This window comes from Beta vulgaris, chromosome 4 (assembly GCF_026745355.1).
Source record: "Beta vulgaris subsp. vulgaris cultivar EL10 chromosome 4, EL10.2, whole genome shotgun sequence".
Classification (NCBI taxonomy): Eukaryota; Viridiplantae; Streptophyta; class Magnoliopsida; order Caryophyllales; family Amaranthaceae; genus Beta; species Beta vulgaris.
Window position 1 is genome coordinate 255016 of NC_079205.1, and position 70465 is coordinate 325480.

At 34.5% G+C, this 70465-nt stretch overlaps 8 protein-coding genes and 1 pseudogene across 14 annotated transcripts in view; 5 read left to right on the top strand and 4 right to left on the bottom strand.

Annotated features, from left to right (window-relative positions):
• Positions 1-1774: 1774 nt before the first annotated feature.
• On the top strand, positions 1775-8817 carry LOC104892011 (protein DNA-DAMAGE INDUCIBLE 1). Its single transcript, XM_010677818.4, is given in 17 exon segments — positions 1775-2188; positions 2304-2336; positions 2486-2568; positions 2570-2611; positions 3739-3847; positions 4281-4397; positions 4580-4645; positions 5167-5229; positions 5306-5350; positions 5976-6037; positions 6779-6872; positions 7163-7255; positions 7332-7401; positions 7502-7572; positions 7655-7709; positions 8229-8254; positions 8491-8817. Coding segments are annotated over 17 exon segments (1224 nt in total). The 5' UTR covers positions 1775-2122; the 3' UTR covers positions 8620-8817.
• A 619-nt stretch (positions 8818-9436) lies between these two features.
• On the top strand, positions 9437-13479 carry LOC104892010 (L-type lectin-domain containing receptor kinase IX.1-like; annotated as a pseudogene).
• LOC104892009 (BTB/POZ domain-containing protein At1g55760) lies at positions 11905-13905 on the bottom strand. The gene is made up of 4 exons (XM_010677817.4): positions 13304-13905; positions 13043-13188; positions 12838-12956; positions 11905-12686 (listed from the first exon to the last, which is right to left on the bottom strand). The coding sequence occupies exons 1-4, from the start codon at positions 13423-13425 to the stop codon at positions 12084-12086; spliced, it is 990 nt and encodes a 329-aa protein (XP_010676119.2). The 5' UTR covers positions 13426-13905; the 3' UTR covers positions 11905-12083.
• A 4513-nt stretch (positions 13906-18418) lies between these two features.
• On the bottom strand, positions 18419-21373 carry LOC104892008 (hypothetical protein). 2 transcript variants are annotated; one of them, XM_010677816.4, is made up of 5 exons: positions 20882-21371; positions 20213-20334; positions 20026-20117; positions 18930-19016; positions 18419-18847 (listed from the first exon to the last, which is right to left on the bottom strand). In XM_010677816.4, exons 1-5 carry the CDS (start codon positions 21262-21264, stop codon positions 18740-18742), a joined length of 792 nt encoding a protein of 263 aa, XP_010676118.2. In that variant the 5' UTR covers positions 21265-21371; the 3' UTR covers positions 18419-18739. The 2 variants fall into 2 exon arrangements, with proteins under 2 accessions (XP_010676118.2, XP_048498376.1); XM_048642419.2 differs by lacking the exon at positions 20026-20117 and having other exon boundaries at positions 20244-20334; positions 20882-21373.
• A 5261-nt stretch (positions 21374-26634) lies between these two features.
• Positions 26635-34126, top strand: LOC104904489 (subtilisin-like protease SBT5.4; the record flags this gene model as incomplete). Its single annotated transcript, XM_010692750.4, has 7 exons — positions 26635-26753; positions 28096-28693; positions 29230-29324; positions 29627-29881; positions 32173-32287; positions 33023-33218; positions 33332-34126. Coding segments are annotated over 7 exons (1944 nt in total), but the record flags the coding sequence as incomplete, so codon positions are not given.
• A 1166-nt stretch (positions 34127-35292) lies between these two features.
• Positions 35293-36837, bottom strand: LOC104892005 (fructose-bisphosphate aldolase 5, cytosolic). The gene is made up of 3 exons (XM_010677812.4): positions 36677-36837; positions 35882-36564; positions 35293-35785 (listed from the first exon to the last, which is right to left on the bottom strand). The coding sequence occupies exons 1-3, from the start codon at positions 36702-36704 to the stop codon at positions 35423-35425; spliced, it is 1074 nt and encodes a 357-aa protein (XP_010676114.2). The 5' UTR covers positions 36705-36837; the 3' UTR covers positions 35293-35422.
• A 401-nt stretch (positions 36838-37238) lies between these two features.
• Positions 37239-47987, bottom strand: LOC104892003 (uridine kinase-like protein 3). 6 transcript variants are annotated; one of them, XM_019249195.3, is made up of 16 exons: positions 47835-47963; positions 47000-47114; positions 46047-46209; positions 45607-45698; positions 44843-44912; positions 44233-44351; positions 43936-44032; positions 43349-43428; positions 42774-42968; positions 42614-42697; positions 42085-42145; positions 39238-39298; positions 38773-38866; positions 38567-38639; positions 37946-38028; positions 37239-37845 (listed from the first exon to the last, which is right to left on the bottom strand). In XM_019249195.3, exons 3-16 carry the CDS (start codon positions 46198-46200, stop codon positions 37696-37698), a joined length of 1413 nt encoding a protein of 470 aa, XP_019104740.1. In that variant the 5' UTR covers positions 46201-46209; positions 47000-47114; positions 47835-47963; the 3' UTR covers positions 37239-37695. The 6 variants fall into 6 exon arrangements, with proteins under 6 accessions (XP_019104740.1, XP_010676109.1, XP_010676113.1 ...); XM_010677807.4 differs by lacking the exon at positions 47000-47114 and having other exon boundaries at positions 47835-47987; XM_010677811.3 differs by lacking the exons at positions 46047-46209; positions 47000-47114; positions 47835-47963 and adding an exon at positions 45900-46040.
• Positions 47988-59833: 11846 nt separating this feature from the next.
• LOC104892000 (kinesin-like protein KIN-14F) lies at positions 59834-69588 on the top strand. Its single transcript, XM_010677804.4, has 17 exons — positions 59834-60187; positions 62770-62939; positions 63182-63325; positions 64258-64626; positions 64842-64910; positions 65020-65247; positions 65373-65454; positions 65582-65677; positions 65765-65944; positions 66066-66172; positions 66535-66713; positions 66822-66986; positions 67076-67329; positions 67532-67695; positions 67791-67949; positions 68353-68999; positions 69214-69588. Exons 1-17 carry the CDS (start codon positions 60049-60051, stop codon positions 69338-69340), a joined length of 3279 nt encoding a protein of 1092 aa, XP_010676106.2. The 5' UTR covers positions 59834-60048; the 3' UTR covers positions 69341-69588.
• Positions 69589-69763: 175 nt separating this feature from the next.
• The window catches only part of LOC104892001 (hypothetical protein), a 1565-nt gene continuing 863 nt past the window's right edge, over positions 69764-70465 (top strand). Inside the window, exon 1 of the mRNA XM_010677805.4 lies at positions 69764-70465. This exon is cut by the window's right edge and continues 863 nt beyond it. Coding sequence (XP_010676107.1) covers positions 70301-70465 — 165 coding nt within the window. The 5' untranslated portion in view covers positions 69764-70300.

The following is a 70465-nucleotide window of genomic DNA, read 5'->3' on the forward strand; positions in this document are numbered from 1 at the left end:
GCTCAATTGAATGAATAGATCATCTAAGACCCCTCTTTTATGAATGACCTAGTTGGATATAGATATGCAGTAAAATAAAGAATCCGAGTAACATAGATGATAGATCTACACCATTGTAGATTCAGAGTAATATAGATCTGCAGCAATTGGGAAATCTACTTTCAAACAACTCATTTCTATGAATTTCCTGATACCTAGAAATAAAATGAAGTATATTGTCAATAATATCCTTGGGAGTTGGGGTCAATGCTTGTCATGGGAATAGACGGTGTGACATGCTGTGGAAGATTGATCTGACGACATTTGGTGCTGGTAGTTGAGAGGTATTCAAGAAAAAACAGGGCATTTTTTTTTCTTTGCAACAGCTCAATCAGTAAATTAAGATAAAAGATTCTCTAGAACCAACAAACAGTAACAAGCACCAGAGAAAAATAAAGTAATAAATTGTGCTCTACTTCTGGCTATATGCCTTTCAAATGCTGCCTTTGTGCATCAATAGTAGATAACTTTCTCCTCCTTTCGAATGTTTGGCATCTTGTATGTGTACTTATCATTTAAATGGATACTCATCTGAAGTTGCCCTTTGTACTGCTGGTCCTTTTTCTCCTGTTTGTGGATATACACATTGCATGTTAGGGTTGAATCAGAAAAATTTAAATATGAAATCCTGATAATTTGTTGTTTTCTATGTATATGAAGCATGATGTAAATAGGAGAGGCTATTAATAAAGCATAAGAGTATACATGTTCTTGGTTATGTCAAAATACGTGGCAAAACATCAAACATATCCTTTTTCTTTCTATGGAGTATGTATGGACCTCACTCAATTCATGGAGGCGTGAACTCGCAAGCTTGAATTATGCAAAAAGAATTAAAAGAAAGATCCGAACGAATCCGATTATCAATTGTTACTATATTAATTTTTTGATATTAACCCCGTCAAATCATGAAAACATAACTATTGTCCATATAACCACTCGAGCATCACTTGAGGCAAAAGCTTACAATGACTACAGGGTGGATGGGGAGATTAAGAGCATTTTTAATGATAAGCCAATATCAATTTTGCTTTACTTGTCCTCATAAGCTTTTCAAGCTACAAACTTCTTTATTGGTAAGCTAATATATCCTCTTGCTTGGATAAGTCCCATACACAAATCTCTCTTCACAAAAAGATAAACCATATAATAAATAAAAATAAAAATGAGAAGCATGTATGAGTATCACTAGATTCACTCCATCTCATTTGCTTGCAAGCAAAATCTCTCTCTTTCAGCCTAGGCAATAGGCATCATGATTCATGATCTTCTGTAAGATAATTTGGCTCTTGGCAGAGCAAATCTCTTTGTTATAATACAACAACAAAGTTATTGGCCCTGTTGCCTGATATTAGAGTTGCTTAGCTCGCCTTGTAATACTAATATTAAAAACTCAAGCTGAGGTCTTGAACTTTTTCCAACTTAAATCCCCAACTTTAACTAATCTAAAACTCATCTTGAGTTTGGAAATTATATTATAAATTTTTTTTAATCATGTTTTTGTTACATTTTATAATTTTTGCTTATGTATAATTAAAGATACTAAAGTTGTAAAGCTATGTGTGTTTAATACACAAGTAAAAGAAAACGGAAGAAGTATTGAATAAATTTATTTCAATTTCAATTTTATATAATATCCATAATAGATGCTAATCTCTAGAAAAGAAATTTATTATATGCTCCAATAACAAAAGATAAAGAAAAAAACACGAAGTCCAAACTTGAAAAGTACACGAGGCCAATAGGCAATAGGGCGTAGGCTATAGATGTGTATAGTATAGAAGTCAGAGATCGCACTTTGAGGAAAAAGACAAGAAAAAGAGGCCGAAAATACAGTAAAGCCAAAGGTAAACAAAAGCAGAGCTTCAAAGGGGTTGAATTGAGTTGGAAGTTGTAAGGGAGACGAGGTGAAGTTGAGTTGGAAGTTGAGCGTAAGTTGAGTTGGAAAGTAAAAGCTTTGGAGTTTGGCCTTTGCCTATAAAAAAAAACCGAATAACAATACAAATATCACAATCTACATCTTTTTCTATCAGATAGATTAATAATTGTGATTTTGGTGAAATTGATTAAACAGCAAATTAAGATGAAGATTACTGTAATGACCACGGATGAGCAAATCATCACCTTAGATGTCGATCCTGCTGAAGCTGTACTTGACGCTTCCCTTCTCAGAAAACCCTAATTTCAATTCTATTTTTTCTTCTTCTTTAAAAGCTACAGTTTTATTTCTGATTTCTGATGGATAATGATCAAATTTTCTGCAGGTCGAAAATGTCAAGGCTTTGCTTGAAGTGGAGGTTAAGAATCTCCAATCTTTTTTTTATTTTATCTTTTTTTAATTAATGCAATAGCAATAGCAGTAGAAATAACTACAGCTAATTCTGTAATATGGCCTGGATCCGTATGAGTATAATTAGTAACAGTGAGTTTGGATTTGTGGAGGCAGAGTGGGGTGTCGTTGCAGCAGCAACAGTTGTTGTACAATGGCAAGGAGATGAAGAACCATGAGAAGCTCAATGGCCTCGGCGTATGGCGATTTCATGATGGTTTCTAATAATGCTGCTGCCCCTGGGTATTCTTTTCACTTACCTTTATTATTTTTACTTCATAAATGCTACTAGCTTTTTCATGATGTGCCTTTCCAACTTCAGGATTATCATTTAGAAGTATAGTATTAATATGACAAGGGATGATCTTCACTCTCAATTTGAGGTTGAGGTTGGTCATCCTATTCCTGATAGAAAATAAAGGCTCACTTGATGTTGTAACACATTCTCATTGTGCCACAAACTGATATTGATAAACGCTAAACTCTAGCTGCTCGCCTGCTCCTACAGTTGGATTTGCTTCAAATGATTTGTGTTCTTTCTTCCGTTAGAAATTAGTTCGTATGCACCATATCTTTGTCTGCCTCTTTTGGAAAATAGGAAAACGTCTTTGATGGTTATAGTAGTTTATCTCATCTGGCTGGAAGCAAAAAAATGGCTTCCATCTTCCATGATGAGAAGCTCGAAATCTTTAGGATATCTCAGAGACCAACATTCTCCTAGGAGTGGCAGCGAGGAACTCTTCTTAGATTCTCTTCACTCTATAAGTCCCTTTGTGGCACAGGTCTACAAATTTAACTTCTATTCCATCAAACATTTTTATTCTAGTTGCTTTGGAGCCTTCTCGTTTCATGAAAATACCTTGGTTTGGCTGGAGAAAGTTCCACAATCTCTAGTGTAATTCTTGGGGATCAAGAGGCAAGCTCATTAGTCCACTTTAACTCAGTCCTTCTATGCAGAAGCAATGGCTCTCCTCCATGGTATTTGCTTGGCCCTTGACAACCTCCTCCCATAATTATCAATCAAAGGGTTTTGGAGATACTCTGTAAACTAGCTCATAAGTAGGCTTATATTCCTTGAAGCTAACCAAGCAACTGATTGTATTGTCAACTTTGGCCACCTCGATTTGCATCAAAAAAAAAAAAACTTTGGCCACCTTGCTCCCTCACTTTTTTTCTTTTTGATAATTGTAATAATTCTTCTCTTTCTCTTATTGCTGTATCCAGTGGTCTCCAACTAGAGCTTTCTCTTTACTATTATTAAACACAACAATCTGCTTGTATATGTAGTACAATGGTTCATTCATGCTTTTCTTTTATTTGGTAAATTATGCTTCTTCATATTAATTTAATTTATACATTTGGTATTGTAGTTCATCTTCAAATGACCTGGGCCTCAATCCTGATGGGTCTGCTGTGAACCCTGCTGCTTTTCAGCAGCAAATTCGGCGTGATTCTAATATGATGGCTCAGCTGTTTCAGGTATTTTTGTGTGCATATCATGTCTTTGATTAAATAGAATTTGCTATATGATGAGTGAATAAAAGATTACAAGCTTTTGATTGGAATTGTCATTTTGTTGAATTGAAAATTTCATTTTCTTGTTCGATACTTTGTCTTTCTACATATGACTAAGGCTGGTTTGTTGGGTTATGAGGTTTTCACAAAAATAAGTGCTGAACCACTTTGATTCTTCAGTTTGATGCTGCCTATAGGATTGTCTGAAGCTTTAGAAAGGAGTAATTTGTCTCAGCTGTTTGTAGTTTTCTTCTAGATTTTCATAGAAGTACATAGGGAAATGTCCCTTCTTAAATTTCTGTTTATGTTGCTACTAAATGCATAAGTGGATGATTATGAATTATTATAGTGTTGTAGAAGTTTCTCTTGACACATGATGTCTCTATAAACCTTGCAGAGTGATCCCGAGTTTGCACAAGCAATATCTGGGAATGACCTGAACAAGCTACAAGAGATTTTGCGGCAACGCCATCATCAAAGGGCAGAATTGAGGAAGAGGGAAGAGGAGGAACTTGTAAGTAACTCTATTGGGGACATATTTCTTCATTATTTCTTTCTACCAACTTTCGTATCTTCCAATAAGTTGTTTATACTTTTACAATGGCATGAAGTTTAGTATACTAGTATAGTACTTGATATTTTGATAGGCGATGGTTTCTCTACATTGATCAATTGGGCATCTTGTTATTTTGATAGGCATTGCATTATGCAGACCCTTTCGATGTGGATGCACAGAGGAAGATAGAAGCTTCCATTCGCCAGGTAAATTGCTATTGATCTGAGAGCTCTTGAGGGTCGGTTTTCTTTGGAGCAGTAAGATAGCTGCCATTGTGAACCCATATATGTACTACTCCCTCTATGTTCTGGGAAGCAGATAAGATGGGACATGAGTTTTATCATTTTATTGTTAAAGTTGGTCTGATTGAAGATAGTGGATATTTCTATATTATGGGTATATTATGTGGATCTTTGTGTGTGTGTGTGTGTGTGTGTGTGTGTGTGTGCATGTGCGTTTGTGTGTGTGCACGCGCGGTGGGGTTGGTGTGTGTGTGTGTGTATGTATGGCCAGATATGAAAAGTATTGCAATTTACATAGGATGGAGGCAATATGTATTTATGTAGTAACTAGTGACGAGCTTACATTGAATTATCAAAATTACCCTGTTTCCTCTCTTGTTGCGGTTTCACAACTTTTCTAGCTCTAGCTATCCACAATCTGTTTCTGTAAGGGCCTTTATGATTTCTTGTTGTGACTTTCTGCAATCTTGCTGCTTTTCTTGTAGAAAGGAATTGAAGAAAATTGGGCAGCAGCCCTTGAACACAATCCTGAAGCTTTTGCTAGAGTGGTATAGTCTATATCTTTCATTTCTCGAAAGATTCCATCTGGATATTATAGACTACTCATAATATTTGACTTTACAGGTTATGTTGTATGTGGATATGGAAGTGAATGGTGTTCCATTAAAGGTACTTATTACCTAGCTTCTGACTATTAGATACTTCAGTTCTGAGTTCACAGCCTTCTCTCATTAAGTTCATTAGTAATATTTGCTTCTAGGTTTTGATGCTATTCTTATGGAAACAGCTTATATTTAAATATTTTCCTTTCGATGTATTCATTTGCAACTCCCCCTCCCAGAAAAAAATAAATGTAAAAACAGAAATGAAAAATCCCAAAAGTACCAGTTAGATATCAGGTTCTGTTTTATAACTGCCTCCTGTCCAAAAACTTTTGCTATTAACCTATGTCATGATGCATCTTTTATGAAGTCTCATGTTTGTGGTGGCTACTTGACAGATATCTTTGATGAAATATTCTACATATGAGTGGGGTTTACTTTAGGGTGTGCATACTATATACATCAAATATTCTCTATCAACTAAGGTGTTTTTCAAAACATGTGTGATTAAGGTTAAAAATACTTAAAATTGCCATATCAGAATGTAAAAAGATTCATGTCTAGTTTTTTTTTTCCTTCTCCAATATTCTTGTTTTTCTCTTAGATCTCTTATCTCCATGCTCTTTGGCTTTTCTTTTGGTGTGTCAAATATGACTTCAAAATATTCACAAGTTTATATTTGTTCTGTTCAGGCTTTTGTTGATAGTGGAGCTCAGTCAACAATAATATCTAAAAGTTGTGCAGACCGTTGTGGGTATGTTCCTTGTATTAATAGACTAGTTATATTCATGCTGTCATTTGATCGTGCTCTACTGCATGAAATAATTCTGTATATGAACGGATGCCTTTACTCATTAGGTCTATTCATTTTAAACTTGAAAACTCGGCATTTATGGTGGTTAATATTTCTGTGTAATCGGCTTCGGTTTGCAATACTTTTTGTTTTGCTAGATTAATCATCAAGTCTGCATTACATCACGATGAGGGGTTATTACGAGCCTAGCATAGCTCAAACATGGTGTTGCTCTACTTGAGTCGTACACTTGTGCTCAGCTCGATTTTTTTCTTTTGGTATTCAAACTTTAACATGCAACATAGGCTAAACCTCAACTTGAGTTCAGACATTTGTAATCAAGTAAATATCATTTTAATGCTATAACTTTTTCAAAATTAAGTTTTTGCTAATAATTATAAAATCATCATAATAATTGTGCAAATCTTATTACTAATCACACATCCAAATTAAAAAAATGTAGAATGAATATAGTTATTTTGGGCCTCTTCACGAGGCTCTCGAGCTGGGCTTAGTGGTGTTCGTCTTGTAAACTTTTTGAGCCGAGCTCGAGTAGTTTGTGAGCTAGCTGGGCTCATTATCGCTTATGATCATGATCGACATTACTATCATTCCTAGGGGATTGTCATCGAGTCAAATATATCTGCTAAGATTTTAAGGCACTCAAAGACTTATGTTTGTGTACCTTTATCTCAACTTCAGACTGTTAAGGCTGTTGGATGAACGATATAAAGGAATTGCTCATGGAGTTGGTCAGACAGAGATATTGGGTCGGATACATGTGGCTCCCATCAAGGTACTGAAAGAGGATCTGCCCATTTTCTTGTGTATGTGTGTGTGTGAACTATGAACTCCTGATCATACCTCGTGCTTATAAAATGTGTATATGGAGATTTCTCTGTTCAACTTTTATTGAGGTTGAACTCCCCTAAATTTTTGATTCAACATATTTCTAATTTATGTCTGCTTTTAAATATATCACATGAACTGCAGTTACATATGATTTGGCTGTATTTATTCTGATAATTCTGCTGGCTGCTTAATTTGATTTGCTTGTTCACTTTCATTCCCTGTGGTCTTTGGTAGATTGGGAATGTGTTTTACCCTTGTTCCTTTACAGTCCTTGACTCAGACAACATGGAGTTCCTCTTTGGTCTTGACATGCTTCTTAAACATCAGGTAATATGCTTTGGAGTGTTTTTGATGGTTTCTTTAAACTTAATTGGAAAGTACTAAGACCTGGCCATCTTTGCAGTGCATAATTGATTTGAAGGAGAATGTACTGAGAGTTGGTGGAGGAGAGGTTTCTGTGCCCTTTTTGCCTGGTTAGATTTTTTTGTTAATTTTGAATAATAAAGTTTAGTCATCCTCTGTGGTCTCTTTGATCATATTCATTTAAAAAAATAAATCTTGTCTTATTTCCAGAAAAGGACATCCCCTCTCGATTTCTGGATGAAGAGAGGTTTTCCAAACAGGCTTCTGGTTCAGGGGCTCAGGTAACGAAGATCTTTTTGGGTTTCATTTGGCTCAAGTATTTTATTTTTCATAATAGTTTCCTACTAATCTGGAATCCTGCAGGTTTCATCAGGAAGCAAAGGCACTAGGGATGTTCCAACTGGAAGTCAACCTTCCGGTGAGTTATTCTCGTTACCTGTATAAATGTAGCCTATATCTTGAATTAACTGTAAAGTTGGAACTCGGGTGAGCAACCTTATGATAGCAAATACATTTTCCTAGAACTTGAAACGTTTCTGTGGATCTATCGAGGAATGTGTGTATCTCAAGTTGCCTTCAAACTTTGAGCAATTTTTGGGATATATATTATGAACTTCTTAACAAAGAAGTGAGTCAAACAGGACAATCTATCTGTTGAACTTGCGCTATCGTCTATCATTAGTACCACAGAGATGTTATTGTGCACTTTATAGGCTACTTATGTGCACGATTAGCTTTTTCTCTGAGCCAGAGATAATATAGAGCTTAAATATGAATACGTTTGGTAGTGCCTATCTGTTTGAAAATGCCACTGCACCTGTTTTGTATGAAGTGAAGTAAATTTTCGTCACTGATACTCTCTTTCCCTTTTTTTTCCGCTCATTCAGAAATATCTGTTCATGTCTATCAATTGGATCTGATTTAATTTTTTTCACAGGAGGTGCTGGTGGGAATCTTAGTCAGGTATGTGCAATGGAAACTCTCTTGAATTTCATCAATTTTGAATGACATTTAGAGAACTATCTGAGCTGCTACTCATCGTACATTGATCTTTCTGTTATTTTTTTGGCTAATAGGTTAGTATAATAAGTATATGTAGAAAATTGATTGGTAATAGACAGTCAATGACATCTACAGTAAAGATAATCCTCAAATAGACAATTTTTTTTTTAGTTGTTACACGACTTCCTGTGGTGCAGGGCTCCGATTTTGAAGCAAAAGTCGCAAAGCTTGTGGAGCTAGGATTTGAAAGGAATGATGTTATACAAGCTCTCAAGCTCTTCAACGGTAACGAAGAGCAGGCAGCCGGGTTTCTCTTTGGAGGGTGATGAGAGTATTGCTCAAATATTATACAGGATTCCTTTATTACCAAGACACAAAATTATACTTTTGGTACTTTCTGTTGAAACATTTTGGAAAACTATTTATTATAATTTATTAATTATAAACTTGTTTTATATATAAAGTGAGATCAGTCTTGTAATAAAACGAATTGACTTGGCTAGGAGAATGTGGTTTAGTCTGTTTCTGTTGTGTCCACTGGCCAGATTACAAAAGTATCCTTACGATTAGAACGACTCATAAAAAAGGACAATGGTCGTAACGTGTTTAATATTTTCTTCGTTTTGAATTAAGTGAAACATTTCTATCTTTTACTTGAGAAGTGTTTCACTTGTTTCCCAACGGAGGAAGTATATAGCAGTTGCGGAAATGAATTTCAGTGTAATCTTGTTTGATATATTGCAAAAAGTCCTGTGTCAATTTCCTCCACTCTAAAATATGATCGTAGTTTGCAGTTGATCATAGAAAGTTATGGGAGGAGAAGCTCATATCTGAGGGTGAAATCTAAATTTCCTGGACATTACTTTACACAATTTTTTCTCAAAGTCTTTATGAAATATATTCTCATTTCCGTTCTTTCAGCCAATCAAAATGAGATGTAATGATCCATTTTTGTTGTCATTATTTGGTCTTCATCCTTTTAATTTTCATGTGTTCTTTTATTGTGATGTAGCAGCTGCCGATCTCAACAGTTATTTGGTTGAAATTATGAAATTTATTTATGACTTGCATTATACTTTGTAGGAGTACTATCTAGAACTTGAAGACACTCTTTTAAGTTTTGACAGAGTCCATTACCCGTGGTGTATGACCTTTACGGATTATGACCTTGTCATCCGGAAGATGTCAACATGCCGTTTTTTCTTTTTTGAATATATTTATTACCAATAGATTAACCTACTATATGAACAAGCTTGTTAATTGGTTAGTAATCTTTATGGGATAAGCTTTTGAAACTTATAATAATAAGTAGCAACTTCCCAATATTTTGATCATCTTACCTGTTGATTGCAAAATCAGCTATCATTTATTTTACTAGTTTATTGAAGTTTTTACTTGTTGAAAAGCTAGCAAATGCGTGATCCCATAGTTCCCAGTTTGGTCCTGATTTGTGTTTCCTTGCTGCTGTTGTATCTTCCCCTTGCAAATTCACTCAATTTTAGTTTTCCTCGTTTCGGCCCAAACACACCCAACATTAGCTTTCACAATGATTCCTTTGCTTCCAATGAGGTCATACAGCTTACCAGGAACCAACAAGATTCTAGGCTCTCTTATAGTGTTGGCCGAGCATCCTATTCTTGGCCTGTCCGCATTTGGAATAACAGCACGGGAGAGCTCACTGATTTCACCACTCACTTTTCTTTCGTCATCAGGCAACTTGATAACACTACCTTTGGTGATGGACTTGCCTTTTTCCTCGCACCTTTTGACTCTTCAGAATCAGCTCCTAATGCTTCATCTGGGGGCTACCTTGGGTTAGTCACTCCTCATTCTTACAACCTTACTAGTCTAAACCAATTTGTAGCTGTCGAGTTTGACACCTTCCAAAATATATGGGATTCGAGTCCTGATCATGTAGGTATAGATGTCAATTCCATAGTCTCAGTGGCTAACCTTACATGGTCCAGTATCATGAAGAATGGGTCTATAGCAAATGCTTGGGTAACTTGTGATTCTTCTACCAAAAATCTGAATGTCTTTCTAACTTATGATGATGATCCTGTTTATAATGGTAATTCTAGCCTATCTTATATCATTGACCTGAGCACTGTCCTGCCAGAATGGGTCAGAGTTGGATTCTCTGCTTCCACAAGCCTATACGCTGAGATTCATAACATTTATTCTTGGAACTTCAACTCGACCTTGGCAGACACCAATACAACTGAAGTAACAGAATCTGTCAGGAGAAGTAAGAATAGGGCAGGATTGATAGGTGGTATAATAGCCGGGATAGGTGTTTTAGTAGTTGGATTGGTCTTAGTTGGGGTTATGTGGCGGCGGAGATCTATTGAGGAGAAAAATGACATGGGTTTTGGTGTTGATGATGATGACTTTGACAAGGGAACAGGTCCTAGGAGGTTTACATACCGTGAACTCAGTCAAGCAACTAACAACTATTCTGAGGAAAGGAAGCTAGGAGAGGGAGGTTTTTGGAGGTGTTTTTTTAGGTTTACTGGAGGACCCTAGTAGAGAGATCGCGGTCAAGAAGATATCAAAAGGATCAAAACAAGGCAAAAAGGAGTACGTGTCAGAGGTGAATATTATTAGCCGATTGAGGCATAGAAATTTGGTTCAACTTCTTGGCTGGTGCCATGATCAGGGACTTCTGCTTCTTATTTATGAATTCATGCCTAATAGTAGTCTTGACGCCCATCTTTATGGGGGAAAGAAGGTTGCACTTTCATGGACTGTGAGGTTCAATATTGCCCATGGCTTGGCATCTGCTTTGCTGTACCTTCATGAAGAGTGGGAGCAGTGTATAGTACACAGAGATATCAAATCCAGCAATGTCATGCTCGATTCCAATTTCCAAGCTAAGCTCGGGGATTTTGGGCTTGCAAGACTTGTGGACCATGGCATGGGCTCGCAGACAACTGTTTTAGCTGGTACATTAGGCTACCTGGCCCCGGAGTGTGTGATCACAGGAAAGTCATGCAAAGAATCTGATGTTTATAGTTTTGGAGTTGTGGCTCTTGAAATCGTATGTGGAAGAAGGCCGGTTGAGTCAACTGAAGAGCCTAGTAAGGTAAGACTGATAGAATGGGTGTGGGACCTCTATGGTAATGCTCGTCTTCGTGAAGCAATTGATACTAGACTTGAAGAGGAATATGACATGCAGCAAGTCGAATGCTTAATGGTGGTTGGCTTATGGTGTTGTCATCCAGATTACACTCTTCGTCCTTCAATGAGGCAAGTTATAAACGTTCTTAACTCGGAAGCTCCTTTGCCCAGCTTGTCTTTGAAGTTCCCTGTACCCATCTACTTCTCACCACCCCCAATGAATGCTGATATCTTGTCCACGTCGTCCTCTGGTTTTACAGGTTCCACAAATTCTTCATCTCAATCAGTGTATTCTGGTACTGCTCCTCTGTTATCCCAGAAAACCAATGTCTTGTGAACTTCTTTATTTATTACTTTACATTGTTTTAGATTTCCTTGATGTAAAATGTAACATTTCATTACTATTATTTTAAATTATCTATGTACTTGTGTCAACGTACAAAAGGAGCAATGTACCTCGGATCTTTTCTTTCCAAAGCAATATAATCATGTGTTTTCAAGGAACTTGTATAGTATATATGTTTACGTTCATATCAAACACACAGGATTCCATACATAGCTGAGTTTAATTTCAATTGAGCTCAAACATATTATGTACATCAACACATGAACCAATAACTTAATCAGCTGGCCTAGAGTGTATTATACACCATTAGGCTTTAGCAAAGAATTAGAAACCTTTCCATGTAGCAAGAATCTCTTGGAAGATTTCGGCTATCAACTCCCTATCCGCACATTGAAGGAACACATTAAAGTCATCGCGAAGATCAAATATCTTACCGAACTGGACCAAATACCTCATACAGCTGCTCTTAAGCTCAGGCAGCTGGTACAGGGCAGCATTCTGGAGCCTCTCTAGCACATTTTTGGCATCAATATCCTCAAGTAAGCTGACATGGCATGCCTCTTTTAGGTCGGCAATATCATACTTGTCAGCTGCACGAAGGAGGGAGAGGCGGTGGTGCAGGAATTCCTTGTGTCCGATGCAGCCATACAGATAGCTAAGCAAGGCCTGGCATGACTCAACTGTCATATCTGGTATATTTATGATGGAAAGTTCCTTTTCCTGTAGGTTGTGAGAGAACATGCTCCGGAACACCGGTGACCTTGCAGCTAAAACTGCCCTGTGGGCCCCAACACACCCATCAGACGTGTTGATGGTGATGTCTGTGTAGATCCCATCAGTCAGCATCCGTGTCAGGCTGCTGAGAGCCGCGCTGTTAGAGCTCCTGCTGCTTGAACCTTCTGCCCAAATGGAACAAGGCTCCCCACCCTGCAGTTTCATATTTGACCTTAACAACTTTGTAATACTATGTACTCTCTACATAACTACTAACAATAAAGTGTGGTATATTACAAATTTAGATCTGACATGTTTGTGCAACAATAGTAAGTAAGTGATGACTGATGATGCATGAGCTTACTTGTGGAGATGAGGTCTTTAAGTCTAGAAATTCAACATCAATGATGAATTTGCCAGTGAGTGGAACATCAATTGGCCAAACAAAATCGTCACTATTTTTGAGCTGCTGGTCTCTTATTTCTGTAAACAAATTAAAAATGAGTGGTTACAAGAAGCAGGCCAGGAGCTTAGCTTAGCAAAGAGGTTGGATTGGTTAGATCAGATACCAGGGTGGAAGAGGGGGTTGCGGTCGCCGACGGAAGACAAGACCCGGATGACAAACGACGCAATGGGGGGATTATCTCTTGTTAAATTGGATATCTCGGGATACAACTTTAAGATCAACACTCTATTCTTCTCCAAAGCCAAGTGCCTATATATAGGAAATAAGAAATAAGAAATAAGAAATAGTTGTGGATAGGATTATTAGGCATGAAGATAATACAGTAATAGAAATAAAAAAGGTAGTAATTAAGTAGTGAGCACACCAGTTCCATAGGCCAATGTTGAAAGGATCAGAACGACGATAAGTGCAAGAAGAGAGGTTGTCGATGCGCCATTGAGCAAGTCGAGAAGTAGTATGAACTCGATAAGCAGAAGAATCTTTCATCCTCCAATGAAGAATCCCAGCTGAAGAAGAGGCGATGATTCCAGTGATGTCATGGATGCAATCAAATAACCCCTCCACCAACTCTCCTCCTGTCTTTCCCACTTTTACTCCGCCTTCCGCCACTGCTGCTGCCGCGGATGCGGATACTGCTGCTGCTGCTGCTGTTGCTGCTGCTCTTTTTATCTCACCTACCTATATTACTCCATACATACTAATACTAATACTAGATTTTGAAACTAGAATCTTTATTTTTTCCTTGTATAAGTAGTAAACTAATGATTTAAGATTCTATTCTATGAGTAATATATATATATGTTAGTTGTTAGTGATGGCATATTAGATTGATGTTTCGGGCACGCAATCATAGATAATAGATTATTGATACTCTTATATATAATTTAGCTTCACGCCACTCTTCAATCCTCATCAAACCCTTTGCTTGTTGCTTAAAGACAGAATCCACTATCTCACACTCTGTTAAGTCTTTTATTTCTACCTTTCTTGTGACTCGTGAGAAAGAGAAGCAAATAGAAACAAACAAATTTTTACTGTCTCTGTTTTGGTTTTGGACACAGAAGCCCAGCAGGTATGACGTATGAGATAAAATGAGGAAGATCAAGATTAGATTGCTACATTTAATTTTTAATTAGTTAAATATATGATTGGCTCTACTAATTTAAATGCGCATTATTACCAACTCTTAGTACACTTTTTTTGTAGTCGTAAGTCTCAAGTTACGCTTTTAGGAAGGTAAACTACTTTCCTTTGTTGTTTTGGTGCCTTTGAAGCAAAGCATCTTACTTTAGTATTACTTTGTCTCTTTTCTTCCAATTATTTTTGATCCTTTCCATCCCCTATCTATTAAAAAAAAGGCAAAAATTAAATTAAGATATTTATGTCAAATTAGCAGCAAATTAAATTCAAATAAGTGAATTTAAATGGAAAATAAAAAAGCATTAGGCACGTCAGATAGTTAGCATAAAAGTTGTAATAATAATAATTTTAATATTGTAAGAGAATTTGATGTTAATGCCTATGTTATAAATTTGATCTCCAAACACGTGTTTTTATGAAATCGAAATTTTTGAAGGAAAATAAATTGTGGATGGACTATGGAGAAGTATTATCATAGACACTAAGATAAGACTTTTCTTCTCACAAATTTACTTTGAATTCATTACAATTTTCTCCATAAATTATGTTCCAAAGAATAGGCCGTAATAGTAGAAGGCAATATGATTTAAGAAGTGATCAAGATAGTAAACATCACATGAATTGATAGCTGGGTAACAGCCTAACAGGTTGCATCTATATGACTTGTGAAGGAGGGTTTTGCACATATAGCCAACATCTGGAATCATTAATTTATTAAAAACTAAAGTAACTCATCCTTTTTCTTGACAAACCAAATTAGAAAACGACCTATAAACCAACCATATTCTTACACAATCATCAACATATTAAACCATTCATAATAGTGGGTCTTATTAATTTTGAAAATTTGCGTTTTGTATGTTTTTAATAAATGTAGACGTACTGTGGAACATGTAAGCGTGTACATAAAGACATTAAGGCTCCGTTTGGTAGGGCGTAAAACATTTTTCCGGAAAACTGTTTTCCTCTATTTTCAGTTTTACATTGTTTGGTTGGCAAAAGAGTGTAAAACCATTTTCCCTTGGGGTAAAATTACTCTCCCAAGGATGGAAAACCATTTTCCTTTCAAAATGAAGGGAAAACTGTTTTCCTTCTTTCTCTTGTACACTCCTCTCACTACCTCCTTACTTTCCCTTTCATTTTCCTTTCATTTCATCATTTTTTTTACATCGAACCAAACAACGGAAAACTAAATTTGGAATTGTGTTTTCCATTGTAAATTGTTTTCCATGAAAATCATTTTACACTGAAAATATTTTACGCCCTACCAAACGGAGCCTAAGAGCACAATAAGTTTTCTCATTAGGGCTGGCAATTAGGTTGGATTGGTCGATTTTATATTTCAGGTCATTTAACCCTAACCTAAACCTGACCTGATTTTAATTTCAGGTCAAAAATCATAATCCAAACCTGACCTTATCGATTTCAGATTGACCCGAAATCAACCTAAAATGACCTGAAATGAAATTAAACTATACACGCTAAATTATGAAAGTATGGATTAATGTCCTAAAATGAAATTTAGGTGATCCAAGAAATGGGCTTGGCCCAATAAAAAAAAAAACAAAAAATAGGTTGTATAAGTTATGAAAGTCTGGATTAATTTCAAGTTGAACCGACCTGAAAATAATCCGACTTCTAAATCAAGTTATTTGGGTTATTTTCAGGTTCAAAAAGTCAACTCGAACCTAACCCATTATATTTTCAGGTCGGGTTGGGTCGATCCATTTTTTATTTCAAGTCAAAAATCTCAACCTAAACCCGAAATTTTAAGGTCTGTTTTAGGTCGGGTTATCGGGTAGGGTCAACTTTTACCCACCCTAATCTCAGATATACTCACATGCATAATTGAATCAAATTAAATTCTTCCCCTTTAAACATAATCTTCATCTTTGACAGTTATAATATATCAGATGATATCATAAGTGTATGTCTAGCGCCAAAGTTGTCTTCGATTATAGGGTGAGTCAGTGTCTTATTATTGATCACTTGCACATTGTGATTTGTGAGGTTGACAACTATGCACCACGATTAGCCAAATGTAGTATCTTCATTGCAACTATATTGTTTGTTTTGTTCAATTATACACGACTCATACCAGTTAGATTGATGATGATGTATAGTAATGGAAACTAGTAAAAAAAAAAGCACATTTTTGCAAGTTGAGGTTCATTATTCTCAGACACTGAGTACCAAGAAATAAGAATGCCCCATCTGTTGATCACTATGCTTGCGTATTATCACGATGGTGAATTGATTGATTAATAAAGATATGGAATCAGCGAGATTCTTCTTTAATTTCCATCTCCACTACATTTTATTAGTAGTACTGTATCATAAAAGAATCTCCACGAAAACTCTTGATTGGAAGGAAAAGGCTGCGAATGCAAAAGGACAAAAAAGGAATCTTTAAATGCTGAACTATGATCAGCACGTCCTTGTATCTCAATCCTTGAAGCAATCTAAGTTTGCAAGATATAATTATTAATTGTAATAAAGTACTTCTAAAATTCTATATTGATCCACTGTTTAATTGAACTACTACTAGTCTACATGACTAACATGAGTACAGTAGTCAAATATTAGCTGATGCCTGATAGGAGTATTCACTTTTCTTGGATCGAAGATGATCAATATTTGTTAGAGATATATTTTCCGATACTGATTCTATCTCATATCTCTAACAATATTCAATGGACAAACAGAACAACAAGTACTCAATCTAATGCACCAAGTCCCCACACCCCAAGCTCAATCTAACAGAGTTTATTATGAAAAAGTATAAAAAAACAAGAAGGGGAAAACAGGCGCTAATGCCTCCATTCACAAATACGCAACAATTATTATTAATTATCATATTTTTCAAAAAAATTATACATGCTATAGACCCAGAATTAAACAATTAGTTGATCATGGGAATAAATAACTGATTAGTATAAATGAGGTTACTAATAACGATAAATAAGGTTGTATTATTAGACTTTTACATAACTTCATAATATTAAATTAATTATTGTTAGACTTTTACATAACTTTATAATATTAAATTTTACTTATTTTTTTTGTGTGCTTTTTATGAATAATAAATCAAAGAATTACTATTATACTTCCTCCGTTCTTTATCTATTGCAGCAATGACTACTTATGGTAGTTTCATATCTATTGCTACAATGCAATTTTTGTTTAAAAAATAACTTTAGTTGACAATAATACCTTGCTTTACCTTAATAAAACTATCATCAATTCCCCGTTAACTAATTAGTTGACAATATTAGCCTTGCTTTACCTTGCTATTTTTTATTTCCTTAATAATCGTCCCCAACCCGAATGTTGCAATAGATAAAGAACGAATGAAGTATTATAAAAAGCTATATTTCAAATATTAAAATAAATATGATTAAAACCCTAAATAAAAACTTAGCATTTCAGATTTAAAAAAAAACAATAGACTTATATATGCAGCAGTCAAAATTTAATTATTCAATTTGTTATGGGAATTTTTAGTAGTTAATTTGATACTTTTAAAATTTATCAAGAACAAAACTCCGCATGACTTTATTTTTTCTTACATATCGAGAAAAATTTAGAAGATTCTCTGTAATCATAAATAGTGCAAAAATTTCAAATGAGTAAACTAAAAAATTACAGAGGAAAACATAACTTTATAAGAGTATAAGCATCAAGTTCATTATTAATGATTTTAATATGTTGAAAGAACGTCAAATCGTCAATCATCACTTGTCTTTCTAAGAGTGGTATTATGAGGGTTGCATTTTTTTTATAATATTTTTAGTGATATTTATTTTATCTTGACAAAAGTATCTATTTATTTGTTTACGAAAGATTTGCAAATATTACTCACATGCTTTCGTAGTTTTACACTTACATACTTCCTCCGTTTTCTTAGTGACAATATTTTTTTTCATCAACTCCAATGCAAAATTTGGATAGGAGAGAGGTAAAGAGGAAAAAAAAAGAGGACCCTATATGACTGGAGAGAGATAGAGAGAAAGAAAAAGCAAAAGTAAAAAGTATTACAACTAATTAATTATTTTCCTTTTAGGAAAATGTTGCACCTAAAAAAACGAAGAAAATAGTTATATTGTCACTCTGCATGAGAAAAAAATTGGCCCTCGGTAAAAAAAAAAAAAGTTCCAAAATCCACCACTGCGTGTGCTCTCACACAAAAGGTCACTCAATCAGTATATCTGTTCTATATTACTTCATGACAGAAGCTTTCACTCCTTAGTCCTCTCTATGATTTTCTCACTTCTGAAGAAACATTCTTTGAGGTGGTCAATGACCTAATCTGAACTCCAGAAGAGTAAATTCAAGAGTGTGAGTAAATAATACTTCGTATGATTATATGACAAGAAAGTTTGATATATAGGATTAATTAAGGTCCATTGCCACCTACGAATCGAACATAAGAGTTTACATTCACTTCTCCTTTATCCTCAGGAAGAATACAATGAGGGCCGGGGGACACCGGTGGAGAGCCACGTACAAGCGGAAACACATACTACACTTCAAGGTATTGATCATCAGCACAAGGGTGAACACTGGAATTTCTTACCATCACACTTCTTTTTAACAATAGACCAATCACCACAAATATATATACAAACAGGGGAAATTGAAAAAAAACAACAAAATCAGGTCATGCAGAATCTTTTGCGCGTAATAGTTTGGAAAGCTCCTTTACGATGGGCCTCTCCTTTATATCCTGCTTATTCTTGAGGTGCAATTTCTTCGAAGTGTTTTCAGCCTAAAATTGCAAATTCCAAGTTATTTTACCAGCATACCCAAAACTTTACACACATCAAGCAAAGCAAGTAAGTGCACATTACCCAGTCTCTCAGGGGGGTCACGTGCTGCTTGATAGTCTCCAATTTTGGCTGGACTAAGTCCTTTCCCTTTGTCCGAAGATCATCACTCTGCGATATTCAAACTTTACATATAATTTCAAAGAACTCTATCTTAAAGAACCTGGAACAGGTTGCACATTTCAGGCAGAGGAAAAAAAAAGGAAAAGAGGATGTTAAGCTTGCGCCAGCATGTTCAAAGTGGACACTTGGTTAACTGTAATAAATGAATAGTCCCTTCATTTCATATAAAAAGAAAAGAGAAGGGTAGCCATCAATCTAAGGCTTGATGTATATTTTCTGAAAAGAGCCTAGCTCGTAACCCGGTACATGAGGTCATAAAACACTTAAATCATGGCATAGCCCCCCTAAGCTTGTTGTCTCAGATAGTCAGATTACTGTTGGAAGTGTTATCCCTCAGCTTTTAATTTGAAAGATCCATACATCAATTGAACATTTGAACAACAGCAGAATTTATCCTGACCAAGAAGCTGTAAAAAGTGCTCCCCTTCTTGAAGCAAAGGATAAAGAAAACTTTAAGCATATATGGGGATTTAAGCTTCAATTAAACACATTCTTTTCTAGATGTGAATGTAACTAGGGGTTCCCTTCCCTTCTAGTTTATGTTATAACATTATAATTTCGGACTGTATAAGACTATTTAGCCAAACTTGATTTATTTATGCAGCCTTAATTCACCAAAAAAAAAAAAAATACCACTCTTTTGCAAGATAATTGTATCTGTTTAATTTCAAACTAACAGCTTGTAAAATCTCAGGCATAAACAATGAAAGCTATGCAGCTTTCCAGCGACAACAAACCAAAACAGGCATAACCAATGAAAACTATAATAACTCTCAAGCATTTTTTTTAAATTGTTCTGATTGCTGGAGAAGCTTCATAGTGAACCTATTATATATTCTTAGGAAAATCATATTTGCCTAAGGCAAGTTGATGGATGATGAGATTGCACTAGGCACTTCTCATCCTGGTAATGCTAAATTTGACAAGTATCCTTATTAGACTCCAAACTTACAGCTCTCAGACAAAAAATACAGAATGTTCAAATTCATGCACTTACAGTATAAATGTCTAGCTTCGATGCAGCGAATCCAAAAGTGAGTGCAGCACTACCAAAGATGATTGCAGTAGCTATAGCAAAGGCTTTCCCAACTAGAAAAAATAAATGAATCATTCAATTTATAGACAAGTTCATCTTAAGCTGAGAGTAGGGTTAGAAAGCAAGAAGACAAGGCAAGAAAAGATACTATGAGCAAGGCCTTCTGCTGCAGCTCTCACTTTTTCAGGATTGACTTGTGTATGATATTCAAACCGCAAGTCATTGGCCGTTGATGCTGTAACCGAAGATTCTGGTGTCGGCAACTGCCATCTGCATCCACATTCCACAAAGACATTGACATTATCAACTCAACAAACTTCTTGGGTGGTAAGTTTGGTGGCAATGCATTATGCAGGACTATCAAATTAGAGTCCCACAACATACACATCTAAAATAACATAGAAATCCAGTGCTCTTTTTTCTTTTAGGGGACATAGAAATCCAATCCTAGCTCAAGGATCAAATGAATACCTCTTTCTATTTCAGATTCAGTACAAAGCACAACATAAATATCTTTACATTTTCAATTAAAGTTGGTAAATAGCATAAAGTTCCATTAAAACACCCATATAATTATAGTAGTAGTCTAGTACTAGTACATACAGTATTCAACAAGACAAAAAAAAAAAAACTATCTTACAACCAAGTAATACTAGTATGAATAATGAATGTAAATCACTGGACAAAGAATTGTACTTGTACAAAAGTGTTAGAACACTAAAATCCCAAAATGAGATAAACCCAGAATATAAAGCAAAATTCTATTGAAAAGCGAAAATAGAGAAAACATAAATATAGATAGAAGAAGAAAGATGACCTCTTGGGACCAAAGGTGAGTTGAGGGAGAGAGAGATGAGCACGAAGAGGATTCAAAACATCAGAAGAAACAGAGGAAGAAAGAGGGGCATTTGAGGTATTTCGAATAACCCATTTCGCAGAAGTTGAGAGTGATGAGTCAGAAAGTGGGTCCGATCGGAAAATCTTCGGCGGAAGAGAATGTCGGAGAACTTCAGGGAGGATATCAGCAGCTTCAGCTTGGGAGAGAGAATTAGAATTAGAATTAGAATTAGAATTAGAATTAGGGTTTATTTGGGTTTTGGTTTTAGGGGTTTTCTGCACCATACGAGCCACGACATGTTTGGATTCTTCGAAGAAATAGGCTGCCTCCTTCCCCGCCAATCTCCCCGCCAGAAAACTCATTATCTTCCAGAAAATAGGTAGCAAGATAGTTATGATTCCCGTAAAAAAGAACTTAAACCTTTTTTATTCTGGCTTTACCTTAGACCAACACCAAACCACTGGGAAACCTATATGATGACATAATATTTCAGGCATCTCCTTATAGATTTACAACTACTATTTTGTATCGGACGATGTATCGAGTTAGTTTGTTTTAATTATTAAATATGTTAGTATTTATAAATTTCATAATTGATATTAGTAACTTTTTTGTAAGTAGGTATGTTTTGTCGAGTGCGAGATTCGAAAAATAGATGTTATGGTATGATAAGTTGTTCAAAAAAAACTTCTAAGGAATTTTGAATAATAATAATAATAATTTCAATGAAATTTGAGTAAACGAATGTTATTATTAAGAAAAGGATTAAATATCAAAAATCTTGTCTACATGTTTGTATAATTACATATAATTATAAGACACTATTATTTTTTTACTTTAAAACATTAAACAATGATATTGTAATGGATTATTAGTTAAATTCTCACATTTTTTTTCAAAGGTTATGTATATGAATCATAGTAACTACTAGGTAACTATAGAGAATATGAAGCGTTTAAAAATAGGAAAAATTGATTTAAACAGTCCCAACTATGGGCGTCCTGACAAAAACAGTCCCAATTATCGTTTTTTATTGTTCAGTCCCAACTTTAACCCCCCTTTACACTGGTGGTCCAAGTCGACTGATGACTTGCTAAACTGGTAAAAAACCCTATTTTCCTTTTTTCTCTTTTTATTGACCTGTTTCTTCCACCTCTTCCTTCAGTCTTTCTCTCTCCTCCCTCCTTCCTCTACCACCCCTACTCTTCCCTCTCCCTTCCAACCAAATGAAAGCTCTCTCTCACACCCGAAACTCGAACCCGTGAAATTCGAAGCCCGTGCTACCGGCCCGGTTGCTGTTGGTTGCCGGTGATGGGTCGCGCAAACCTTGCTCGCGCGTCTCTCTCTCTCTCTCCTTTATTTAGCCGCTGCTTTGGGGTAGGGGAAAGTCTTTTGGGTGCGGGGGAGGTAGGGGAAGGGGAGTGGTTTCAAAGGCTGGGGGATGTATGGCGGGGGCAGGGGAATGTTTTAGGGTAAGGGATGGGAAAGAGGTGGGGGAAGGGGAAGGTAGTGGAGGGGAAGGATTCCGGAGCAGGGGGATGCATGGCAGGGGGAGGGCTGACTGGGGCAGGGGAAAGGGGAGGGTAGTGGAGGGGAAGGGGAGGGGTTCCGGGGCAGGGGTGGCTGGGGATGCGTGGCTGGAGAGGGGTGGCAGGGGAGGGGTGGCCGGGTGGTTGGTGGTAGAGGAGAGGAGGAGGGTAGTGAAGGAAGGAGGAAGAAAGAAGATTGAAAAACAAATTAAAAATGGCAAATTACCTGCTACAGCAGGTTTTTTACCTGCTGGGACTACTATTGTAAAACACCCTTCAAAGTTGGGACTAAGCAATAAAAACGATAGTTGAGACTTTTTGTCAGGACGTTCATAGTTGGGGCTGATTAAATCAATTTTTCCTTAAAAATATTATATTTTACATTTATAAAGGAAAATTTGGCTAAATATAATACGAACTTTTATTGATTTGTGAGAAATAATATAAGCTGGAATATTTTCTATGAATAATATGAGTTCCACTTTTAGTTGTGAAATACTCCATTCATACCCATTTGTAATCTTTTTGTGACAATATAATGAGGAAGAACAAATAGAAAATGAGGGATTATAATGTAAAGCTTGCCGACGACTATATATATATGTTCCACTTGAATATCTATTTTACTAATATACAAAAAATGTTATTATGCAACAGCTATAGCATGGATTATAAATCTTAATTTATATTTTTGAAATATAAATATTTTTATTTTGATTAATAGAGAGTTAGAGATATTAAGGATCAAAGATGTCTTTGATAAACGACAACATGAGATATGTACATGATTATGGGATAGGTTGAAAATTAAAGTATGACATTTGGCTTTAGTCGTGTTATTGTAAAAAAAAAACAATAGATTTATCAAACTTTTTCAAAAAGAGATCCAAAAAATTAGTTAAAACTATCTTGATAAACTATGACGAATCCACTTGTAAGAAGTAGCACAAATTATTCAGATTTCCTATGGTATTGGTTGCAAATACATGTGAACTTGGAATAAGTTTATTGATCCTATATATGAGGTGAAGTGAGCTAGTATAAATCTTAGTCGAATATCTTATAGATATATTTTTAAAAAAACAAACAGAAACTTCAAACATACAGAAGTTGAGATTATAATGGGGAAATCCATCATTTTAATACACGGTCTTTTATCGATTCTTCTTATATCGTTATTGCAAGCACATGTGGTCGCTGTTCGTAAGGCAAGTCACGCACCCTATTCTTTGTTCGGAATAATCAGAAACTAGATTGGCACGAGGTTGAGGTGGTGGAGTAGTAGTATCACTTCCTATTTTTTATTCTTAATGTTTCGCTAACAAACCTCGTGGGAAGCATTTAAGGAATTCTCCATATTTTCCCACTTAATTGAGTTCTTTTCATCTTACAAAAAAAAACTAGATTAGCCCTACGTGAAAGTATGCATGATTTTATAATGTTAAACTCTAAAGAAAATATTTTTGAAAAATTTGCAACTAAATATAAATACAGCAAAAGTATTACTCTTGACTATGCATACAATACATAGTAAATACTCATGTGAATCATAATTTTATAAAATGTTTATTCTTGACTAATTTATTACTATTATAGTACTATTGAACTACTAGGATATGACGTTCTATATAGCATAGTAATCCAAATAATGTGCATTGAAAAGTATAAAATTTTAAAGTATGTATAAATTTTATACTTCTACATTATGTCTATTAATACATGTTTCTAAATTCTAATTAAACTACCAATATCTAATGGTAAATTTTTAATGTATTTCCAATCTCATTATAGAAAAAAAATGTTATTACATTATTATATTATTTCAATCTCATTTAATTTATATAAGAAAGCTTTAAATTATATGTTTAATATAATCATGCTTTATTTATTATGTATAGAAATTTAACGGTGCATGGAAGAATATTCAATCGCATGATTGGCATCACCTGGTCATATACGTAATACGTTCTTAGAGTAGTTAATTAAGTTGCTAAAATTTAGGGGGTCTTATACTATTTTGATCAATCCGTAAAGGATTGTAAGTTGTGACTAGTTATGTCAAGCCTAATATGGGTTAAGAATTATGGGGAGAATACAATAAAGAAAATATATTTCGAAAACAAGACGTTTTAGGAGGGTTTGTGTACAATAACGTTCGAAAAAGATATCCCAATCAAATCATTCACAAAATATATAATCACAATTAAAGATGTCAATGAGGCGGGTTAATTAATATAGGAGATCCACTTCATAACGCCTCAATCCAGTATATGTCCAACTAAAAAAAGATTTTTAAAAAAGAAGAAAAAACAAGGGATCAAATTATAACTAACTTACGGTATGGAAATTAATTAAACATCCTCACATAAAACACTAAAACTAATTTACACTCTTCTTATGCTTTTACTTCTATGACAAATGATATATGTTTGTTATAAATTTAATATATAGCATTAAGTTGAGTTTTCGGTTGGTAATGGGGCGAGGAAAGTGGGATTGGGTGGTGGGATAGGGATGGATTTAGACTTGTACCTGCCATGGAGAAAATGGGGATAGATTTTAGACCTATCGTACGGATTGGGATGAAATTATTAGGTAGAGATGAGGATGAAATTATCGGGTAGAGATGGGGATGGGAAGGCCAACATCCGCCCTGCCCTATTGACATCTTCCCAAATATTGGGTTTGATGTAGGAAGTGTCCATTTAAAGTTGATCTTTGTGCACAAATAAACCCTCCTAAAACGTCTTGTTTTACCCCCAATGAGCTCTTCTATGCTAGGTGGCGGGATGACGAAGACCTTGGAGGTTGCATACTTGCACCTACAACATCTAACACATAAATATGCATTACAAATTCTAAAAATATAGCTAAAATACTACAGTAATATTTACAAATAAGCTATATGTAAAAAAAAAAAAAAAAAATTAAAGCTAGCAAAATAAGCTAGAAAATGCAAAAATGAAGAGAGAAAAGACTCTAAACAAAGGAAAAGATGAGGTTCAAAGTGATTTAAATATCACTCATTAGGAACAATACTTGCAATTTTTTAAAAAAATTATTGCCCATTCAATTTTTTCCCTCAAGTATTATTTACTATTTTTTCAACCTTTAATATAACATCTCCGGTATTGCAGGCACACAATCTAGCATAGAACAATATTTTATCGATTAAATTTTATTTTCTTTCACATGGAACAACTTATTAGTAAGCAAGAAGAAAATTTTAAGGTTGTGAAATTGATACTTTTATGTGCAAAAAATTAAATTGGCGTCAACGACACATTTGTATTAGTGTGTTTTAATTGTCATGTTCGAATTATATTTCCTATGAAATAATATTTTGTACTCCATCCGTTTGCAAGTAGATGTACGTTACACTTTCTTATTTATAACTTTATTGGCAAATTAATATCATATATATGCTTTTTTCCTACAGCATTATATCGTATATTTAGGATCCTACGATAAGGGACGCAATCTCTTGGATGATCCCGAGGATATAACAAGATCGCACCAAGATATGATATCGATGGTATCAAAAAAGTATGTCTATAGAGATAACATTCAATATACTCATCATTTTTAATTTGGGTATACCCACTTCTGTCTTCTTGGAAGCTTACCAACCTAATTTATGAACAAATACTTAAATAGGAAAGACTATGATCAGCATGATTCTTCAAATAAGTTAATTTACTCTTACACAAAAGTATTTAACGCCTTTGCTGCAACTCTCGATGAGGAGGAGGCTAAGGAGCTTGCAAGTAAGAGATGAATTGCTGAAGTTTTTCTTTACATATATTAATAAGTGATCTTTATTTTTCTAGATCTAAAATTCCATTAATTCTGAATCGTTATTTTTATGGAAGAGCATTCCAATGTTATATCGATATTTGAAAATCGCAATGTGAAACAACATACAACTCGGTCATGGGATTTCTTAGAATCGTATCAACATCAATTTCACCATTCTTGTGAATCCATTTGGAAAAAAGCAAGCTCTGGCGAAGACATCATCATAGCAAACGTTGATACTGGCAAGTTCTTTCTTCATTTGTCGACCTTCATTATATATAATTAGCGCTTGTTAAAAATCTGTTAGCGATTATAATTCATTCCTTGGAACACCAATTATTCCAGTCTACTTATATACTTATATACTTATGTTCACAAATGTTCCAATAGTCCTTAACCATATAAGTTGTGACAGGTGTTTGGCCCGAATCAAAGAGCTTTTCTGATGAAGGCTTTGGTCCCATTCCTAAAAAATTTAAAGGGCGATGCGAAAATGAAAATGATCCAACATTTAAATGCAACAGGTTAGTTAATAACTTAGTACTCTGCCTGTATTTTTTCTATCATGCTCACTCAAAATCATTACATTTAAACATTTGTTAGTCACCATTGCACTGGTCAAAAAATGTATTTGGTGGGTGAATAATGAGCGGGTTCTAAAGATGCATAAAAGAGGGTGACATTTAGGGGATAAAGTGGTGGTGATGCTTATGGTGGCTACTAAAGGTAGGTGGTTGGAGGTTGTCGGTGTCAAGAATATGTATCGTAGGCGCTAACAAATTAAGCAATCAAAGTATAATGTGTGGAGGAATTAAAAAATAAAGTAATAAAGAAAACACGAAGATTTGACGTGGAAACCCTTTAACAGGGAGAAAACCACGCACGAACACTGCGCTCCAAGACTTTGAATATGAGATGATGATACAAGGAGAATTCTTTAATCTCTCTAGATTCTCTAACATCTCTCTAGGTTCTCTAGTCTCTTTAGATTGAAGAATATTTCTCACTCAGCATATAATGAATAAACAGCTCATTCATGTTTATACTAGGGTTAAAACGTAAAACCTAATGCAATAGGAAACCGAATACGAGTAGGAAAACAAGTAAAATCCTGGAACACCACGGCCAGGCCGTGGTCTTCCTCTCAAGCCACGCCCAGCCCGTGGACTTGAGTTGTAGAAAGCACCAAAGAAACTCTAGTCAGTGAACTCCACGGGCAGGGCATGGTGTTCATCCAACACCACGGGAAGGTTGTGGTCTTCTACTATTCATGCTTTGATGCATTGTTGTGCTTCCCAAATGCTCTAACTTAGTCAATGTTGTAGCTCAACACAAAATGCACACACATGGCACAACAATACCTTAGCTTGTTCAACACACTTTAGAGTCGGCTGAGGGGATAGGAAGTTAGAGATGGACTAACTTATGCTGGGAGAAGATAGATTTCATCCTACCATTAATTTTCTAATTCCATCGAATCGTGATCCTTTTAAATTTTACATGTTGAACTAGATTGGTTGTTGTTGTTGTTGTTGTTGTTGTTGTTGTTGTTGTTGTTGTTGTTGTTGCTGTTGTTGTTGTTGTTGTTGTTGTTGTTGTTGTTGTTGTTGTTGTTGTTGTTGTTGTATTATCGTTGCTGTTATTCTTGTTGTTGATATAGTTGTTGTTGTTGTTGTTGTTGTTGTTGTTGTTGATGATGATGATGATGATGATGATGATGATGTTGCTGTTGTTGTTGTTGTTGATGATGATGATGATGATGATGATGTTGCTGTTGTTGTTGGCTTGTTATTGTTGCTGTTATTGTTATTTATTTATTTTATTGTTGTTGTTGTTATGGTGGTTGTTATATATGTGAATTAATAGGAAGCTTATTGGAGCGAGATATTTCTTCAAAGGAATTGCGGAAGTGCTTGCATCAAGTAACACAACCGTTAACATAAAGCCAAGCCCTCGAGACATGATGGGCCATGGGTCCCATACCTTATCAACTGCGGGGGGGAATGTTGTCCCTGTGCTAAGAAATGATGCATATTGTTTTGAAGCATTGGATATAAACAATGTTAGCGTAAAAGGCGGGTCGCCTAGATCACGAGTCGTTTCCTACAAAGCGGTGTGGCCAGAATTGAAAATATCGAAAGCGATTGCATGTTATATGGATTCGTTGGCAGCTATGGAAGCTGCAATAGGTGACGGTGTTGATGTAATTAATTTATCATTAGGAGCGGTGTACACCCTTAACGACCTCAAAGCACCAGGAGATTACTATTTCCAAGATCCTTATTCAATCACTTCCTTCCACGCTATGGTCAACGGCATCGTTATCGTTACTTCTGTTGGAAATGACGGACCAAAGCCACCTGTTGTCGGCAACCCAGCTCCATGGGTGCTCACGGTTGCCGCCGGTACTATTGACAGAGAGTTCACGTGCAATATCATTTTAGGCAATGACCAAAAGATTAAGGTATGTACTAACTCCACAAAGAATTTGTATAATACCCATAATCAAACATGCATGTGACAACTTCTATTCCCTCAAAGTATGAATAAAAATATGGCATAGGTAATCCCTTGAAAGCATTATGATTTGTTAAGGAAACTTTTAAAAGTTGAAGTGTAACACCCAACCCATACCAGTCGAGGGTATCGTAATCAGCGCATCCAATGCCAACAACTGTCCTCAACAACCAACACAAACTCTTTCAATTCGGCGCAATTTTTCGTCACTCATGCGCACCTTGAGTAAGGTCACTCATCCCTGGACTACTCCCGACCAAACACAGTTAACTTTGGAATAACTTATAAGTAAATGAGCCCCCTATAAAAACAATACATCTTGTTGGAATGAACTCCTATAAGCAATCATGAAAGTTTCACATGAAGCGTGATCTTGCCTAAGATAACATGTTAATCGTTGACTCAATATATATAAGTAACTACTAGTAGTGGGTTGGTTTATCTTCCAAGATAAACTAATATAATTCAATTTAATTTATGCAGGCGGCTCGATATTTTGATCCACCAAGTAATGATACATTTTACCCTTTAATCAGTGGTGCAGACGCTCGCATTATTGGTGCTGATTTGACTAATGCGTAAGTATTCAATTAGATTCTCATACCGTTGTTTCCTTAGTTTTTATATACTTAAAGTAAATACCCGTCATTAATTCATTATAAACAAATTATTATATAATTTTTTTTTCATTTTCTTTGTAATTAAGTTGTCTTATTATGCCTGTAAAAACTGTCTTGTTAAAAGTTTGGAAAAGCAATTCATATTGTTAAGCTTTAGGTATGTATGTCACATATGGTTATTGTCAATTGCTCATAAAATTAATTATTTATTTATGTGATGCATATCATTGATTAATTTTTTGTATTTATCTACTATTTAGATCATATTGTTTCCCTGAAACTCTTGATCCAGTGAAGGTAAACGGGAAGATTTTAGTTTGTACCGTGGAACAGGGAGATTTAAATATGCCTTATTTGACAATAGAAGCAACAAAAATTGGAGCCATCGGCGTCATCGCAACAAATAACGAAATCCTTGGATCTACATTGTTTCCTGACTCTAATCAAATGCTTCCCACGGCGCACATTACCTATAAAGACGCTCAATCTCTTTTTTCTTATATCAACTCTACAAGGCAAGTTTCAATTACATTCATTGTCATCACATGGATCTATCACTACTATGGCTAGTTTTTTTATTTAACTTTTTCTCTTAGGGCCTGTTCTCTTCGGCATAAAACAACTGAACTGAATTGAACTGAACTTATCAGAGCTGAACTGAACTGAACTGAACTGAACTGAATTGAATTGAATTGAATTGAATTAAATTAATATGAATGTAATAAATATATAAATAAAATTTTAAACAAGAATAATATCAATATTAAATCATAATTATAATGATAAGTAATAATAATGAATAATAATAATAATAATAATAGTATTTTGGATATTTTTAAATGATAGTTATAAATAAATAATATTAATAATCATAAATTAATAATAATAATAATAATATAATAATTAATGATAATAATGATAATTAATAATAATTATTTTATATTATTTGTTTAATTATTAATACTTGATGATGATATATAATAACAATAATATCTAAGAAGTATATTAATATTACTATTTTAATAATTAGATTTAATAATATAAAATATTTAGTAATAAAAATAATGATTGGGTTGGACCGCAAAAATTACATCATAAACCGTCTTGACGCAATTTGATTGGTTTATGGGCTAAAAAAAGTGGGTTTATTTGTGCTTTGACTTAAATCATGTTCCTCCTAATAATAATAGTAATAATAATGAGTAAATCTATAATAAACAAATAATATATAGAACAACAACAACAACAACAATAATAATAATAATAATAATAATAATAATAATAATAATAATAATAATAATAATAATAATAATAATAATAATAATACTTAATAGTAATGATATATATTTAAATAATAATAATAATAATAATAATAATCATAATAATAATGATAATAATAATAATAATAATATTTAACAAAATGGTTATAAAAGAATGGAGCTGAGCTGAACTGAACTGAACTGAACTGAACTGAACTGAGCTGAACTGAACCGAACTGAACTGATTGAAGCTAAACTGAACTGAAAATAAGCTGGGGAGAACAGGCCCTTATTGTCTATACAAATATTAAAAGGCGCGCGAAAAAAAGCCTATGTGGCACGTGGCACTCTTCTCACATTTCTAATGCAAATATTTTATGTCTATGTGTACTCTTCACTTTTTAAAAAATGTGTAGGTGCAAGGTATCGAACACGTGACCTTTGAAATGAAAAATAAGAGTTTAACCATCAATACACTATAACTTTGTTGTCTAATGTTTCAAATAAAATATGATGAAGTCTTGTAATAATTATACTTAACTAAAAAGACTTTAACAAATTTATAAATCTCTAACACTCTTATTACGTAAATTACAAGAAAATAATCATATTCTCTTACCACAATTTCTTTTAGGTATTGTTTTCAATCTTAAACCTTTCAATTTTTTATTATTTATTATGTCGGAACGTGAATTTTTCAATTTCTTAATGGATAAAAAATACGAAAAGTAGCAAATTAATTATGAAATTTAAAATAATAACATATTTGTTTAACATAACTAACCTGAAGCATCGCTCGGGCAAAAAAAACTAGTTATTATTATTATAAGGTGCTACAAAGAATAGTTGATTTATTGGCTTTCGACTTTTCATATGATCAAAAGCTAAAAATAATTGTTTAGTAAAATATTTTTTTCAGAGTTAAAAATTAGGTTTTTTTGTCAAAAGTTGAAAAAATAAGAAATATAATAATTTATTTTTATACTGATTTTTTTTTCATCAAACAACCAACACCAACAAATCATTTTACCAAACACATCTACACGCAACCAATAATCAAACTTTTTGATCAAATAAATCAAATTGAACAGCCGACAACTAACGGCCAAATGTCAATTTTGAAACACGTCCATCTTGTATCTATATATTGAAATCTAATTGCCACATTTTTAGTTTGAGGTTATATCATTATGTTGAGCCCCTTGTTCATTGTGCACATATGAGTTATCCCACATTTTAGAAAGAGGAGAGAAAGTATTACCACATTATTATAAGTTAGAGACACTAATGATAATCCTACTATTCTAAGTGGACCACACTCTCCTCTTTATTGGATTTTTCATTATTTGGGATATTGCACTTGATTAGAAGCTCAGACCTTGTATTGTTGGTAATACATGCATTAACTAACGAGAATCTAATAAATAGGCTACATATTAAACAGAAGAAAGATGCATGAGCGGATGTGGTGAACGATAGAGGGGAGCATGTCGAATAAAAGTGAAGTAAATCCTAAAGTACAATATTCATTTGTTAAAAATGTACAGGACTCCAACGGCAAAACTTACTCAAACAAGAACGATAGTGCAAACAAAGCCAGCTCCAGTTGTTGCCGAATTCTCATCTAAGGGTCCTAACACAATCACTCCCGAGATTTTGAAGGTTTATTCCGATGAAAAATACTATCTCTATTCTTTTTCTATTGCAATTATACGGCTCGGTACGTTTTTTAGGAAGTAAAAAAGGTAAATAATCAAGCGTAAAGGTATTCTTTAATTTACTACAATAGTAAATAGAGAAATCAACACTTAATAAAGTAAAAGTACTCTTTTAACAATAAAAAGTGAGTTGGTGAATAAATAATTAGGAATTAGGATTTTACTAAGATAAAGTAAGGATAATTATATCAACTAATGTTGCTTTTTAAGTCAAAAATAGAATTGTTACAATAGATGTAAAACTATTCAAAGTAGTATTTGTTGCAATAAAAAAAAAACCAAGGAACAGTTATAAGCTAACATTAAGATTTAAGAAGCTAAAAGTGAAATCTTTACATAATAGTAGTATATATAAGACTGATGCATGATTCTAATATCATTAAAATCCTTGTATTTTGCGTTTTAAAATTTGGTAACTCCATGCTTTATATTTATGTATCAATGATACCCCTATAATCATGTTGTTTCTAGACCATAAGCATAAAGATGCATTTTTTACATTCGATTGTTAATGCTTTGGATGTTTCTTATGATTTTAGGTAAACTAATAAATTTAGCATCCATGTCATACACAACCTTTAATCCTAAACTTAATTAGCACCCATATAACTAAATGTAGTTAGCCTATCTGAAAATATATTTTCTCATTCTTCTTAATAATAACTCTAATATGCAACAGCCTGACGTACTAGCTCCCGGGGTAAGTATTATCGCTGCTTGGTCACAAGATCCAAATGCTACTATGTCCGGCGCTTATTTTCCACATAGCGGAACATCAATGGCAGCTCCTCATGTTGCTGGTATTGCTGCACTTCTTCGAAAACTATATCCTCACTGGACCCCAAGCGCCATCAAATCTGCTATTATAACTACAGGTACTAATTTAATTTCTCCTTCTGAACTTATCTAATAACTGTGGCGTGAGAAAATCACTGCCCTAAAGTTGAATCTGCCCCGTAATATATATATATATACTTTGCATTTGCAGCAACCCCCTTGGACAACAGCGGTATGAGAATGCATGAAGATGATATGGTGCACGAGGCTACACCATTTGGTTTTGGCGCAGGCCTAGTACAACCCAACCAAGCGATGGACCCTGGTCTAGTTTATGACATGACTGTAAATGATTACATTGACTTCCTATGTGCACACCATTTCAACAATACAGTTCTCGAACTATTCACCAAACAATACGCTTATAAATGTCCTCAATCAGTTAATATCTTGAATTTGAATTATCCTTCTATCACTATTCCTAACTTCTCAGGTAGTGCAAGTGTTACTCGAAAGTTGAAAAATGTTGCACAACCGGCCACATATAAGGCACGCATCAAAGCACCACCTGGGATTTCAATCATAGTAAAGCCTAATACGTTGGTATACTCTAAACCGAACCAAGAAAAAAAATTTAAACTTATCTTCTCCTCAGACATCAATCATCTTCCTCTTGATTACCAATTTGGAAGTTTGGTGTGGTCAGATGGTAAGCATATTGTAAGAAGCCCTATTGTCATCAAGGCCAAACACAGAACTACTCCCCTTAAACATTAGTCATTAGTTATACTTTCTTTAGTTGTATCTTTTTTTAGTAAGTTTTTCTTTTCATTGGCTTAATTAGTTTTGTACTACTCTAGTTTAATAAGAAAACATGATCATAGAAAATTGATGGATGGTTTACGATGCTTTTACTTTAATATCGTCTTACACCTATGTTTTGTATATATTTTTCTAAACAATCAATCATCTAATCATTACCATTACTATTGATATTTCATTTTTATTTAATTTGCTAATATATATAACTATCATCCTAATGTTTTCTCACGCATAAAGTGGTCTAGCCGCATCCCAAACCATGCTGGCATGCTGCAACTTTAATTTATGCCACCTGATGAGCTCCAAGACATTAGTCCTTTAAAAATTGAAAGCCCAATGAGACAAATTCTCGTTGCTACAAGTCTCGATAGTTTTTTTGTTACTAAGGATGTAACTTCAACCACACCCAAGGGCCAAGATGCAATGGGAAAAGATCTTTCAGACTTTTTGAGATCAGATTAGATCAGATCGAGCCTTCATTCTATTCTGAGCCCTTGTCGAATGAAATTTCGAAGCTTAGATCCATGGTGCTATTTTCTTACTCATGCGCACAATAATGCACTTCAAGCAAAAGTCTCACACTAGGGCCGGCTACAAATTGAGCCTAATCCAACTCTTAGATGGCTCAACTCAGTGTAACTTACTTCTCTTGGGTTCAAAATCAACTCACGCTCACCTCGAACTTATAAAATCCTTATTTGAGCTTAACTTGATAAGAACGATTTGAGTTTGTTAGCCGAACTCGAGCTTGACTCAATAAACCATGTACCAATAGTACGCATTGTTACTACTTACTCCTCAAGTCCATACCAATGTTTAGGCAACTTATATATATATATATATATATATATATGATTATCTATTCTTTTGTAACTTAATTGAAAATTTGAGCAGTGAGTAACAGCTTATTACTTTCTCTAAAACTTCTATAAGATAATTATTAGATTTCTTAAATTGATGAGCCGATGACTCGAAGACAATCGAGGTCGAGTTTTGCAATCACACAAGTGTTATGGAGAGCAGAGATTTAGAGAGGGGACAATATTGGACCCATGAAGTAGGAGAAAAGTAGAGTGTAATTATTACCCAAAAAAGAGATGATACAAGTAATTTGCAACTTTCAAAAGTGAAAAATAATGCAAGTAAAAAAACAGAGGAAGTAACGGACATTAATAAGGTTGTACTCAAATTGGTGGATAAATTCATATCTTCCAAATGATTCGACACTTTTGATAGGATATTTTGCTAAAAGATGAGTTGACATGGAAATAGATGAGGTGAGAAGCCGAGCTCCTCACGTGGAAGAATATGATGGCTTAGTTACAATTACAGTTGCCTAACAGTAAATAGTTCATATAGAAATTACAAATTAGACATTGAAAGAAGTATCAAGAAGCTTTATTGTTTATACATACATGTATTCAGATTAGCAGAAATAAAACTTTATATAGCATACATATTAAAAATCAAGGAAATTATCCTAGTACTTGTAAGCCTTTTCAAACAAGCTCTCAGAAGCAGCAGCAGCACTTCCTGTAGCAATGTACTTGCCAAGGCTAGCCTCAGAGTTGGCCTTGCACCTAGCCAAGAACACCTCCTGTGCTTTCCTGACATTCTCTTTCTTCCCACACCATGTCTTGAGGGTGCTCTGCTGCAGCGCTCGACCGAATGAGAAAGACAATGTCCATGGCTTCAGCACTTCCAGCTTGTTCATCGCATTCAAGTTCACTGTTGCCTCTTCCTCACTCTGCCCACCTGACAAGAACACAACTCCCGGGACTGCAGGTGGGACTGTTCGCCGCAGTGCTGTCACAGTGTACTCTGCAATCACCTCTGCAGCAACCTGACGGAGTGAAACAGAATATAAGATATAGTAAATAATTCTTATACTGAACCACTAGGTAAAAGCATAGGTAAAGTAACAGTGAAGTTGGTTCACCTTGGGGCTATCGGAACCTGGGGCAACCATGTTGGGCTTGAGAAGGGTGCCTTCAAGGAGTACATGGTGATCATTCAGAGCTTTGTAGACTGCAGCAAGCACAGTCTCAGTCACAGCAGCGCACTTCTTAATGTCATGGCTCCCGTCGGTCAGCACCTCAGGCTCAACAATTGGGACCAGCCCATTCTCCTGGCATATAATAGCATAACGGGCCAACCCCTGTGCATTTTGCTGGATGGCGAGCTCAGAGGGCTCTGTGACCCCAATCTTAAGCACAGCTCGCCACTTGGCAAACCTTGCCCCAGCTTTGTAGTACTCTTGACAACGGGCCCCAAGGGAATCGAACCCTTGAGTTGTCGTCTCCTCATTGGTTCCTGCCAACTCAACAACCCCCTTATCAACCTTAATCCCCGGAATTACACCATTTTCCTGGAGGACCTCAACAAAAGGCTTCCCTTCAGAGGTCTTCTGGTACAAAGTTTCCTCAAAGAGAATAACCCCAGAGATGAAAGAGAGAGCACCAGGAGAAGTGAATAGGAGCTCTCGGAGGATTTGGCGGTTGGACTCAATGTTCTCAACATTGATGCTAGCAAATCGTTTCCCAATAGTCCCTGTGCTCTCGTCTGCTGCTAGAATCCCCTTCCCAGGGGTGGCAATGTACTTGGCAGTCTTGATCAGCTCATCTAGGAACAATATAAAAAAAGTAATCTTTACATTATGTTAAGAAAGTAAGAATTGTTAAATGGCATATTAGATGTAGTAAGCATATTGGATTTAGTGAAGTGTAGCATATACCTGCATACTTTCCAACGAAGGCTGACATGGTTCAATAGCTGAAGGATTGACTATATAAAACCTGCCACAGGAGTCAGGACAAAATGCAAGAAACAGATTTTACCCATGTATAACTATTTATAAAGATTAGCTTAGCCTGAGAGAATTATACCAATGGGATCTCTCTCCTCATGCCATGCCTCGACACGTGTTCGATGTTTAGCCAGCATAAGTCTATCGTACATGGATAAAGAATTGGGTGATAATAATTTCCTCTGACAAGTGGACCTGCTTTGTGCTCTTGCAATGTGTGGAAAGGCTTCTACTTCTTATCCTCGATGTTATATTTTGAGCAATCACCTTCCACATAGGAGGGAAAGCCAATTTTTGGTATCTTCTGCTAAAACAAAAGTTTTAGCACCTACTGATATGTATCACACGTTCACAGCCCACATTTCTCAAAATATCAGGACTCTCCTTCTCAAAAAGAAGAGGTTTTCGGGATGAGGGCAGGTTGGACAAGGATTACACCTCAAACCAAATAGGATTGATAAAATCACAAGTCGTTTTGAGAGATTAAGAATTAAAAACAAAGAGAAAATTGATTTGATACTGGTTTAATAATCTTCTGTCAATCAGTGACAAACACCTCAAGGGGTGTCAAAATGAGTTTCAAGTAAAATCAAATGTGGCTATGACAAGAAATATTACAACATGATATATGATTATGATTCTTGTAAGATGCGCATTTTGGCTGCTTGTGTACCATCATGCTAGCTTCTAGGGCCTCATTTGCTCCCTTCAACATTTCAACTATAGATCTTGCCACAATGTGCTGGGTGCAACCTCAGTAACAAAATTGAGAGGTGTATATGTAAAAGTTTTTGAAGTATAATTAATAGAGGCAAGAACATTCACTGATGCTGAGCCTCCCATGTGAAACAAATCAGCAGACTACCAGGCATCCTTGATTATCATTTGCAATATTCAACCTCATATTTTCTGAAATCGGCGGTGAGAATTGATTGCCTCCTGCCCGGTCATTCGTCATCTGTGCCAAAATATCTATCCCCGAATTCGCCCATTCCCGGGATGACACGGAAATCTTTATTTAAACCAGTTTCAATTTCAGAGGTCACAATTTTTATTCTCGGGAAACTTTTACAGACCATATGCACTCCTTGGGGAGCCTGACAAAGAAATATCAGACATAAGCATTGCAGCTAGAACTTCTAAGAAAGAGCACTGGATGCTAATTGGAGCAATACGAGCATTATTAACATTACTTACAGATATGAGATTGAGAAATATAATGTTCCCTTCTGGCACACCCTTCTTTATGAGTAAAGATATGGCTTGAACAGCAGAATTTCCTATGATAATATCAGAAGATCAGCATCCTGAAAAAAGACCCGTCCAGTATATACTGGCAGATATAGCTGAAGCTGAAAATACACTTCAAAAACATTAAAAGAACAATTGCAAATATCTTCACTCTCCATATCACAGCAAAGCCGAGTTTAGGTGTCAAATACTTGATAAGAGGCACTTTTTGGGCTTCGACCCTGCTACCAAGACACTAACCCTTATATCAGAGCACTAACAAGCTGGGCTTTGTAAGCAATCTTTCAACAGGATATATTTGAAAAATATAAGGAAGTACTCCAACCAAAAAAAAGTTTGCTCGTCCCTCCAGGGCTCAACACCAATAAAAGGGGAAAGTCATTCTCAATAGGTCAGCCATATTTGCATTATCTCAACATTGGAACTGAATAGGACAGGACAATAAAGAAACAGCCTCATCAAGAAAGAGAAAGCACAATCCATGAAATATCATTTAATTTTTGGATAGAGAAAGGAGGGGTAAAGGCCTCCTATACTATGTAGTTTTCATCAAGAGGAGAAGAAAACCTGTTCCCAGAATTGGATCCAAGAGCAATACATGTCGATCCGCAATATCTTGTGGTAGCTTTTCATATATTAGCTGCCAAAACAACAATGTGACTGCAAGATGAGTAGAAGGGTCAAGTGTAACAAAAAATATACAAAAAAAAAAATAATTAACAAAATCTATAACACAGGAAGATTAATCAAGGGAAAATAAGATAGATTCATACTTGCTGCCCATTGTCACCTTCTCTATGTATCAGAATTTTGCCAATCTTGATTCCCTTACAGCATGCCCGTAAAGCGTTCTCCATGCTTTCACCACTGGCAAAGTTCAAGTAATGTCGTGATAAGTAACATTTCTTCACAAAGAATTTGAAACAAGTTAAACAAGAAAACTCTGCTGAAGTGAAAGCCTAAAAGTAACAGTGATGAATAAATAAAGAAGCAAAAAAGAAAACAAAAATCCTATGAAAGACCCTTCACCAGTTTCGCACACCAGAAGGTCAAAAGAAGTTATTTTTTGAAATTTTAGCGTATTCAAAAGTCAAACCTAAAAGTTAAAACCATTACTTGTTCCCATTCCGCAGGAAATGCCTTTTCCTTAATTTTCTAATTTTCCACGTCATTGGAGACCAAGTAAAGGTGCAATGGAACTCAAAAAAAATTAAAACATTCTGTAGCTTTTAACAAACCTTCTAATAATGGACACCCCACATAACCTCTTGCAGAAATCTACACCAGTATATACAGAGCCTGCAAGCAAAAACAATGAGCAGAATGAACTAAGTAACAGCGGCAATCATCCACCTGAACTTGCAACCCACTGGCGGATCCAGAAATTGAGCCACGTGGGTTCAGAGTAAACATAAATTTCAAATTGTATTTTACTATCCACAATTACATTTTTTAATAAAAAGGAAAACTTTCAACAACTGTATCTAACAAAAATTAAAAATAGTGTACTAACAAAAGATTATGAATATCTTATAGAACAAATACAGAGTTATAAAACGAACTACCGCTTGAGTATCAATTATTAAGACAGTTTTCATTAAATCAAACTATCAATTAAGTGTTGAAAGTAATTATATATCAAAGATATGAAACAATGAAAAAAAAAAATAGTAGCAACTAGCACACTTTTCATTACCTTTTGATGTACATATCATATAAATATATGAGCAGTGAATCAAATAACGGGAAGATTAAAAAATGGAAATAGAAGATCAAATAAAGAAATTTAAGCTCTAGACCTTTAGTAACAAAAGATAAGAAAAAAGCAAAAAAAAAACAAGGAAAACAAAAGAAAACAAAACAAAAACAACTCCTCTATGGAGTAGAACTCGCGACCTTGTCTCATTGAGACATTCTATCACGCACACTTTACCACTGAAGCAAATCACTATCAAGTGAAATATTATGCGTATTTATTATATATCCGTTCCTTATTTCCGTTAGTTTTCAGTTTTTCCTTCGGATCCGCGTGGGTTCAGTTGAACCCACTGAACCCACGCTGGATCCGCCACTGTTGCAACCTCTCACACTTACAAAAAATCAGGAAAATATATATATATATATATAATAATTTGGAGTCTTGACCGCGCCACGTAAGACTGCCATGTCATAATGTAAAAATCAAGTTTAAATAAAACAAAATTTGGAGAGATAAACATACATGTATAGAGTCTAAAATAAGAGAAAAAAAGTATGATTTCAATAAACTACTCGCTCCATTCTCTTTTGTTCTTCCTACTTTGACTTATTTTGCCTCTTATTATATAGGAAATACTGACAATAGAGGTCTGAACTTTGGACGATAACTTTTAAAAGGTTTGAACTATTGATTAACCTGTGTAGATCCCAACTTTAGGGGGTCTTAACTTTTAACGGGCCTCGGTGACTTAAAACTAACGATTTTTTTAAAAATCTCACCTAGTTCCTACTCCCCTCCCTCAATTAACCCTTCTGGTGTGACCCAAGTTTTACAAGTTATGACCTATTAAGCCAGTTTTAAGTCACTAAGGCCCGCTAAAAGTTAATACCCCCTAAAGTTGGGACCTACACAGGTTAATCAATAGTTCAGACCTTTTAAAAATTATCACCCAAAGTTGAGACCTCTATCGTCAATTCCAAATAGGAAAAAAAGAGAACGGAGGGAATAGCAAAGATAAATAAGTAGAGTAAGTTAATTATAATTTTTAATATATAGTTCAAAATTGTATAATGTTCGGCCATTAGCAATCCCTTGAAAAGCACTCCCTCCGACCCCAATAGACTTCTCATTTCTCATTTTCACGTTTGCCAATGCACATCTTGAATCATTAATATCTTCAATTAAATATTAGTAAAAATTATAAACATTTGATTTTCAATAATGTATACAATGAGACTAATTAAACAAGACCCCACATGAATATGTTTTTTCTTATATATTGGAATTTGTTTTTGAAGATTTTTGTTACTTATGAATAGTGCTAAAATTAGAAATGAGAAATCTTTTGAGGGATGGACAAAGTAACTTAAAACAAAATCCATTTCTAAAATACATAAAAGTTAAGATATAAACTCAATTGATAGATTCATCTCTTATGATATTTTAAACTAATATAATTATTATGGAATATGTTTTGATCAACTAAAAGATTTTAATATAGAGAGGATTTATGTTGTTTTATGACAATTAGAATTGCTACTTTTTGTAATACTAGGATATTACAAATTTATTATAGTCATAGATATGATGACATCTAGATTTTCGCTTGATTGCACAGGTTTGAAAGCTAGGAAGGACAGAAAAATTAAATTTTAGTTCTAAAACTAGCAAGTGATAAAGTAAAGCTGAGAAAAAGCTCTTTGCATACTCATGGGAATGTGGAGATTAAAGCTTGTTGCACATCCACCCATGCATTAAGATTTTAACTGAACTCTTTCCCTTCCTTTACTTTCAGTTAAGATTTTCATGGACTTTACTAGCGGACAAACAACACACTTAAGACAAGGACTTTAAACATCAACTTCTCACACAAAAGAGTATCAGAACAAATATGAGTTTTCTAAAAAGTATGCGTCGTGTCAACATCCTACCCAGTTTGACATAGAGTTCTGATACAATGACAGTGTTACAGTTGGTCTTTAGCCGCCTCATTTCAGTTAAGATTTTCATGGACTTTACTAGTGCACAAACAACAGTACAACACACTTAAGACAAGGACTTTACACATCAACTTCTCACGCAAAAGAGTATCAGAACAAATATGAGTTTTCTAAAAAGTATGCATCATGTCAACATTCTAACCAGTTTGACATAGAGTTCTGATACAATGACGGTGTTACAGTTGGTCTTTAGACGCCTCATTTCCAGCAATTCATCAAACATAAACACAAACTAAGAGGTTAAGGCGATAGACCAGTATCTTTGCTATAATCTATTGTGGTCATAGTTACGAAAGAGGGTCTAGAAGAGCAAAACTTCCAAAAATATGTAACGTAACATGATTCAGCGATAAAACTATGCCTGAATCAGGTAACAAGGACCGTACCTGTAGGAGTGATAACCTGCTTTTCTGTGAAAGGGAGATGCCCTAGTCCATGTTCAACAACCTAAAGAACATATAGATATTCAGAGCCAGAAAAAAGGGAAATTCATTGTACACGGGAAGAGAAATCTGTCAGGATATGTTATCCAATGTGTCAAAGCAGCAAATAAGATAAATAAAATAGACAATTAAAGCAACGAACCACAACTGAGGAACCCGGGTGTGCTTAAAAGACTCAATCATAAGCCTGTATCTTGAGCTTTACAGCTTTCAGTTTCATTTATTTATTATACTATCTTACATTAGAGAGCGTGCATGCAGCACAATATTGTCATCAATGTTTTATTCCATCTTCTTATCATCCATTCTATCTAAAAGCTCAGAATTTTAACATAGCAATCATTCAATCAACAGAATATAGTACATCAGAAAGCAATTTAAAATAACCAAATTAAACTTTGAAAAGATTGCCAGAAGCTCCTCCTAGCAAGAGTGCTGACGATCAAATTGATAGGTCTAAAAAAATACTTACCAAGCGTATCAACCGATCAGCATAAAAAACAAAGTCATGTTTTGTTGTCTGTGCATCACGAATAAGAGTATGCATGCCCCGTATCTATGAAGGAGAATAAAAAATGAGTTCATTTCCCTAAGATACACAAAAGTATAGTCGTCAGGATGAAATTCATTACCTGGAAGGTAGTCTGGATAACATAAAGGTTAGGATATATTTTACAGAGGTCGTGTTGACCAAGTTTTGTACGAATATGTTGCACAATTAGATCAACAGCAACATGATTGTCTCCTCCTCGGGGAATTATGATATCTGCATACTTCTTCGTTGGAAGTATGAAATCATCAAAAGCAGGCTTCACAAATTTGGAGTACTGCAGCATTATTCAAAAAAAGTCAATCATCAACGCTTGTCAATCATGATTCATTATCAGCTGATAGCAGCACAGAAAAGTAAATCTCTCATCCAATTAATCACAATGACATTCTGCTGCCACACTTTTGATGTTGCCAGAATCTCCTCGCTCATGGAAAGCTAAGAAGCATGTTCCATAGCACAGAGTCAAATGAAAGTAATATTAAGAATCCTAGTTCAAGTTCCAGAACATAAAAGATGAAAGAAGCCCATAATGATACTAAAATGGAGTGTAAAGCTCAGAAATTAGACCGTGCATATCCAGGGCAAAGTAGTTAGATTTATTTACAGACATAAAAAGTGGTGATTTCAATATCAGTGAGCACATGAAAAGCTAACCTGATCAAGTACCATGGCAATATCTCTACTCTTCTCAGCTGTATCACGCCTTATTCTTCTTGCCAGCCGTACATCAGCATCTGCTCTAAAGAAAAACATTATGTGAAGAACATGGGAATAAGTTCCTACAGCGAAAAAGAAATTGAGCTTCATTTGAGTTCAAACATATTAAAAGAAAATAACCATGAAGAGAAAAGTTTCAAGGATACATAAATGAAAAGATTGATATGAATCACAGCTTATTTACCATCATATATATAAAATCAATAGCATAATTTAGCAAATACGTCTCATTGATGTAAAGATTCCCACATAGGCTACAAAAGAATTCTTGCAGGGACTGACAAATATAGAACAGTGTGTGTCCCCACAAGCGTAGATCAGAGAATATCATATTACACAATGGTATTTCGGTGATTTTGGAGGCAGACTAGTAACTTTTTTACTCCCCAGATTCTACAAGAACCCTAGATCACATCATCACATCATCACATGATAGGCAATATTGCAAATGATTAGGACCTCTACACAAAGGAAAGAAATTGTTGAAGGAAGACGTATAGCAAGTAAAATAAATGAGGATGGACCTGTATCAACAAAAATCTTCATATTCATGAGCCCACGGACACGAGGATCATGGAAGACAAGTATCCCTTCCAGTATAATAACATCTGATGGGTTCACCTGCCGAGATTCCATAATCCATATCAATAAAATATGCAATGCAAACATTTCACAATCTGATCCAAGCAGATATATAGCAAAAAGGAAAGTTTCTTAGTCGAAGTAGCAATTCAAAGACTGGTATCCTGCTCCTAATAGATAGGAGTATCGACAGTTGTACTGAAACTAAAGGTGAATAAATCAACTTATGGATTGCTTACCCTTCGAGCTGGAAATACATTGTTTTTGTAACTCTTGAAATCATAATTTGGAATATCCACTGCTTTCCCACACCTTAGTTTATCCATGGTATGGAGCAACTCTTCCGTGTCAAATGCATCTGTTGAGGAAAAAAATGACATACTTCAGAAAAAGAAAGTTTGAAATTGCTATCATCCTTCAGCAATGATGGAATATTGTATCCACCAGACAGCAGTCACCACACAATTATTAGAAGGATCCCCAAAATGCCAAGCTAGAGCTTTCCTAGTTTGCCAAAGATGATTTCACCAGTGCGATAATCCGATTGAACAAAGGGTCAAGCAATTGTGAATGACAGTAGGATAAGGAAAAAGTTTGAAGGTTGTAATGCCACGTGCAAAATTGCAAGCCGGGAGATCTCCAGTGAATAAGCCATGTTAGGAGCATTTGTAGTAGTCATGAGGCTTATAATAGGAAGAAGGTAATTGCGATGATTTACATGTTTCACTTCTCTCAAGCTATAAATATGCAACCTCCAAGCTAGAAGACGTGCATACAACCAAGTACCAAATATGCATCAACCCCACATGGATCAAGAAAGTTGTCCTGAAGATAGTCCAAATAACTCACCGGGGTGGTCAAAGTTGCATTCATGTACTCGTGAAAGCTCCTCCTCCGTCAAATTATGATAAAATGAATCCTATCAAAACCATGATACGAAAATATTTAAAGGGACTGATTAACTGATGAAGAAGTGATGACTAGAGCTTAACATTAAGCATTAAATAAAAAGGTCGGTTGCAAAAATAGAACTCTCAGTGAAGACTGCGGTCCATAAGCTGAGCAATAATCTAAGATACACATAAGGTTACCAGGTATGGAACCCTTAACTGATCACCAGCTACAAGCCTAAGTTTAAGGACGATTTTTCCAGTGAATATATATATATCATGATAAATCCCTCTCACAAAGTTTAGTTATATATTCCAACAAAGTATCCAGAAAAGACTTGTAGATACCTCAAACTTAAAGCAGTTTAATATCACAAAGTATATCAAGGCTTTCAACTACGCCTCGTTGTGTCCTTTCACAAGAATAAGCTCTGGAAAGTGGTTTGTCCACATAGATTCAAATACTTTAGATAAACAAGAGCGAAGTAGCAAATTTTAGACGATAGATAAACAAGAAGTTAGGAAACATGGGAAAACTAAGTTAGAACATAATGTTATATCCACTTACAGCGATATAGCAATACTAGATAACACATAACCCCCATAAAGAAAACTCCCGAAAGAAAAGAAAAAAGGGGAGAGAAAGTAGACATTGCTGGTAACTTGTACGTTTTCTTTTGCGTATAATCACGACTGTTTGTTACTAATCAACAAGATTTCTACCTGATTGACAACCACCACGCGTTGATCATGAAGCTGCTGAATGATCATATCACAGACGGTAGTCTTTCCTGATGCTGCACCTCCGGCAACTCCTGAACAAGTAAAACGCTGATTAACCAACAACAATCGACCAAAAGGGAACATTTGTAGAGAAGCAAAAGAAAGCAGGTAACCAAGCATTTAATTCTTCATCTATCCCTCGGCAGGAAGAAAAAGTTAACAACGAAAAGGAGGCATTGAAAGGAAATTACAGGTGATAATCCACTACAAGAGCAAACAGCATGAGAACATACGCGCAGAAAATTTCGGGGGAAAGAGTAAGTGTCTTAAGTTAAGGTCAGCTCCCAAGCAAGCTCCACTTTACTAATGCAAGACTTTCCCAGGCAAACGATACAAGTCAAAAGATATAAGTAATTAACAAATGGCACATCTGCACCCACCAATGACAAAAGGTTGATTGTAAACACTTTCAGTAGTCGAGGTCGTTGGCTGCTCAATAACGGCTTTTCTAGATTCTATGCCATCCAAGTGAAATCCAGAAAAATGGACTCCTGAAGAAGCCTCTATCATATCTATGACTGATTGGGAACCCATTCAGTGCACCTGCATATGGAAGACATGAAGGCATGTAAGGTGATCAAATTTGAGTACTGCAAATAGGTATTTTGAGCTGCTCCCACTGATAGGAAGAATTATGAACCACCACAAAAATCCAAATGTTCACGCACACTATTGAACTATGCAGATTAAAGGAAAGGTAATAATGTATGTAATGGATCAGTTAAGCTAACGTGCCAGAATTAAGCAAAATACATGGACACAGAAATCATTCATGCGCCAAAAAATGTGGTACTTAACAGAGGGTCTCATGCATCAATGGAGGAACAATGAACAAAACATTTCAATTCGTCTCTTACTCAATAGTTACCCTGAAAATTGAGGATTAAGAAAACCAGATCAAGACAAGCCTTTTCCTACTAGTTAACATCATCTTTATAACTTATCCACTGGGACCAATACCACTCAGAAACTTCGATTAAAGATGCAATATAAGTTTATTATACTTCCTCCGTTCTTGAATAAAAGCAACAAGGAGGGAGGCACAACATTTAAGCTGCCCATGTGATTAGGAGAGCAATAGAACAAGGAACCCATGTCATGAGGAGAGAGATAAAAGCAAAACGTTTGCCATTAGTCTGAAACTTCCTAAAATGGGAAGTGTTGCAGCTCATTTTAGAACGTCAGGATGTACATCTTAGGTTAACGAGTTGCTCAAATGCTACAAGAAATTACATCTACCATGAAAACCACATCAGTTGATCTGAGAATTCTTCTGAGTTTTCTCTTTATGTCCGTGGGAGACACATGGTTACGAATTACAATGAACTAGTACCTTGAGTTTTAACCAGTAGACAAAGACCTTATTCGGGGAATTTTATCGAAGTTAAAGACTCCAGTAGAAGCATTGCATTACAAACACGGAACGAAAGTGGTGGTGCATGATATTCCTACAAAGTTGTACTCCATCATGAAACAAACTCAGGGTTAACTTCAAATGTAATGTCAATGTCTCAATATTTATGGAAAAATCCAACTAATGTATTGCTTCTAAGTAAAATATTTAAAGAATAAAGAAAGGAACTTTAACCAAGAATAAGTTCCATATTCCTTAGACTACGTCTCCCACCAATATAATCACCATCTTATCTTTAAGGAACATTTAAACAAGTGCAGCCATTGCACTAACCCTGAAACACATACCTCCAATGACATAATAGCAAAATAAAATCTATCACATAAGAGCTTGAATTTTGGTTCCTCATATTAACAATATCAATCAAATCAGAAATGATCCTTTTTACTATCATTCATACTTCATAACATCATAAAATAAATAAATCAAATATACCCACATTGATGATTGATCTGGTAACAAACTTGTCACCCATCAATTCCAAGAAGAGAAAAGAAGAACAAAATCCAATCTTTTGCAGAAAAATGAAAAACAATCTTTACAAACAAACAACACAAAAAACCCAGATCAAATCTGATGCCTTACTACAAATCATATATAAATACTTGGTAGTTTTTGTTTTTGTGAAACGAAAATGCGGCACCATCACAAGAATTAGATTATTTAGCTCGGAAAGACAAAAATAAAAGTTATGCAATTGAGGGAGATAACAATGAATAAATGTAAGAAAAATTACATAGTAGTATGAATATACCTTTGATTCGATCTGATACTTTTGCAGATATTTCAAGAAATTAAAATGAGGGGAATTTATTTTTTTGAGAGAAAGAAACAATAGTATTTATAGTGGGTGAGGTGGGGTGAGGGGATCAATATTCGATACACATTCAATGTAATAATAATAATAATAATAATAAGGAAAAAGCTACTCCCTCCGTCCCATAATATAGTGCTCACTTCTCATTTTTCACAAGAATTAAGGAAAATAGAAAGAGTTTTAGGATTTCACAAAAATATATATATTTAAGTAAATGTTTATTGGGTATTTTGTCTTGGAACTAGTTTTTTTCTTCTTTTTCCTTTAAAATAAAATGAAAGAGCAATAAATATACCTTGGAATGGTGTAAAACAATAAATAGGGGCACATATTTTAAAAGAAAATAGGGGTATTTTGGAAAGTTTTATGTAGAAATGAAGGACAATTTAGTCCAAACAAACTGATAAAAAAAGAAATAGGCACAACATTTTGAGACATCCAAAAAGGAATGCAAGCACTATATTATGGGACGGAGGGAGTATATGCTAGGGCTGCACATAAAAGGCTTAAAAGGGAAAGTTTTTGAAAAATAAAACATTAATTACATCGATTTATGTGTGATTTTATCATAAATATGAGAATTTATACCATTTTAGGAAATGTATTTAATGCTTATATGCAACCCTAAGGGCTGCATATAGCATTACCCTAATAATAATAATAATAATATGATTTCTGATTTCTGATTTCTAATTTCTAATTTCTAATTTCTAATCAATAAGTACTACTGTGCCACTTAAATAGAGAGAGAACATTTGTATTTATAGTCACACAAAAATTCATCAACCCATTTTATTTAATTTGATAATGGAGTACTTGCCTCAATTTACCACCGACGCCTTTTTCTAATTTTGTTAAATTAGGACTTTTATTAAGGGACAAGGGTTTGTCTCTTTTTGTTTTCGAATTTAAGATTTTATGAAATTTAACTAATAGAATATTGTGTAGGAATGAAAACTTGTAACAATTATAAATAACTTATCTGATAATCATGGCGTGAGAAAATCACTGTCCTAAAGCTGAATTTGCCACGTAACAACACACGGACTCTTAGCAATCAACCTTCAGGTTTGGTTCAACCCCTCACCAACTCATTCCCTTACTTGGTGGTAATAAACTCCCCCATCCTGTTACCTCCCCCTCAAGTGACAAAATCCATTAGTTGGTGGTAATGGTTGTCATTCCCTTCCATGATTTGAACCAAACACGCAATAACCCAATAAATATAACCATTTTTATTAATTTGTCAACCTTTTTGTAAATAACAACCAGAAACGAGTGGAACTAATTACGATTTGGGGGTTAAATATATTTGTCAAATGATTTTTCTAATTTAAGAAATACAAATAATTATTTATACTAGAACTACATTTAAAAATTTTTGTAGTCTATTTTTGGAACTAGAGTGAATTAGTTTGAAGATAAAGTTTATGATTAGGTATATGCTGAGATTTCATTATAATTGTATAAGGCTTATATGAAAAGGTATTTTCCGTGATTATCTTAAAAAGAGTATATGTTTTGAAGGAAAAGATTAAGGTCTTATTATTTTGGATTGTAATTTGTTAAACCGAACTAAACTATATCAAGCTGAATTGAACTTAACTTGTAAGAAAATCATGAGTGAATTCAACTAAACTTGTGAACGAAATTTGCGTATGAACTAAACTAAAATACGGACAAATAAGATTAAAAACGGGCTTAATTACTTTTTATTTGGAGTTGGATTCTAGCATATTCTGCAATACATCCCTAACTGTTTATTTTCTTCGAAGTTGTACCCCTAAAATCAATTACATTATAGGGGAGTATTGAGCACAAATGCATAATTAGGTGGGTAAATGATGCGAGTCGAGTTTTGACCGAGTGTTGACCGAACTTTGACCAGGTCGAGTTTTGTCCGAGTAGATTTATGAATAATTTGCATGTCTCGTGTTAAAAGCAACCTTAATCTAGAAAAGATGTCAAATTTAGGTATTTTACATAGATAATTGGGTATTCGAGTTTCTCACAACTTTTCGAGTCGAGTATACGAGTTGCTCAACTCGACTTGAATTCGAGTTTGATCCGAGCTCACTCGAGTCGAGTTTTAACTGTGTCGGTCTCGAATAACTCGCGAGTTGTCTCGTCTCTTTTCCACCTCCTATCCACAATAGTATAATACCTAACATTAGTGTACCCGAATATAACACTATCATGCTTCCTGACCCCAAAAAAAAAAAAAAAAAAAAAAAAAGCAATTTGTCTTAATTTAATTTGTGAAGGTGGTTGATAGTGATGGTGTACTAATCACTAATCAGTAGGTTAGATTGGAGAGGTGCACTGCCGCTGAATAAAGTGACTGATTTGGTGGGCGAATCGTACAGCAATTTGATCGGATCGGAGCTCCACGTAGATACCAGATCATGATGTGGGGCGGGACCCACTCCGCTGCATGATTTTTCATTTTTGTTTTCTCCACTATTTTTATTTTTGTATTTTGATTTTTCAGAATTTTTTTTTTTTTTTTTTTTTTTATTGGGAAATTAAGTCAGCCCAAGGGCTAACTCCTACCAAGGCTACTAGCCTTGTAGGAACTACCAGCACATTGGCTGGTAAAGCATGCTAAGGAAATACCCCAACATAATGCTGGGGGTAAGGATCGAACCCCTGACCTCAAGGATCAGAGGGGAGTGCTCTACCACTTGAGCTAGCTCCTCATCCTTTTTTGATTTTTCAGAATGTGTCTTGCGATATTACTATTACGCTTGATTGCAACTAATGGATTACTAGTCATGGTATTAGTGGTTGTAATAATGTAATTGATTTAGACCTCTACTAGCCTTATTATATGCACACAATGCATGCGTTCGTTCATTTCAAAATTTGTTATTTGTGAAAGATTAATGGAGTATATTAATTCGCTAACGTAAAAAACTAACAAAGGTTGTGAGTGATTTTTCATATAATTTTTGTAAATGAATTTTGAACAAAAAGAATAGACATAATGAGTTGGTTTGACTAAATTAAAGAGTACTACAGGGTTTCAGACTTTTCAGGTGCACGTCATGTATATGATTTTCTCTTATATAAAAAAATATCAAAATATATTATCCATTTAATTTTGGAAAAATTATTTTAAATAAGTCAACCTTTGCGCGGTCTTCCCATTTTAAATCTACATTTTGATTATCCCTGATTGAGTTAGGCTTGTATGTCTGTTTTCTTCTATTAAGTTTTAACCTGTTCATGACTTGTTTAGTAGGCCAGGTTACTTATGATACGTGTTACAATGTCCCTTCTTCTAAAACAGGCGAGGGTGGGGGTGGGACATTGTAACATGTATCATAACTAACCTACTAAACAAGTCACAAACAGGCTAAAACTCAAAAGAAGAAAACAGACATACAAGCTTAACTTAACCACGGATAATCAAGAGGTAGACTTAAAATGAGAAGATCGCGCAAATGTTGACTTATTTAAAATAATTTTTCCTTTAATTTTTTGATTGAAATATTTGGTGCATATATAATTTTTAACTTGTTTAGAATGACAAGTTGAAATGAGATAGGATTGTTAAATTATATTCTTTTGTATTTTTTTCATTCTATAGATCATTAAGGGTAATTTAGTATTTTCAGAGAAGGAAATCATCTTCGTCCCCCTTCCCTTTGATAAGAGGTTTTTAGTGTGTCGTTAAGGCACTAAGAACCGCTTTCCAAACAATATTTGTAGTCCTAACAAGCAATTACTAAGAGAATAGTAAGGGCAAGTCAAGGGTCGATCCACAGGGAAACAGGGATTGGTTAAAGTCTAGCAAGTCTAGGCTGCCTAATTGAAGAAGTTTTTGGGGGTTTGAAAGAGTTTTGGTATCAATTAAGACTAACTAATAACAAGAACAAGCAACTAATACGAGTTTAAATATCAAATAAAAGATACTAGAGTTAAGGCTACTAGTATGAATAGGAACAGATGATGATTGTTAATGCGATTGTGAAGCAACAAAGACGATTATGCAAGGTTTAGTTCTCCTCTAAAATACTTGAGTCCTCTCTCGAATGGTCCTCAAGAGTAATGCTTAATCTATCAACTAAATCCTCTCTCGAATGGTCTTTAGTTAATTGATTAAGAGATTCGATAAGTTTGGAAAACCCCTAATGAAGGATCCCCTTAATTTCCATCCAATATCTTGGTATGAAATTAAGTTGATTCTTGGGGATGATAAAAGAGTTCAAAATCCGATTTAAGAACATTTGAAATCAAAATACCAAAGTATAAATGTGATCAATATCTATCCTAAGGTCTCAAAACACCAAGATCAATGCATAAACTTCTCCATTCATCACAATCACATCAACAACATATTTAAAACCCTAATTCATACTTTCACCCTAACCCTAGATATGAAATACTCACTAATCATGGAGTTTAAGCAATTAAACATAAAATCTATGACTAATCTAAGGCTAAACATGATTAAGAAATGATTAAACTAATAGAAATCACAGTTATGGGACTAAGAGAATAAAGATCTAGAATAATCAAAAGCAAGAACAAAGACGGAAAGAATGAAATAAAAACTAAAACTTTGAATTGAATTGAATAAAAAGTACCTTGAATGTAAATCGAATCACAAACTATGATGTCTAATCGTCATTACCAATGAAAACTCAAGTCTTTTCTCTCTAATACAAAACCCTAAAATATCGTGTGAAAGATAGAATAAACGAAAACAACCAGCAAGAGATTGAGAACTTGAAAACCCTCTTGTCCAAAAACAGGAAGATGAAGGATTTAGGTAAACTGAGGTTTGGGTTAGAAGTTGATCACTCTGAATCTAAGTGAGCCCCCTTCTTTTAGAGGATCGGAGTTGAAAACAGCTTTACGTTAGGAAAGAGACCCGGGCCGCAGGCGCTGCTTCGTTCGGATGCCCCGGGGGATTTTCAGCCGCTGGAACACGTAACCCAAATTAAAACTAAACTATCGTTTAATGAAGGCTCGAATTTTTCTGTTCCGGAAACGAACGGTGCGGGCGCACCACAAGGAGGTGCGGGCGCACCAAGATGAGGTGCGGGCGCACCAAGATGAGGTGCGGGCGCACCAAGATGAGGTGCGGGCGCACCTCACCCTTCTGCCTCAAAACCAAAGTCAGTCGTCGAATGGTGCGGGCGCACCAAAACTAGGTGCGGGCGCACCAAAACTAGGTGCGGGCGCACCAAAACTAGGTGCGGGCGCACCATCTTTCTGATCGGACAGTTCATCTTAAAACGAGCATAACTTCTTCGTTTTATATCCAAATCAAGCTTATGACCAGTCGTTGGAAAGATATCGAAACGAGCTTTCACCTCCAACTGGAATTACCTTCATCCGATTTGTGGTTTGAAAGTTATGTCCATTTGAAGTTCTCTGTTAAGATTCTATTGTGAAATGTGCTCCTTTGTGCGAGCGGACATGGGGAATGGTGTAAGTGCATCATTTCTCAATTTGTGCTTTGTTTTCATTGCTACTTTTTCCAACTCTATAAATCGTAGCAATCTTAGTAGTTTCACCTATATCAAGAACATGGCAAACAAGGTGAAAGCAAATGTACTAGAAATTCGGTCAAAAATGACTGAAAATCTAGCAAAATGTCACTATGATCAAGTATGATAAAGTGAAGGAAATAGAAGGGAAAAGGTAGAATAAAGAGGGAAGAAAGGGGAGAAATAGGATCAAAATAAGCTAAAAGGAGTCCGTAAAGTGCGTTTGAAATGCACTTATCACCCTTATATAATAGATAATAGATACATGAACTAAAAATAAAAGGTACTTTTATTACAGTATTATTCTTAAAAATTTCTAGCGATTCTAACAAGATATTTAGTTTGGATATTTTCCAACGCGTAAGTTTAAATATTAGCATCTTTAATTGTGTATAAGTAAACAAAAAGCTACATTTTGACAAAAAAAAATATTACAACGAATTTAACAAGATAATAAATTAATATGTTTTACTTACATACAAATAATACAAGATAATCATAGTAAATAATACTCCCTCCGTCCTATAATATAGTGCTTGCATTTGGGTATCTCAAAATATATTGGGCCTATTTTTTTTCTTATCAATTTGTTTGGACTAAATTATCCTTCATTTCTACATAAAACATTCCTAAATACCCCTACTTTTCTTTTAAAATATGTGCCCCTATTTATTGTTTTACACCATTTCAAGAAACATTTATTGTTGTTCCACTTTATTTTAAAGGAAAAATAAGAAAAAAATTAGTTCAAAGACAAAAATACCCAATAAATATTTACTTTTTTTTTTTTTTGTGAGCTTCTCAGTTCTCCCAAAATGGTTGCATTGTTTCAAATAAACTTCATAATAGAATAACAATATGTTTTCTTTGTGAGCCCATATGTTGATAGAATATTAGAATGTTTTAATCGTCTCTAGTCAAGTAAACTTTCATTAAAGTAAAAAGAGATTGGAAGATCCCACTGGCCAAAAAAAAAAATTATGGTTATACGCTAAGTTTTATATGTGACTGATTACATTGTTATTTAACCATGCGACTATCCATATATAAGGTTAATGCTTGTATATTGAGGTTACTAGCTAATATACACTAGGGTTTTTTTATAATTTTTTTCGTTACTTATTAGTATAGTGGGGATTGTTGTAATTTGGGTGCATGTGATCGAGGTAACTTAATTATGTCCCATATTGAAATTACTTATTTTAGGGGTTACTTATAATTATTCAGAGTTACTTATTCCTTCATATAGTGAATTTGTCTTTCACGTATGCGATTATATAATTAATAATTAGTATTTTGGTCAGGACGATCGATGCCTTGAGTTAGTTACAAAGCTATCAAATATATTATTATTCATAAGTTTTACAATTAATTATATTAGCTTTTCGTAATATTTTGTCTAGTGCGAAATTGAAAAAATTGACGTTATGACATGATAATTGAGTTGTTTTTTTTAAAAAAAATCTTAGAAAGAATTGAGGATAAAAATAACAATTTCAATAGAATTTGGGTAAGAGAAAGTTATAACTTAATAAAAGGGAGAGATCAAAAAGCTTGTCTACATGTTTTTATAATTATATACAATTATAAGACTTTATTATGTTTTACTCTGAAACATTAATCATTCAAATTGTAATAAATTAATAGTTAAACTCTCATATTGCATTTCAAAGGTCATGTGTTTGAATCCTAATAACTACACATTGTTAATATTTTTTGATACTTATACAAAGTGCCTCTAGACATGGGCTTAATGTTGGATCAGTAGAATGGCCAGCTATACATTAATGGCGGACTAGCAGGTACGAATCCGCCAAGCCCAACCCAATTATATTGTTAAGACATTAATCACTTCTCCTGATCTTTATACATCTGATAATGATAATTTTTACTCTATAATATAATACTTCCTCTGTTTCTAATAAGTGCAACACTTCTTGTTTTCACGTTTGCCAATGCATTATTTTAACCGTTAATATTTTCAATCATCAATAAGTAAAAATTATAAAAAGTTGATATTAAAAAAATTCACATTCAGACAAATCTAACAAGATCCCACATGACTATGTTTTTCCTAAAATGTAAATCACCAAAGCTAATTAAAGTTTAAACTGTGAATAGTAAACACTATGCAAATGTTGCACTTATTTTGAAACGGAGAAAGTATCATTTTTAGTTGAATTACATGATCTACAATCTAGGTGTAGAAGATTGCGATCATCATGGATGAAAGGAATCACAACAACGAAATTGTAGTAAAAGAAAAAGGTGGAATGCGAGAGTGAAAAGAAACTCCTGGACCCACCACAATTATCATCAAAACCCATGCTACATATTTTAAATTTTAACATTTATAAACCTCATGCTCGAATAGTCAATTAATGCAAGTCATTTCGATTTTATAATGCCTAATCTGAACCAAAAATATGTTAGCCTAGTGGTTAAGATTGAGGTGCTGTGAACGATAGGTCACCTGTTCAAATCCATCCCCTCTTCTTTGTACTGCACTCGTAACTCATATGAATCAAAAAAATAAAGTCTCATCTGAATTTAGTCATAACATTGCTAATGTAAATTATGCTATTAACATTTCATTATACCTATTTATTATTAATACATGAAATATTTCCTTTTTCTCTTTATGCACATTTTTTGGTATAAAAAGACCCAAATTAATTTAAAACAATTAAAAACTAAGTTCTTGTTCGACATCACAATTAGTTTCAAGGTTTTTGTTTTACGAATGTAAAAGTCAATGTAATAGACTTAAAATTAATCACACTTATAGTTTATACTAAACATCAAATTTGAAAATTGATAATAGAAAACTGAAAACTACATTTTTTTGAAATTTAATTTTTTTTTTATTTTTTGGTTTCAAATTAATTGAAAAGTTGATAAAAAAAAACGATGACTATCAAGCCTTATAATCTGTTCATTACTAGTTCTCAATTTTTGGCTTATGATGAAGGTTGCATAATTTATTCGAAGTTAGTCATATTCATTTTAATTATGTTTATTTGGAATATTAACAAGAAATTATAAAGGTTTTCGTAGTTATTTTTGTTCTAAACAAAGCTAAAAATTGTAAACGAAAAATGATAATGCATGAACGACCTTAGATTATCTCTTTTGAGAAATTCGTTGTTGATCTTTAAGCTTTGAGAATAATAATTATAATGATAACAAAGGTCTCGATAACAAAGGTCTCGATAAGATTTTAGTTCTACTTCCTCTCGACTTTATTAGTTTACCTTTTTTTTAGGACACATTTGCCGAGACACTAATTTGAACCTTAATATATCTAATTTTCAATAAGCAAAAATTACAAAAAGTTGATATTTGGATAATATACATTGAGACGAATCCAACAAGATCTCACATGACTATTTTTTTCCTTAAATATAAATTACAAGAGATAGTCAAAATCATGTATGTAAATATAAACTAATAAAAACTGGAGGGAGTATTTTTTAATCTTTTAGCTAGTGATAGGAACAAAGTGGCTTGCTCTTGCTGATTTCTGTCCATAGGAATACAATAGTAGAGTTTGGAGCATGAACTTTCATCCTTCTATTGTTCTCCTTGTGGTCGATAATTTGCAGTTGAACGAATAGTTTACTCTTCTTGGATACCACCTCCGTACTTTTTTAGTTGCACCATTTGGTTTAGTGGCACTATTCATCAATCAACTTTGTTAAGTTATCTCGCATTATTATATAAGAAAAAACATAATCAAGTGGGGTCTTGTTAGATTCGTCTCAATGCGAGGATTCCAAATATCAAATTTTTATATTTTTTACTTGCACCCAATAAGAGATATTAACGTTCAAAGAATCGTCTCGGCAAATGTGAAATGGTGCAACTAAAAAAATACGGAGGTAGTATATAAAAGGAAAAAGAAGTAATTTGGGGGAGTTGCTTTCTCATTGATGGTCATGAGATGGGAGGCATGAAATGCTTTTGAAATCATTCGTCAAACTTTTGGCACCTTTTCCATATATATCCATTCAAAACACTAACGTACACTTCTCTAGTTTAGGATTATTCTTTGAGAAAAGGGATTTTCTAAACCTTTTCTTATAACCTATTTTTTAAATAAAAAAGCCGTATACTTCTATTAAGTCTTATCTTCGATACTATCTCAATCGGATTTCATTTGTGTCTGTCTCTAGTCTACAATAATATTGGTTTACATTTTTTCTACTATTTACATACTCTCTTTATTTTATGCTTCTCACTTTTTTATGTGCGTCCTGCAATGTACATTTTTAAACTTAAATAATTCATTATATATTAGTAAAAATTATAACGGTTGAACAAGTATCAAGATTTCAAGTGAGAAGGATAAATAATAGAAAAAAATACTACTCTTTTTTATCGTTCTCAATTTGTTTGTCATTGTGAGTTTTAACTATTTTTCAAAAAGTCAGATTGTAAATGTAAAGTGGTGATATCTCATGCATGGTTATTTTTAATATGACCAATCTTCTGATCGAGACAAAATCAAAAATGAAGCAAACAAATGAAATAGAGAGTGAATTATCCATGAATTGAAAATGTCAGTGAATAACGGCTTACAATGAAGTCTTTCTATTTATTTACTTCATCCATTCTGAAATAAGTGAAACACTACTTCTTTCAAAAAGTTGTCACATAAAAAGAGAAAGTGAAAGTATTGTGTCAGACCGTCTGACACAATACATTTGGTCGGACCATCGTCGAAACCGTGATTTCTCTCTCCACCTGCTCTTCCGCCATAGCCGAAGAAATTAAGGATATTTATGTAAATTATGTAAGACCAGCCACATCATTTGATGAAGATATACTAATGGGCAATGGCGCAAACTGACTTACCGATGCAAAGTGATTAACATCGCGATGGTGAGCCTCATCTGCCCGAACAACCATGACAACATCCCTAAGAGTAGAGTCAGGGGACAACCTCCAATAGTCAATAGCAATGGCAGGAGTAGGAACGTTCTTGATGTTGCCATTGTCAATCTCCTTAAGGAACTCAGTGTAAGAGTGAATGAATTTCTTTCAAGTTTAATAGTTTTTCTTTTAGTCGATTTTTTCTTTTCAGTTAGTCGAATTATTCTTTCAGTTCGTTGGTCTATTCTTTCAGTTGGTTGGTTTATCCTTTCATTTGGTTACTTTATTCTTTCAGTTGGTTATTTTATTCTTTCAGTTGGTTCCTTTATTTTTTCAGTTGGTTCCTTTATTCTTTCAGTTCGTTCCTTAATAATTTCATTTGGTTGGTTTATCCTTTCAGTTGGTTGTTTTATTCTTTCAGTTAGTTGGTCTATTCTTTCATTTGGTTGGTTTATCCTTTCAGTTAGTTGTGTCAGACCAACTGAACAAAAATTGAAACCAATTGAAAAAAATTGAAACCAACTGAACAAAAATTGAAGCCAACTGAATTTTTTTTGAAACCAACTGAAAAAATTGAAACCAACTGAAAAAAAATTGAAACCAACTGAACAAAAATTGAAGCCAACTGAATTTCTTTTGAAACCAACTGAAAAAAATTGAAGCCAACTGAAAGTCGTCCGACCAAATATACGTTCTCAAAGAGAAATGTTTCACTTACTTCAAAAGAAAGAAAGTATATATTTTTAGCTAAAAATTCTAGTAACCTAAGTTGCAAATGTTGTTGAATATATATAGTCTTCAATGAAAGAGAATATATATTAAAAAGTTGATATTATAATGTATATATTGAGACGAATCAAACAAAACATTCTATACAATAATGAGACTATTTGGTCAAAATTTGTAAAATTTGACTCCTAAAATAAAAACAGAAACCATATTTTAGGACGGAGAAGTATAATACTAATCAGTTGGTCTTGTAAGAGACCGTCTACTTTTAATTTAAAAGTAGGCGCGGCCCAAGCCCAATATTAAGAAGAGAATAGATCATATTTCTTAATATAGTGACTACTTTAATTTATTTAGTGACCATTTTAATCTATTTAGTGACCAGTTTAATCTATTCATTAATAACATTCTTTAATTCATTTAGTGATCAATTTAATCCATTTAGTGACTAGCTTAATCCATTTTGTAAGACTGACGGACTATTTTTAAAAATTGTTTGTTCTAATTCGAAATTTAGAAGGGAAATAAAAGAAGGAGAAGAGAATGGACGACTAGGATGGTGCAAGATACCTAAAAATAGTGTTAGGTTAGAGAGAAATTGAATGGGCTTCTTAGAAGAACGTAGGTTTGCATTGTCTAATTTTATATTAAAATTAGACCGTCTATTATAATAATTTGTGAATACTAATATAAACTAAATCCAACTAACCCCACCACAGATAAAATAAAAAGAAAAAGTGAAATTCAACGGCAATGTTACTTTATTTTGGTGAGACTTGAGAGGGAGGAGAAATGCCTTTGTAATATATGATCTCTCTCTGTCTTCCCACTTTCTCATACGCCAACTTCCATGCTCATTCTCTCTCTCTCTCTCTTATGCCAATTCCCACTCATTCAATTTGACCATTATTCTCGCACAAATAAAGAAAAAAAAAAAACCTACCGTGCACAATTCTATAACTAAATTCCTGATAGTAATAGTATAAAACTTTGAGACGTCTGTAATTGTAAAAACACAATTACTAAAAAGAAAGTTAAGATATCAGATGCGGCAAGAAAAGAACATGTTTGTAGTATCCAACTTCAAGGGGTTAAAGGCTTTGCTTTCTAACAATACTAATGAAGTTGACGAGAATGAGATCATCAGTGATCATGAATTGGCTCTTCGAAAAGCTCAATTAGCAGGTTACTTCTTTTTCCTTCTTCTCCTCCTCTCCCTACTTATCATTTCTTTCCCATTCGATATTCCTGTCAGTTTCCAGTTTTCGTTTCTAAAACCAAACTGAATACTAAAAACAAAAAAGATAACGAATAAATATGCGAAGTACATACTAGTACTAAGGATGTCTCGACCTAGTTAAGATTAAGGATGCTATAAACGATAAATCACTTCCTTTTTTGTATACTAGGAGTATATAATTGGTTTCCTCGTGTGACTTCATAATTTAAAAACATAAAAATCAGTAATTGTAATTAGTGAAACGAGATTTATTATAGGTAAATTTGTTGGAGAGAATATGGTCTAGCTAGTAATAATACAATTATAATAACGAATTTAAATGATAGGAAATATTGTTTTATGTAAAGGCTAGATTAGTGTCGTTTGTGTCAGTGCATGATCTCAGATTTGTTTAATTTAGAAATAAACACCAAGATTATGTGAAATTCTTATACTTGTATGGAGTAAAATACAAGATGAAAAAAACAAAAACAAAAATAAATATAATGTTTTGGATGTTCGAATGTCTCGCACAATTCACGGTGATCACGTGAATTGCATAAGTTTGAACTTCACTCATACTATAAGTTAGGTGGCGCCACTTCAACTAGTTAATGAATATGAACTTGTACGTAAATGGGTTTCCAAACTACTCCCATCAACCATTTAACTACTATTACTAGGACTACACTCTACACATCAAGAATAAAATCACTCATTGGTTCCCGAAAAAAAATACTCATTATAGAGACATATATGAGCAACGAAAGCAATAAAAAAAAAAAAAGGGGGAAAAATACTCATTAGAGACACAATTTTATACCAGTAGAGGAAGTGCAACGGAAATTAGTCACGTACAATTTTTGTTATTACTTTATAGAGTTTCAAAGAATAGAGGAGTATTTATGAGTTAAAAGGGTCCAGACTCTAGATCAAGGAGTAAAATATTATATGTGAAATTAAGAAGTAAAGCGAGTAAAATACACTTTTTTTTTTTGTGAACGAGGAAGTATTTTTTTATTGACATGTTATTTTTTTTAGATTTATTTTTCCTATAAAAAATAGGAAGATGATATTTGGTTAGCAAGAATCCATATAAAGAAGCACAAAAGATTGGATTCTTAACGGTACGAGTACCATTGTACAGTGTACACATTATGTTTCCGTTTAATTAGGCAAATAATTTGTATATTTGAAAAGAAAAGATGGGCCCTGAAAGAGATAATGGGGCTCATTATGATGTTGAGCCGTTGAAGGGGGACTGGCCCATCTCTTTAGTAAGTAAATTGGACCACTTTAGAGTAGTGGGCCCATATGGCCCCACAAATGGAATTGGATCCTCTTACCCTTAATAAGTGCCGTTTTAGGTGGACTTGCCTTACTAATGAAGGTTGGGGACCTCAGCAAATGTCTTAATTAATGATGGTTAAGGAGGTATAATAATCCCAAAAGTAAGTGGATTAGACAGGGTGATAAGGTAAAGCAGGGCAAATAAAATTTGTTGGGTTAATGAGGTCGACAATAATGAGGCAATGGCATAACAAGGTCACACTTTGTCACATGAGAATATGATTTTCTCCATGTGTTGCCTTTTTCACTAGTGAATTACTCTTATGAATCTCACACTTGCAAATTAGCAATGTGATAGACTGATAGTCCCTCCATTAGAAATGAGTTGTTACATTGTTCTAGCCTATGTTACTCAGATACGAATTGAGTGTCTATTCGAATATGGGTGTCCAAGTGTTCGACTCGGCTATTTTGTAGAAAAAAGTCAAGTTTTTTGTTTAAAATGAAGTATTCAAGTAAAGTGTCGTGTCGGACACGACACGACACGACACCCGTTTTTAAGGTTAATGAAGGTGTCGGAGTAACACTGGACTTCTAGCTACTTAGTTATTAAAAAAAAACATGAAGGGAGTATCATACCATACTATTATGTGATAACATTTTTTATAATGATGAAGCTTGGTTGTGTTTGAAACATTTTTAACCTCAGATTGATAAATAGGAACAGAGGGAATATTAAAAAATCTATTAACAAAATTATAATTATATTAAATAAAGAGGACTTTTATTAATTAAAAGTGATATGACATTTATAATAATTATCAAAGAAGTAAAAAACAAATCTATCACAATTCTTCCCCTATTAAACTACTCCCTCCGTCTTTTTTTATTTGCTACATTTTGCCATTTAGGGGTGTTTCAATTTATTTGCTACATTTGCAAATACTTCCATATATAATACATAGGTCCCACACTTTATTTACAAATTTGCCATCACTCCCTTCTTGATTTTGTAAATGTTTCCATATATAATACATAAGTCCCACAATTTACCTATTTGTTTTTTTGTTAATTCCATTTATGTCAATGGTCCCCACTCCCTCCTTGGTCTTTGTGAAAAAGTGCTTGTAGCAAATAAAAAAAGACGGAGAGAGTATGAAGTTGATGATCCACATTTACTAAAAGTGAATAATGGTAAAAGAAAATGTAACAGAAGAAATAATGGTAGAAAAATGTGGTTGCATAATTATTAATGCAGGTGCAAGGAGGTATGAAGCAGCAAGATGGCTAAGAGACATGGACCAAGTAGCAAGGGATACTCTCCCAAACTCAAAGGATCTCTCTGAAGAAGATTTCTGCTTGGCCCTACGCAATGGCCTTATACTCTGCAATGTCCTTAATAAAGTCAATCCTGGTGCTGTTCTTAAGGCATGTTGCATTGATTTTATTTTTTAAAATTATTTTAATATATTTATAATAAATCTCTGATTTTTCCTAATTATAATTTTACATTTGTATATTTTAGTATTTGTGGTTGAAATTTCCTATGTTTGTTTATTCCTAATAGAGTATAAATCTATTCTTGGGACTCCAACCATCAGCTTAAGCTTTTGGTTGAGTTGGTCCTTTGACATGGTATCGGAGCTAGCGTGACAATTCTTTTTATATAGGTTGTGGACAATCCAGTTGTGACAGTGCAGTCACCAGAAGGAGCAGCACAATCAGCAATTCAGTACTTTGAAAACATGAGGAACTTCTTGCTAGCTGTTGCAAATATGAAACTCTTGACTTTTGAAGCCTCTGACTTGGAAAAGGTTTTCTTTCCTCCCCCCTCTTCATGTTGTTTTTATCACTTAATTAGTTTGAATGTCAATGTATCATGGCAATTTTGTAAGATGTTTAGCAGCAATTATATATGTTTCTACTACTCTTAGCTTCATTTTATCTTACGTACCCATAATGGACACGCTACCATCTAACAAGTGTATAAAATTTCCTTCAAGACATTGACTTAAACTTCACCGAGAACCTCAATTATCTCGAAACATAAACGTAGTCACAAAAAAGAGAAGAAAATCATCTGATACTTCATTCACAAGTAAGTATAACACTTTCTTCCAAAAGAAAGTATAACACTTGTATTTTGGTGATCAAACTTTTAATATACTACTACTACAAAACTTCTAGTACTACTTTATTAATCAAAACATTCTCTCCTTCAGAAGAAAAACATTGTCATACATGCATGCTCCAAAATTTATTACTTAAACAAAATTATGTAGATATTGATATAGTGTCAGTGTGTGCATTAGAGAACGTGAAAAAAAAAATATGTTGCAGTTTTTTTGTGAATAGAGGAAATATTTTCATTAGCTAAGAAAGAGTTGGGAAAGTCTCCAACACTAAAACCCCATAATGTAACAATATAATTAATCTTCCAATGGTATTATATAACCTTATAACTTATAATGGTACTCTACAACTAACCTTAAAATGGTACTAAAATGTGTACCAGTGAAACGTTGTAGCTTACTTTGCCCTTGATGGAGACATAGAGTAGTGACTTGTGAGTTGTGACTGAGGTTTATCATCCCTGAAACAAACACTTCAGCCTGGAATGTGCAGTGTGCTTCACTGTTTGTATGTATTTGTAATGGGAAAAGCATGCATGTACAAATAAAGCAGTCATAATAATAATAAGTATACTACATTGTTAATTGCAAGTTGAACTGAATCTAATGTACAGGGAGGTTCTTCAAGTAAAGTGGTGGAATGCATTCTTTGTTTAAAAGGCTACTATGAGTGGAAACAAGCTGGTGGTATTGGAGTGTGGAGATATGGTGGAACAGTGAGGATTACATCTTTCCTAAAAGATTGCTCATCCTCTTCCATTAGCAGTGAAAGTGCTGATGATTCGTCGTCGTCGTTTGATGAATATGAATCATTACAATATGAGCAACTGTTGGAGTTTCTTCATCTTTCTGGCAAGGTTTTGGATCAGAAATCAGAAGCAGCAAAAGCTCTTTCTTTTCTCTTTGATAGCTATGGCCTCACTATCTTGCAAGCATACATTAATGAGAAGAGTGGACTTGAAGATTTCCCTTTGAACTCAATGGTAGGTAAGATTTCTTTTATAAGTTAGGTTCTTGTTTATGATCAGCTACCATGGGAGGAAGTTTTTTCATTCATATAGACCAACTTTTTTCGCCAGAGTTTACAAAATGATGGATATGAGTTAGCACAAAAACTGAATAATGTAATGCAGAGTAATATGGTTGAATGCATAGTTACATGCTGCTACTTAATTTCTGCTGGTGCATTAATGTGCAGGTAATTGATACCGTGATTAGGAAGGTGGTTAAGGATCTATCAGCAGTGCTTGTTTCTCAAGGTATTCAGGTAGAGTCTGAATATATCTATGCAGTTTAGTATTTGGCCATTGGCACAAAAGATAGGAATCATGTAAGAAATAGCTTTAATTTCAAGGTTCGAGTTATATTTTTTGTAGCTTGGGTTTATGTTGAAGAAGAAGTTAAAGAGTGAGGCAACCTCTTTTACACATGAAGAAGTCTTGGAAGCAATTTCGCGGTATCTTGGTAAGATGTCTGCTATGAAGTCTAATGATGCAGTAGAATGTCACATTTGTGGGGGAAGAAAAGAGGAAATCCGACATGGAATAATTAGCAATTCCACAAGCTACAAGGAATTAGTAGATGAGCAAGAAAAACAACTTTTGGTACTTTTTGAGTATTTCATGTCTCCACAACTTCAATGATTGTCTCTCTTCAAGCAAATTCTAAAATTACTTGTGGTAACTTTTTTTTTGCTACTTTTTCCTCTTCATTGATCAATGATCATCAGGAACTCAAATCATCTTTCAAAGAGACAAGAGTAGAAGTAAAGAAGGCTCAGTCCCAATGGGATGAAGAAATTAAAAAACTAGGTGAGATCCATATGTGCTTGTAATTTTGTTATAGCACTAGTATTTCTCTTACTACTTATCCCGTATCAAAGTAATTTAGGGAAAATTATATAAATAACATTGTGTTTGATGCTCTTATTATCCCTAGATAATCATATAAGGAGCCTTGAAGTGGCATCATCTTCTTATTACAAGGTTTTAGAAGAAAACCGTCAACTTTACAATCAAGTGCAAGACTTGAAAGGTATATTCCTGTTATCTGATCTTTGATGTTCATAAACATGGGTGGATAGACCTAACATTAATTATGAACATTTGTTTCATATAATAGGATCAATTAGAGTCTATTGTCGAGTACGACCATTCTTGCATGGGCAATCTGATGGAGTATCAACTGTTGATTATATTGGAGAAAACGGAAATCTAATGATTGTCCATCCTCATAAGCAAGGAAGGGATGCACGGAAGGTCTTTTCGTTTAACAAAGTATTTGGAACAAATGCAACCCAACGTAAGATTCTAATCCTCAGCAAGAAATCAAGATTATGCTATCAAGCACACTAGGCAGTAGGCACTTTGCACTTTGCAGCCTTATCTCTCAACTTGATGTATTTTTATCTTGTTGCTTGCAGAACATATATATGCTGATACCCAATCATTAATCCGATCAGTTTTAGACGGATTCAATGTTTGCATCTTCGCTTATGGACAAACTGGCTCTGGGAAGACATATACTATGGTATTGGTTACTTCTAATATTAAGTTGCACGTAGCATATTCAGAAAGAAAACAAGGCTAAATAGAGAACTTTAGTCACACCAAACAGAGAGGTGGAATCAGTATGCATGAGACCTACAAAAGTGGGTTCACCAGTATCCCCCCTCTTCATAAGTTCGGTGGTGAACAATTCTTCAAATAGCATGATCATCCAATATGACAGAATTTAATTTATTCACACCAATCCCTGCAATTTTATTGTTTTATGACCGATTTTTGGAGATTGGACTATGTTAACTAAAGACTGAGGATATGTAAGGCTGTCTTTTGCTTCGGTTTGTGGTAAATCTTCCTCCTGAAAGTTGCTTTTTCTTGTGTGTTCAGAGTGGCCCTGATTTGACAGAAGAAGATACTTGGGGTGTCAACTACCGCGCTCTGCAAGACCTTTTTCAGATTTCAAAATCCAGAGTTGACATAATTGAATATGAGATTGGAGTCCAGATGATTGAGATATACAATGAACAAGTCAGAGATCTTTTAGTTGTTGATGGCTCTTCCAGAAGATATCCTTTAAAATTAGCTCAACTAATGGCTTAATTTGTCAGAAAACATCTTAACCAACATTCAGCAAGCTAAGGAACATATTGATGTGATTTCTTAATTAGATCTACGTTAGATATCCGGAACAATTCTCAGCTCAATGGTCTGAATGTACCTGATGCGTGTTTAGTCCAAGTTAACTGCACCCAAGATGTTCTTGATTTAATGCGTGTTGGTCTAAAGAATCGTGCTGTGGGTGCAACGGCTCTGAACGAAAGGAGTAGCCGGTCTCACAGGTAGGCTTCTCATTAAAAGTCACATAAATGCTCGAATTGCTATACTATCTGATTTCAAAATAATCATCTTATTGTGTGTGTTTCTGCAGCATTTTAACTATCCATGTCCAAGGCAAAGAGTTGATATCTGGGTCCATTTTGAGGGGTTGTCTCCATTTAGTGGATTTAGCTGGAAGTGAGAGAGTTGACAAATCAGAGGCTGTTGGAGAAAGGTTGAAAGAAGCCCAACATATAAATAAATCACTTTCAGCACTTGGAGATGTTATCTCTGCTCTTGCTCAAAAGAGTGCTCATATTCCTTACAGGAATAGCAAACTTACTCAAGTCCTCCAAGATTCTCTAGGTAACCAGATCAAAAGTTGTCAAAATCAAACTTAGACTCGTTCTGGAACTTATCAGACCTTATTTTAGTAGCAAATTGAACTCGAGTAGCCTTATCTGAACTTATCTTATTTTTGTAAGCTGAAAAGAATCGAGCCTTACTTATGCCATTTTTTTAATAAAATGTAAAAGATTGCTAAAATATGAGCACTGATCTTTTGAAGGTGGACAAGCTAAGACTTTGATGTTCGTCCATATAAATCCTGAAGCTAATGCAATTGGAGAGACAATAAGCACACTCAAGTTTGCAGAGAGAGTTGCCTCTATAGAACTTGGAGCTGCTCGAGCTAACAAAGAAACTACTGAAATTCGGGACCTCAAAGCAGAGGTTTTTTTTTTCTTGCTTTGTGGTTTATGTCTTGTTGCTTTCTTAAGCCTTAAGCATTGGTATATAGAGCAAATATCTTTATTGCCTTGCTGCAGATCTCAAACATGAAAACAACTTTAGAGAAGAAAGAAGCTGAACTCGAAAATCTTAAATGTGCTAATGTAAGAAGCATTTCTGAAACTCAAAAGGCAAGATCAGTTTCACCAATGCATGTGCCAAGGCTTGCGCGAACAGTTGATGATAAAGCCTCCGAGGTAGGATAAAATTAGTCTATAATTTTGTTTGTCTTCAGTTTAAGCTTATGTCCTTGGCATATAAAATTTTAAATTGTTAATGTTACCCACATTGTATTTAATCTGATGGAATGGACTTGAACGATGTTACCTGATACGCTAAACTCCTACGAACTGCAACCTAAAATAAGCGAATTTGGTACATGTAAGTAGTATATTTTTGGGCTATCTTAAAAAAATTAGGTTCTGTATTGCATTCTTCAACCCATTTTCATACTGCAAATCAGGTAACACTGGATTTGAGTATCCATCAGAGTAGTGACGAAACGCTAATCTGAATATATAAATTTCAGATGCTACCATATTCTTAACAATCCTGCTAAAAAAGTTGGACAGTTTTATCAGGTAAAGGGTGTGTTTTCAGGTCAGAAGCTGTTCTTCGGGAAAGCAGAGGAGATCACATCTTCCTTCTGTGTCTAAGGAGCATGAGACAGTTTCAAAGATGCCCTTGATAGCTGAAGAGAAGCTTTTCAAGCCTGGAAATCCAAGGTCTCCATCTCCTCCTGTGAGGAGGTCATTGTCTACTGACCGAGGAGCTCTTGTTAGGAGTAGGCTTAAGCCTGAAATGACGGAAAAACCAATCTCAAAACTTCAGTTCTCAGCTAGATCAGTATCGGTAAATAAATCTTTTGGCCTACCATCAGGGAATCCATTAGTTGACCGGCATGATGGTAGCATCACGAGAGGCAACTTATTAGATCACGAGAATGAACAACTCAATCCAGTACTTAATGCAAGGCAATTATTATCAGTAAGAAAAAGCAAGAATGAGATGTTTAAACCTAAGGTGGCCAAGAATCAACAAGGGTTTAGGCTTCCAAAAGTTGATGAGCCATTCACCTTGATCACAGACATAGATGCAGGAGGAAAAGTTGAAGAGGCTAGAAAGAGTGACTTTTCTGAGCCTGAAAATGAAAAAGGGCTCTTCAATTCACCTGTAGTAAGCAGCAAGTCCCGGTTAAAGAAGTTGCGGTCTAACTCCACTAGGAGTTCCCAGTATCTTGAACCAAGGTATGACTTGTGAACTCCTCTATACCATAAATTATGTAGTCTCTCCTTCCAACTTTTACAAGGGTATTTGCAAGAGTGGAAGTGGAAAGTTCAAAAACTGAACTTATTATTAAATTTGTAAAGTGTCCTACCATCTTGGGAAGAACTATAATGGATATGTGGCCTATTATTTTTGGAGGAGGTTGTATTAACCAGCTCCATTTCTTCTCTGCAGAGGACAGGTGAACACAGTAGAGCCAGTTATGCCTGGAAGAACGGAAACACAGCTTCACAAGGAAAGCAACAACCCTTCCATGGCAGGGTTGAAGAGAAGCCACTCTACACCGCGTGGGAAGTTTTGATTTTGCCTTAATGACACGTTTACTAATTGATTTTGTATAGTGAGTTCAATAGGAGCATGCCCAGTTATTAGTAGTGGCTGCATGCTGATGTCTTTGATTGAGTTTTTCCAAAATCTAATCTTTTTTGTGTTCCTTCTTTTTTATTGAGAGGAAGAGTAATCTGAGTTCTTCATACATGTATTCTTTGTTTTTTTTTTCTGGGTGGTTTGAACTTTTCTATATATTGGTGGTGTTGTGACTGTGAGCTATATATATACATGTATTCTTTTCTCACAAAAATTTACTAAACTCCTGCTTAAATATGCTCCTTTCGTCCCGTAAAAAGCTATTTGTTGACAATTTACTTGCAGATTAAGGAGACTGAAAAAGTAGAGAGAAAAAAGTGGATAGGCGAGTGTGATCCTTAACTCTATAGGAATATTAGAGGGAGAGAGTTGAGAATTGAGATGTATAGTACAATGCAGAACAACCAAATAAGGTATATGTATAGTTTATTATATGAGCGAGATAGTATTAGTAATTTAGTATAACAAAGCAAGTTGTGAACATAAAAGGTCAGGGTATTAGAGAAAAAAACTCTCATCCATATATTATATTATTTACAGGAAACACAATCTAATTTTGGTTTTTGCTTTTCTTGGTAGTTTGTTTTTTAAGGTTGAAAATCTGTAAAATAGGGAGCGCATTTACTGCTGGAAAAAAATAATTATATCTAGATCCAGCCTTCTAACCATTCTTGGATGCTCCCAACATATTCAACACCCAACTTTTCTGAGAATCATCCAACTTCATGATTCAACAATCTCAACCTTCCCTTCATTCTGGTATTGCCTGTGTGATGGACTTGGGCCATCTACCTGATCATTGTCACGACGCGTTTCATGGACCTTCTAGAGGCAAAATAACTTGTGATATTCCTTAGAAACGAGCTTGGCTTATAGAACAAACTTGGCCTTGCAAATGCCTTCTTCCCAATCAACACCAGCTCAAAAGTCTTCCTCGGAGAAATTACACGAAGATCAAGAATCAAACATGTCTACAGAGAGCTCAGTCACCTGCATTTATCAAGTCATGTTAGCAGCCTGCCTTAGGAATATCATCATAACATGGTCTAAAACTTCCACC

Excerpts from the sequence above, each read along its gene's own strand:
- LOC104892009 (XM_010677817.4), bottom strand. The coding sequence starts at position 13,425 with ATGAAAGATTCTTCTGCTTATCGAGTTCATACTACTTCTCGACTTGCT. Across the intron at positions 12,957-13,042 it reads CAACCCCCTCTTCCACCCTG|AAATAAGAGACCAGCAGCTC; the intron begins GTATCTGATCTA and ends ATTTGTTTACAG. Across the intron at positions 12,687-12,837 it reads TAAAGACCTCATCTCCACAA|GGTGGGGAGCCTTGTTCCAT; the intron begins GTAAGCTCATGC and ends ATGAAACTGCAG.
- LOC104892008 (XM_010677816.4), bottom strand. The coding sequence starts at position 21,264 with ATGAGTTTTCTGGCGGGGAGATTGGCGGGGAAGGAGGCAGCCTATTTC. Across the intron at positions 20,335-20,881 it reads CTCACCTTTGGTCCCAAGAG|ATGGCAGTTGCCGACACCAG; the intron begins GTCATCTTTCTT and ends ATGTGGATGCAG. Across the intron at positions 19,017-20,025 it reads CGAAGCTAGACATTTATACT|AGTGATGATCTTCGGACAAA; the intron begins GTAAGTGCATGA and ends TGAATATCGCAG.
- LOC104892005 (XM_010677812.4), bottom strand. The coding sequence starts at position 36,704 with ATGTCAGCCTTCGTTGGAAAGTATGCAG. Across the intron at positions 36,565-36,676 it reads CTTCGTTGGAAAGTATGCAG|ATGAGCTGATCAAGACTGCC; the intron begins GTATATGCTACA and ends TATTGTTCCTAG. Across the intron at positions 35,786-35,881 it reads CAGGTTCCGATAGCCCCAAG|GTTGCTGCAGAGGTGATTGC; the intron begins GTGAACCAACTT and ends TCACTCCGTCAG.
- LOC104892003 (XM_010677807.4), bottom strand. The coding sequence starts at position 46,200 with ATGGGTTCCCAATCAGTCATAGATATGATAGAGGCTTCTTCAGGAGTC. Across the intron at positions 44,352-44,842 it reads ATGCAACTTTGACCACCCCG|ATGCATTTGACACGGAAGAG; the intron begins GTGAGTTATTTG and ends TTTCCTCAACAG. Across the intron at positions 42,146-42,613 it reads CTGATCGGTTGATACGCTTG|GTTGTTGAACATGGACTAGG; the intron begins GTAAGTATTTTT and ends TATGTTCTTTAG.
- LOC104892000 (XM_010677804.4), top strand. The coding sequence starts at position 60,049 with ATGCGGCAAGAAAAGAACATGTTTGTAGTATCCAACTTCAAGGGGTTA. Across the intron at positions 65,455-65,581 it reads TGAAGAAATTAAAAAACTAG|ATAATCATATAAGGAGCCTT; the intron begins GTGAGATCCATA and ends TATTATCCCTAG. Across the intron at positions 66,714-66,821 it reads GTTGATGGCTCTTCCAGAAG|GTTAGATATCCGGAACAATT; the intron begins ATATCCTTTAAA and ends AATTAGATCTAC.